This window comes from Ursus maritimus, unplaced genomic scaffold (assembly GCF_017311325.1).
Source record: "Ursus maritimus isolate PB19 unplaced genomic scaffold, ASM1731132v1 scaffold_11, whole genome shotgun sequence".
In the NCBI taxonomy this organism is placed as follows: Eukaryota; Metazoa; Chordata; class Mammalia; order Carnivora; family Ursidae; genus Ursus; species Ursus maritimus.
In genome coordinates, this window is record NW_024423453.1 from 68,742,315 (window position 1) to 68,814,403 (window position 72,089).

The 72,089-nt window shown below is 36.4% G+C and overlaps 1 protein-coding gene across 1 annotated transcript; it reads right to left on the reverse strand.

The window, feature by feature from the left end:
* Window positions 1-27,298: 27,298 nt before the first annotated feature.
* Window positions 27,299-43,666, reverse strand: ADAMDEC1 (ADAM like decysin 1). The gene is made up of 14 exons (XM_008702062.2): window positions 43,554-43,666; window positions 41,482-41,597; window positions 40,554-40,630; window positions 39,725-39,803; window positions 38,178-38,254; window positions 36,966-37,152; window positions 36,686-36,748; window positions 35,879-35,950; window positions 35,415-35,584; window positions 34,980-35,061; window positions 34,168-34,298; window positions 32,799-32,976; window positions 29,222-29,307; window positions 27,299-27,963 (listed from the first exon to the last, which is right to left on the reverse strand). The coding sequence occupies exons 1-14, from the start codon at window positions 43,639-43,641 to the stop codon at window positions 27,957-27,959; spliced, it is 1,413 nt and encodes a 470-aa protein (XP_008700284.1). The 5' UTR covers window positions 43,642-43,666; the 3' UTR covers window positions 27,299-27,956.
* Between the last annotated feature and the right edge of the window lie 28,423 nt (window positions 43,667-72,089).

Here is a 72,089-nt window from a genome sequence, read left to right on the forward strand (position 1 = left end):
ATTATGCAATCTCAATTATTTATGGTGTCATGGTAAATGATAAGGCTTTGAGGCCTTTGTCTGATGTCTTTGTGCATTAGTTACAGCTAAGCTAGCTTTCTAACATGTCTAAAATATTACAGATACAGCATTATCTATGGTTAACCCAGATGAAACAGCCAAGCATTTGCAAAGAAGAAAAATTTTTGTAATTCACTCAAGTCACATAATCAATAAATGGAAAGCAGAAATTAAAAGAAAATGTCTGCCTCACTCTATGTTCTTTCTATTATATACTGGTGCCCCTTTCTTTGAGAGGAAGAATAAAAGCTTTATTCTTTTTCATAATTACATTATAATCAATCTTTCAAGCTTGGAGAATGTTGTACTCAATTCCAAACTCTACCAAGTGCAGCCACTTGGTATAGAGCAATATTATGATGTAACTAGTCTATATGTTATTCTCACTTCTTAGTCAGAGTTTTCTGTTTAAATTAACATGATCACTAAAGTAAACAAAACTTTTTTTTTTTTCAGGAAACAATGAACCCTGGAACAGATTTCAATATCAAAGGGACTGCATGGAGTCCAAATGTCAGACAAAAGCAGATTTTAAAGAAGATTAGATATGTATGAGAATGTTCTGTTCTCTTCTTATTTCTTTGCTACAAATTAGTGAAGCAACCTCTCATAGGAGGTTCTCTAATCTACTCTTATTGTGGTTTCCGTGAGAGGTTTTGAGACTGTAGATTCTTGTGTTCATTCCATATCACCACTAAGATCAGAAAACAGTCTTGGAGGACCCCAGCTTTGTGCAGAGCTCATCCACTTTCTACTTTTGACAATCCAGACACCCTTTGGGCTTGCCCTCTTGAGCTTCCTGTGTCTCTCTTTTCCTCAACATTTTTTCTTGCTCTCCTTCTAGCTAGCAACCTGGAGAGCAATTCCCCAGACCCTCTTAAAAACTTAAAGGAGGGTATTCAATAGTGGATGCCCCAGGAAGGATGACAGATGATGCAGAATGTATTCTAAATCAGAAATGAGAAACAGCCCATCCTGTAGACCCTAAATGCTTATTCTTCTACCACCTCTGTGAAGAGAAACATGGAGATAAGGGGCAATAAATCCAAGTGAACGAAGAGAATAAGGTGAATAAAGAAAAATATTTAAATTATAATGGAAATGGGAAAAGCTTCACACAGAAATACTGGAATAAAAAAAGTATTTTCTGTCTGGCTGTAAAAGAAATATCAAGTACTCCAAAACCACATTAATCAAACAAAACTTGTAATTCTCTTTGTAGAAGCTAATTTCAGCCTATTTATCATGTTTTAAGTGCATCAAAAAGAACACTAGATTCAAAGTCAGGAGCTCTATGTTCTCCTGTGACTAATTCCACTACCTTAGGCAACTCACTTATTTTCTGCTCCCCAGTGCCTAATTTATAAATTGAGATTGTTAGATTGTTTGAACTCCAAGATTTTTTTAACATCAAAATGCTGTTTCCATACTTACTAATTTTTCTTTCCTTTTCTAAAAACTTCATTGTAAGTAAGAATTTTGACTTGGCAGAATAATGACAAATTTGGGTTTTTTTTAATCACTATCATATTTTTTATTTCTAATTACAGATTTATCAATTAACATGCATAGCAAACATCATGTGGTAAATGCAACAAGAGTCATAACAAACTGCCTAGCTCTGTCACCCAAAGGGATAAAGTTATTCTTGGCAAATGGCAAACCCAGGGTGAATAGGGTTTGTAGTCATTTCACTCTTATTCTGATAATCACATTACTTAGCCAGTGACATTGAACAAATTACTTAATATTCCTAGAGTTTTGGTTTCTTCATGATAAACTATAGATGATAGAGTTTTTTTATATAGGATTGCTGTATAGATTGAGATGAATTAATGAATTGTGCATAATATATATAACTCAATTTTATTGAGGGGTTGACGTTATTTCTCACCTTCAACTTAACTCTGTTTCATAAAAGCTTTAAGAAATGTACTAAATTTAGCAAGGTCAAAATGGTTTACAGAACATAAACTTAAAAGCTAAATGGTGACATGATATCAAATGAAATGCAATATAATTAGATTTTCTCCTGTTGGATAGGCAGGCCCAAGAAGACAGCACTCCTGACTCTATGCATAAATCCCATATTCGTATAGGACTATGTCATACCTTCTTCTCACTCCTCAACAAGCTGTGATGTTCATCATCTTTAAACAAATTGTAGTTAGTCTCTTGATCTCACATGCCTATCTAGCAGCTTCAAAAATTTTTTTGATCCCTTTACAACAAAATGTTCTCAAAGAATTATCTATAATCACTGTCCCTAGTTCTTCATTCTTTCTTTGAGCCTCTCCAATCATGGACAAAAGACAATCTCCTTTGTCCCCACTACTCCACTGAAATTACTCATCAATGTCACTAATGACTTCCAGATTTTGAATTCAGTTGCCAAGTTTCAGTCTTAGTTTCACTTCTTGGTCATATTTGGTTTGTTATTTGGGCTTTCTTTCTTTCTTTCTTTCTTTCTTTCTTTCTTTCTTTCTTTCTTTCTTTCTTTTCTTCTTTCCACACTTTCCTTACTTGACTCCTAGCCCTGTGTTTTCTCCCTCAAATAGCCGCTTCTTCTTGCCTCTCTGCACTAATTTCTCATCACACCTCAGACCTGTAAACATGGACAGTCCTAGGGCTCACTCTTTGAACTTGCTTTCTTTTCTGTCTACATGTATTCCCTTGGAAGTCTCAACAAATCACATGTCTTGAAAACTCTTGTTATGCTGTTGATTGCAAATTCATATGTTCCAGAAGTATTTCCTTAGCTTCAGTTGTCTATTTGGCATCTCCATTTTGATATGGGGTGAGCATCAAAAATTTAATTTATAGCAAAACAAAACTCCTGATCTGCATCCCCAGAAGTGTTCCTCCAAATGCCTTGCTCATCTCAGGAAATAACAATGCTATAGATCAATATAGCCACTCAAGCCAAAGACCATGGTGTTGTCCTCAGCACCTCTCTTCTCTCACCATCCATATATAATCTATCAGGACATCCTGTTGGCTCTTCCTTCAGCACGTAGTCAGAATCTAACCTCTTCTCATCTCCTCTACTGATACCACTCTGAGCAAATCCACAATCATCTCCCTCTCACACGGATGACTGCCAGAACCTTTTAATCAGTGGTTTCACTGTTTCTGTCTTTGGCTCTCTCTCATATTCTATTTTCCAGAGTAGTTGGAAATCTTTTTTTAAATGGAAGTGATAGCATGTCATTCCTCTGTGTAAAATCCTTCAATAGTTTACCATCTAACTGAGTAGAAGTTAAATTCCTTGAAATGTTCTTAAAGTCCTTACATGATCTGGTGCCTTGCTACTCATCACGTACTCTTCTCCCTGGCTTTCTTCAGCTATTCTACCCTTCTTCCTCTACTGAGACACAATATGACAACATGTCATTTCAAGGCTCCATCCTTCACTCCTGTTAGTTCTTTCCTCAAATACACCTTTTCAGCAAGTCCTTTGCCTGCTCTATTTTAAATACACACCCTTAAGACAATACATTTAAGCTCTCCTAATCTGCCTTCCCACTTGGTCATTGAAGACTAAGCACCTGATCAGTGAAGACTTTTAATTATGTACTTGTTTTTCATCTATCTGCCTGTACTAGAATATAATACAGAACATTTTGTTCGTTGTTCAGTGCTATATCTCCAAGATTTAGAATTGTATCTCACACAGGGTAGACTCTCAATAAATATGTTTAGGGTAAGTTTACTTAAAGATATTGTCCTTAAAGTTTATATTTTCTGTTCAAGAAACTGAGTATTACCAGTGAATGAGTCAGACTCTGTCTCTTTCTGCATTTCTGTTGGGAATTTCCCAGTAGCATGGATGGCCAAATGTAAGGAGACCTATGTTGTCACATCCAGACACTTTTTGCAAAATATTTTAAGACCAACTAAAAGAAGACTAGGGACTTTACTTTTAGCTAATAGCTTGGTTGGCCTGCTCAGATCTTGCTGCCCCTGCTCCTTTTTTTTCAGCACACCTGCTGAGCTCTCCTTTCATCTTCCTACAGGTTCAGCTGAACCATCTTTTTCAGGGTTGATTGAACAGAACTCAGTATACTTACCAGTCTTTGTGGGTTAATCATATTCTTCATTCCATGCCACCCTTCTCTGATTTGACAAATATGATAAATGACTCTGGAGTGAGGGGCCATCCCCTGCCCACCCTTCCTGAATCCACACATCTAGTACTGCATTCTTCATGATACTTCTGTTACCCACCATAGCACACACTGCTCTTTCTTTTTCCTGACTCCTAACACTACCTACTTCTGCTCTACAGTCTGTATGTAGGTGTGTGCGTACCTTTGAGGGAGTTTTGTTTCTTTCCCCTGCTTGTTTTTGTAGACTAAATATAGGAAGCCTGAGGTATTTAGTAAGTTTGTCTAGATCTGAATAAAGTGATATATTTGAAGTTGCTAGTCCTCTGCCTATAAATGCTCTCAAACATTTGAAAAGTCACTGGTAAAATTTTCATTTTATCTTCTGAAACATATGTCAGCATTTTGAAGACAGAAACCATGGCCAATATGCTTGTGTCCCCTGCAGGGTCTAACAACTCCAGGCCTTGCTCATTGTTGGGACTCAGTAAATAGTAGTTTAAGAAGTTGATTAATTTTTCATAACTTTATTGCTGTACTCAGTTCATAGAATAGATGATAAACAAAAATAGATTTACTGTGACTGAAAACAAATTCCACAACTCTTATTTTCCTGAAAATCAAGCATTTCTGGGTCTCTGTATAGCTAATCTGTGGCTGTGTAAAAGCTTCAGACTGACCTGTGTCCAAGAGCTCTTCAGGCACCATCAAATACTAGGAGTTAAGGTTACATTAATATTTCTCATAGCTTGGGTATCCGTCATGCTTTTCTTCTGAAAGTAGGAATGAATGTGATAGCATCTCTACAGGCTGTCCATTCAAATTCTGTAGATTGTTTTCACCCACAATTGTACCTTCTGCCTGTACCAGCAGTACTCCATTAATCATGAGGAAGAGGCTCAGTATGGTCCTCAAACCTGTGCCAGAAACTCCCCACATCCGGGTTGTCTTCTCACAAAGAGAAAGTTAAGGGAGGAAATGTTGGTACCCAGATATCCCTTAACTCAGAACACACAATTTGATTCAGGCTTGAAATAAACCCTATGACCTCGTGATGAAGTAAAACTTATACCGTGAGCACTTACTCTGTCAGCACTTACCCTGCTCATTCAGTTTTGACACTATGTGTAATTATTATTTAGCCATTATAGAAGTGAAAAAACTGAGTCTCAAAAGAGAAATTTGTCTGCTCAAAGATAAGTGACTGGTGGAGTTGGGTAAGCCCAGTTATCTTAGACTATTAATTCATGAGGTTACTACTATTCCATTCTACTTCTTAGTCCTGAGTATCACAGAGAATTCCTGTATTAGTGATAGTCACACACAGAAGAAAAACGTTTTAGTCTCTCAAAGTAACCAGCATCTGCACAAGGTTTGACATTAAGGAATACATTCGCCTTCAATTTAAAATTTCAGTCACAAGTCATGCAAAGTATTTGGAACCTTTGTCTTCCACTGTGCTTTGTGGGTGTTCCTGCTGCCTGTTTGTGCCCTTAGTTAGAAACAGAAATAAAAATTCAAGAGTTTTAAAATTTTATTTCATCAAAGCTTCTTCTTTTAAGAATCATACTCATTTATGCGTAATTGTTAAGGAGGATTCACAAGAAAACTGTCTCTTCTCTCTCCCTCTCTCTCACCCTCTGAGGTCAGGAAGCATGCCTCTGTTGTGTTGCGTTGCTCTCTTTTGTTGTGCATGTGGTTTGAGACTCTCCCGCCTTGGCTCTACCATTTACTTTGTTGAAGTTTCTCAGTTACTTCAACTTAGTAATGCATATTTGTAGCCATTCTAGTACTCATTTAAAGAGGGCCAAAAAATATTAAATATTAATGGAATGCTGAGATTTAATCTTTAGTTGAGTATTGCTATAAATTGAAATGAAATTTTTAAAAAACAGTTTAGATGAAGTCAATTCACATCTGAAACCCTGACAGGTTCCTGGAACTGGATGCTCAGTGGAGATGTGTTTAATTATGGGCCAGGTTAAATGGGATTGGGAAGGTGGACTGTGCCATGGGATAAATCTATCCAGTGGGTTAGAGTGGATTGAGAAGAGGTCTGTTTGCCAGATAAGAAGGTGTTAATTTATCCTGAAGGCAATAGTTGCAAAAATTTTAAACAGAAATAATATTGTTAGTCCTATTTTTTTGAATGATAAGGATATTTAGGAAGATGAATTGGAGTAGAGAAAGAAGAAAATCGTTTTGATTGTGCCAGACCTTCTATCCAGGAAGAATAATTTTAGTTTTACTCACATGGGTAAGTGTCATTCTTCTACCTCAGATTGAGGAATTTCATTTCTGGGAGTTTTCCTTAGAGAAAGAATATCCCAGCTGTACTTACTATGAGATACTGATTTCTAACACACTATTGGGAAGATTGCTTTGTGATTTTCTACAAAATTAAGGAATAAAATCATATCCTTTGCATTTTTAAAAAATTTTTTATTATGTTATGTTAGTCACCATATAGTACATCATTAGTTTTTGATGTAGTGTTCCATGATTCATTATTTGCATATAACACCCAGTGCTCCATGCATTATGTGCCCTCCTTACTACCCATCACCGGCCTTTCCCAATCCCCTACCCACCTCCCCTCTGAAGCTCTCAGTTTGTTTCCCAGAGTCCATAGTCTCTTGTGGTTCATTCCCCCTTCTGTTTACCCCCTCCCCTTCATTCTTCCCTTCCTTCTCCTACTGATCTCCCTGCTATTTCTGATGTTCCATTGCATTTTTTAAGCAAGGGGTCAAAATACTATGGTCTATGGGCCACAGCCAGTTTTATAAATATTTATTGGAACACAGCCACACCCATTTGTTTATGTCTCTTCTATGGCTGCTTTCATGCTGCAATGGCTGAGTAGTTGTTGTATCAGAGACCATATGGCCCACGAAGCATTTATATACAATCTAGATCCTTAAAGAAAGTGTATACCAACTCCTGTTTCAAGCAATATTGTTTTTATATGTCAGTGTTACTTTTTTTTTAAGTTTGGAAGACTTTTGAATCACTGAAAAGATAAACATTCAACAGTATTTATGTTGCTGAGATCCTGGGCTAGCATTTGTAAAAACATTTTAGGCCAGGGACATATAGACCATAGTGCAAGGGTGTCATTTGACACTGGATCTCTGATGGAAATAATTATATTTGCTTCTCAATCTCTATTAACTCTATATAGGAGACTGAAAAAATAATTTAAATGGCATTATTCATATAAAATGCACAATGGTTGTGATATAAGAAAAGGTTAATACTTGTTTCTATGACTTATATTGAATTTTAAATTATAGCCAATTACTTGGTGTAAAAACAAATGTGAATTTATTTCATCCAAAAATCTCCAGCTAACCTCAAATTCAAACGTACATGACAACCGCAGTCACAAAAGACATTCTCTTCTCCAAACTTTTAGGATATGAGGAAAGAACAAAATACGATAATTTTTAAATGACCATGAACCACCACTGAGAGCCTGGCTGTGCTGGAGGGTCATGACAGTGAAATTAGGAGGCCAGTTGAACTTCTGGACACTCATCTGGGATGCTCATTTTTCGATGATTTAATTAAACCCCTTCCTTCAGAGCTCTCTGTATTAGGTCACTTGTTTATACCTCCCCTTATATTGAAATCAAAGACTTATATATTAACACATTTCTAGACTAAGACTTTAAAATACCCCAAATACAAGAAGGCAGTTAGAATTCTTGTTTTGGGGGCTAGAGGGGAAAGGTAGTGATACAAATGGTAAAAATCAGCAGCTAAGCAGATGATATAATCAATCCATTATAAAATGGACATGAGAATATGTATAGTTTAAATGAGAGCGAGACCCTCAGAGGCTAAACATACTATAGCAGCAAACGTTGCATAAGATGTCTCTGATATTAAACACACATAGAATATAAGTGTGGATTTCCAGTGCAGTGGGCAGGAGGTAGGGAGAGGTAGTTGCAAAGGCCTGGTGGAATCAAGAAGTTTAAAACCCTGACTTTGATGAAGAATACGATGACTGGTGCCTACTAATCATATAGTCAGGCAATCCACCAGACTAAGAGAGATATCTCAGGCCAGGCAAGAACAAGTGAGTAGCTCAATATTTTAAGAGACTAATCAAGCTGGGAAGAATTTTGGTCTCTGTGGTAAGATATTCCAAAGTCCACACAGCAAAAACAGAGAGTAATCAATAGATTTTATGAACACAATTTTTTGAAGCTGCTGTTTACTCGTTTTTTGTATATTAGGAACTGCTTCAGCTTTATATGTATCAGTATTTAATCCCAATATCAACACTTGGTGGAAGGTAAAATTGTTTCCCCATTTTGTGGATGAAATTGAAATGTTTGTGTAACATAAAATATTTATGTAACCCTGTCAAGGTCACACAGCTAGTGAGCAACAAGCCAGTATTTATACCTATAACCAGTTTCAAGGGACCATGTTTGGAAACATGGCATGATCTTGGATCCTGGTAGGAGAGCAGTGTTTCTATTTATGGGAGGCCCAGAAAGGCTTTTAGAATTTCTTGCCCTCCAACCCTTCTCGAGACATCGATTTTCTTTTCTTAAAATGTAAGCCACGTCAATTTATTTTATGGCTTAAAACCTTCCCCTTCTAATGGATTTTCAACAAACTGAAAAGAAAAGCCAAATGTTTTACCCTGATTCACAAGGCCCTGCTTCTCTGACCCCTGTTTACTTCCTTGACTTTATCACCCAAAAATAATTTTGTCTGCTTGACTACTGTTCTATTTCCAGTGCTTGACAAATTGTCTGACATACAGTAGTCACTCTCTTTGTTGGTTAAACGAAGATCAGAAATGACTAGGTATAGCAATGCAATTGAAATTAGGGACTGTAGGTATGTATTTTAATCCTAGAGCAGATGCTATGTGATGTATGGACCTTACTCCAGAGAGTCAAGAGAAAGATAAATGTGTTTGATGGTCAGGCAAATGTATAATCCTTCAGGTTAACTCCAGTAAAGGCAGACTTGTGAAGGATTTTAAACTAAGCATGGACTTGAGATTTATCGAAATATCTGCTCTTAGTTACTTCGAAGAACAATGGTCCACCCCCAGGAGAAAAAAATAACGCCTTGCAAACTAAATTCGAAGGAAATAAATATCCAACATAAACATATAGCTATGAAGTTCTTTGCTTCAGGTTATTTCTTCTAAAATAGATTTTCTACTAATTATGCAGGCATGACCATAACTCATTATTTTATTACATAGAAGGGATAAGGGAGAGAAGGAGGAATCATTTTTCTAAAGATATGTTTTGTTTCAAAGTATTTATTCTACTTAGATGGTCCCTGCATTGCCTTTTGCTCACCAGAGCTTTTAAGAAGAGCTCAAACGGACAACTAAAGAAAAGCCCTCTCGGTGCGCCTGGGTGGCACAGCGGTTAACCGTCTGCCTTCGGCTCAGGGCGTGATCCCGGCGTTACAGGATCGAGCCCCATATCAGGCTCTTCTGCTATGAGCCTGCTTCTTCCTCTTCCACTCCCCCTGCTTGTGTTCCCTCTCTCGCTGCTGTCTCTATCTCTGTCGAATAAATAAATAAAATATTAAAAAAAAAAAGAAAAGCCCTCTCAATAGCCAGAGTTAGAGTACTGCACATATGCATACAGATGTGCACACATACATAGAGAAAAAACAGGAAAGACAAGAAAAAAGAAAGCATGGTGAAACCAGCATGGAACAATTTATTTTGTCCACTGGGTCAGCTAATGCTATATATTTTTTGTTAGAAAAAAGCTTGTGTCTTAGAATATCTAGTCTTCTAATAAAGATCCCAGGTATTCTTTCCATGGACTCTGGGGCACCACTTTTTGTTGAATATGTATAAATGATTGTGGCAGCAGAAGTGATGCAGAAGAATGTAGTCCTCAAAAGATGTGCTTAAGGAAACTTTCTAAGGGTGTCCTGAGTGACCCTCCTCTTGATGGGGGAGGTAGTGGTGGTATGGAAAATAAACAATGCTTAGCTATTTCATCTGAGATTGGACAAAGGGGAAAACAATTTTTATTATTGTTATACACTAATATCATCTTTCATCTATTGAATGCTTACTGCTCACACACACTACTAACGCAATTTATACATCTCTATTAAAGTTCCAAGGACTGCATATATAACCAGACTTCCTCTAGCATGTGTACATCTGTGTTCTCATCTGTAAAACGGTGTGTGTGTGTAAGAGAGAGAGAGAGAGAGAAAGAAAGAGAGAGGGAGAGAGAGAGTGTGGTTTCATAAATGACTAAACCAATTTCACCCTCCAATTCCATACCGGTAGTAACTGGCAGAGTAAGGATACCAAACCAAGTTTATCTTCTAAGTCACTACTGCTCAGGATACCACATTGGTTCTAATAAAGGCAAGTAACTGAAAAACAAAATCTCAGTCATCTATCTCCTGTCAAGAATTATGATTCAAGGTTTTAGAAATCTCATTGGGTGACAGAAAAATGGAAAAATAACTGGAAGTACATATTTCTGAAGAAACACAAACTTCATCAGTACTGAGAATCAATATGTGTGTCGACATATCTTTTTCTAAAATTAGCTCTGAATCCATTACGGTTACTAGATATTGAAAGTCTCTCCTAGCTCTAAAATGCTCTGTTCCTAATAAAGAAATCTGACTTCAACCACATGCCCTGGGCAAAAGCACTTAAACTGAAAGAATAAAATCACTAAAAGAACATTTTAAGTCAATCTAATGAGTTTTCCCCAATTTACAATAAAATACTTTGGATCTCTAATTCTGTGAAGCCTATTTTAGTTTCCCAAGTGAAAGTAAAACAAAAACAAAAACAAAACAGTCATATTTTTTGGAATAAAAATAATGGGTTTGTTCTGCTTATTCATTTTGTGTGTGTGTACATGCATAGGACTATACTTATATGTATTTTACTCTAAAGAGAGTCAATTAACTCAGAAACTAGTTGAGATCTCTGCAGTTTACTAAAAAGGGCAGCTTCAAGGACTTTACCTAGCACTATTTTCTTTTATACTTCTTGTTAATATGCATTTTATGACCTTAGCATTATATTTCTGAGGAATGAACTATTTTGTGTTTCTGCAGATCTGTAGTTTTCTGAATAAATTTTGCAGAAATTTCATACTCTGGCCTAAGAGCAAGTCTTGAGAAGTTGATTTACACCACAGATACGAATTTACACTTCAAGGGAAAATGAGGCCTGGGACCTGGGAGATATTCCTACAGGTCATTAAAGGCTCAAAGTTTGGGGACATATCTGGATTTTGGAGTGATGTATTTATATTCCAAAAGATTAGAGTGAGAACCCAGGATCCTTTCTCTTCTATCTTTAAGGAGCAAGGGATTTTCTCCCTTCATTTTGGAGTGAACAGAAAGACAGCTGTATCTTTCTCCTTATATATATAAGAAGAAAAAATCCATTTTTTCTCTGGCCCTTGCATAGGGAGTGTCTGGCTTCCCAAATATGTTTTCCCACTTGGCTCTCACTGTATTGTCTCAGGGTAGGAGTTGGAACAAAGGAAGCAATACAGTTATTATTCTGGAAATAATAATAAATAATCTCTCACTGATCCAGAATGCCTCTTATTCACATTGAGGATAAAATTAAAAATAGGAATATTAAAAAATTCAGAGGTTTACCTTTTTCTTCTTGTCTACTTCAAATTTATATTTTTGTTTTGTACATTATGTATCATGAGTTACCTTAAATATTATTTTAACTATGTAATATAAGAATAAATAAGTTGGTGTAGATAGAGTGATAGATTAGATAAGAGATGGAGGGGCACACAACAAGCACGGATTGATATTGATATTTATATTTACTGGTTCATGCCTATCCATGACTAAATTCTGCAATCAAAAGACAGTGTGGCTGAATGGGTTAAAAAACAAGATCCATCTATATGCTGCCTATAAGAGACACACTCATATGTAAGGACACCTAGAGACTGAAAATGAAGGGATGGGAAAAGATATTCCACACAAATGAAAGCCAACAGAACCTGGGGTAGCTATACTTATATCAGACAAAATAGACTAAAACAAAGACTCTAATAAGAGACAAAGAAGGGCATTACTAATGATAAACGGGTCAATTCAAAAAGAACATATAATATTTCCAAATATTTATGTACTCAACATAGGAGGACCTAAATATATAAACCAAATATTAACAGACCTAAAGGGAGAAAAGGACAGTAATACAATACCAGTAGGGAACTTAAATACCCACTTATATCACTTATATCAATGGATAGATCATCCAGACAGAAAATCAATAAAGAAACTGTGACCTTAAATGACACATTAGACCAGATAGTCTTAATAGAGATATGTAGAACATTCCATCCAGAAGCAACATGGTACACATTCTTCTCAAGTGCACATGGAGCATTCTCTAGGATTGATCATGTCATGCCACAAAACAAGTCTTAATAAACCTTAGAGGATCATTCTATTGAGGTGACTCTGGATGGGCTCCAACATGGAGGATGGTTACCAGAAAGACCAAACCATGATGAGAAGCTTGGAATTTTCAGCTCCACTCCTCCCCCACTTCTCCAGAGAGGGGACGGGGGCTGGAAACAGAGCTAATAATAGATTATGCCTACATGAGAGAGCCTCCATAAAATCCCAATTGAAGGGGGTTTGAAGAGCTTCCAGGTTGGTAAACATACCCACCAGGAGGCTGATGCACCCCAAATGCATGAGAACAGAAGCCCCTGTGCTCAGGACCCTCTCTAAACTTGCTGTCTCCACTGTGCCCTGTTGAAATGAGCACTGTTGAAATGCTGACCCACAGAATCAGGGAACATACTAACATGCTTTATGCCACTAAATTTTGGAGTGAATAGTTATGTATTAATAATGCCTGGAATAATAGATGAATCTTCCAAACAGGCTGAGTGAAAGCTACTGAACATAAAGAATATATACTGTATGATTCCCTTTACTTGAAACTTGAAAACACACATTTAATTTATAGTGGTAGAAAGCAGGTCAGTGATGGCCTGGGACCTGGGGTGGGGTTGAGGTTGACCCGAGAGGGACATAAAGGAATGGGAGTGTTCTGTATCTTGATTGTGGTAGTGGTGACATTGATCAAAACATATTGAACTGTATCCTTAAAGTAAGTACCTTTTATGTAAATCATACTTCAATAAAATTGTACTTTGAAAAATAGAAACAAACATAGAGGGAACTAGAAACTAAAGAACAGTGCTACCTACCTGTGAAAGACAGGGTAGATGTCTGCAAATATTTGTCCATCTAGTGGTTGCTAAATCACTCAGCACCAAATCCTCAGGAAAACATTGGGGAAGGACAAAGACAGGCCTTGGGTTGCTTACAATGTTTCAACACAAATGCTACCTGCTCAAAACTGTAACTTTAATGGTCAGAAATAATTAGTATAGTTTTTTTTAATAATATTTTTTATTATATTATGTTAGTCACCATACAGTACATCCCTAGTTTATGTAAAGTTCCATGATTCATTACTTGTGTATAACTTATATAGTTTTAATAAATGCAAACATAAAAACCGTTATTTGCCCATTTTCTCCTAGAAGTTTTCCATTCTAGCAGTATTTATATCTGATCCATCAGAAAGGCCAGTTGACAACGGGAGAGTAAGTTCTTTATTTCTGACAGCAGGTGTCACAATTGCCTAGTAAAAGAGAAGGAGTCTGTTTCCTTAATGCAAAAGAGAAAGGCACTAATCACTTTAAAATATGCCTTTAAAATATTCAGTTGGTACCATTAGCATGTTAGCATTGACATGGTAATGAGCACATTTCCTCTATTGACAAGTCACATGCTGGTAAGCTACAGCATTGATTTAATAATCGTTATTAAGGGAAAAAAAGAGACTGCTATCTCATCAAATGCATGTAAGCATATATGTGTAAAAACATATACCTAAGTATACTACAAGCAGTATCTCAACTTCATAAATGTCAAAGTGTGAAAGAATGTCACCGTTAGCACCAAGGAAATACAGTAATGAACCACATACTATTTTCCACTGCTTCCCAGTTTCCCAGATTCAGTTTTCCTTACGCGGATTCTAATTCTGAAGGATGCCAACTGAGTGCCAACATCCCTGCTGGCTGATGCCTCCAAAAAACAACAAGGAATTTTGAGGCCAGCGGGGCCTGGGGTAGTGAAGGATGGTAGTGGTCCCTGGGAGTTTGCTGAGGGACACAGGAGCTAGTACTCTCCTTCTCATCTGCATTTTTGGTGTGGTCAGGAGAGAAATAAGGAACTCTCCCCGCTTCCTATAATAGGAGCCTACAGCAAGTGCCTGCTGTTTTGGTACTTGGCCCATAGCTCAATAAATGCAAGGAAAATAAACCAGCTAATCATCTCTGGACAATATCCATCCCAACCATGGCGGCAGACCATGAGAAACTTCGCCTCTCAGTTCAGCAGAAGCTGTTATCTTCCTTTGCTCCCATTCTTAGAGAAGCTTTTACTATTGTTTGTATTTGTACTGTGTTAAAAAAAAAATGTCCTCCAGCAGGTGAGCTGTGAAAAATATCCTAGCATATTCCAGACATAGATACATCATCTTCGAAAATATTTCTTCTCTATTTCTATTTATTCCACAAGAATAAGAAATATTACCCTAACTAGTCAAATACATAAACAATAATAAAATAAGACAAAAAGTAAACATCTTTTAAATGACCAATTACCAATGAATATGGGATATTTCCTCCCATGGAGATACAGCCTTCTTCAGGGCAAAGGTTGAAAGATCCAGTGTCTAAACTGAATTACTCAGCTAATGTTATTGTCTAAGCAAAATATGGATGATACCACCGGCTTGGAGGAGGATGGGGAAGAGAGAGTGAGGATCATATCGGCCTGGTTCTGGGTGAGAGGGTGTTGGGTATGGGACAGCGAAGTCATCACATAGCAGGAGTAGGAAAGAGTCAGGTGTCGGGACACGGAACAGCACACACGTGCCAGACCCAGACTAAATAAGAATTGGCAGTCACTGAACTGGCTGCTCAAACTGATTTAGGAATGGCCAACCGGTGTTTAAATAATGTGACAAGCTGATGAAGAACATTGGCATTTGCAGTCCTGTAGGCAACATAAACAAGGAAAGCAGTATAAAATTAGGAGGAAAAAGCTACTGGAACTGAAAGGTAATCAGGTATATAGATCAACGGAACAGAGCAGAGACCAGAATGGCTCTCACATACATACTCGTTGACAGCTGCCTTTGTAATTGCATCCAGATAACTCAATGAGGAAAGGACATGTTTTCCAACAAATGGTGCAAGGACAACAGGCTTTATATACGGTGAAAATGAGCATTAGATCTTACCTGATACCACACATGAAAATTAACTTAAAAAAAAAACTGCTGAGGTAGAAAACTGGTCAAATCTTTAATGAACAAGGAAGAGGGTTATTGTAAACTCTAAGTCCCAAGTTTGTTTTCAAATCAAAAGTAGAACCAAGGAATTGGGGTGAAGACAGAGGTCAGCTACTTACTGATTGAATAGTTAACAAAAGAGCTGCTTGTTGTAGCCGGTATCAGGCTGAACGGGTAAGGCTTGGCTAGGAATGCATCTTCCAGCCAGAGAGGATCAACTTTGTTAAATATCCTGCAGGAAGTGCAGATTGGACTGATGGTAGAGGCTGCAGGTCGGACTTGGTTCAGAAACAGGCCCTAAATAATCTCTCTCTCGAGCTGGGTTTGCCTGAGGGTGGTGTTAGCACTGAGGATTTCCGAGCTGAACAGATTCAGAAGAGGGCTCTGCTGCTGTGCACTTTACATCCACAGGGGGGCGCCCAAAGCCCAAGATTTTGTCTACAAAGGTTTATGTCCTCTTTGAGTCCACAAAACAAGGGGGCTGGTCTGAGCCCCTCTCTTAAGATTCAAAACTTTAGACTAAAGCCTACTTGCCCCCATGCTGGAATCCTTTACTTTGCTCAGCAACAGCGCACCGGCCACAGCACCTCAAATGGGGGGAAAAAGTAGAGTAGACTGAGATGCAAGAGGTCCTTGCTCTTGGAGGGCCTGGGATTAGCCCGACCTTGGAGAAGCCCCGAAGCCTGCTCTGTGGGCTGCCGGGCCGCTGGGCTGAGGGAATCTGCTTCATGCTTTCGGTCACCACCTAACTGCGTTCCTAGTCAGAAGAATTTTGGGAAAGAGTCTCCAGCAGGGAAGTAAGTGGCTTTCCTATAAACCTCTGGGGAGGAGCCTTGTAGATGGTTCACAAGTGGGATTTTTAGGGATGAACAGGAATCAGAAATTGAGAAAGAAAGGTTAATAGGTAAACAAAAACTGGAATCTTCACATGGAAATGAATAAGACGATTAAGGGACCTGGGCAAAGCACACAAAAATGTGCCAGTGCTTTGGGCTGGAGCTTATCAAAAGAGCAGAGCTGAACTTCAGGAAGAAGGTTGTATTTATGTTTGCGTTTACATGTTTGCGTTACTTAAATCCTACACAATGGATTTATACTGCTATTTCTTGCTGTTATGAAGCAGACAGTTGCCCCAGTCCCTGGCCGAGAGCTTATGCTAAAGCTGTAATAGAAAAACATGTTTGTGAGCCCCGAGGGCTTTAGCGTGGACGTCAGAGCAGGAGCGGCTGGGAACGCCTGGTCCACTCAGGGCAGAACGGCGCCCTTCCCGAACCCTGATCGCTCCTGACGACAGTCCGCAGGGTCCGCAGGGTCCCCAAAAGCAGGAATAATAGGCTTCACTCCCTCTTAGCTTCTTCCTGTCTGTCCACAGAAATCTTACCACCTCACGTTACCCTGATTTCTCACTGCTTTCTCACACCCCATGGACCAAATTCTACCTGAAGAAACAGTACTTCTTTTACCCCAAGATTGATTTGTGCTGGCGGGGGGGGGGGGGGTTTTTATCTTATGGGTTTGTCTGTTCTTGATTATTGTCATGTGTCTATGAAGATACCAACATCCAAGTTAATGTGGTTTCAGAAATGGAAAGGTCTGTCAATTTTAGGCCGTCACTAGGTGGTGGTGGTTTTGGAGATGGGTGAAGCTGATATGCTGTGACTTCCTCATATTCTGATATTTTGATATTTAATGTCAAGATGAAGAATGATTTTATACTTTCCTGCAACAGTGGGGTATCTGCCTAAAAGGGAGCTTCTCTGATCCCACTATTGAGGAGAACGGGATTTCTTTTCATTCTCCCCTTCTCTCGCCTCCGTTCTCCTGGTGAGATTTTTCTGCTGCCATTCCTTAGACTTTACTAAGTGTGTGATAACAGGGAGGAGAGAGGAGGGCAATGATTCCTATGTTTCAAGCTTCCTGAAGCATTTATTCGAAAAGCAGTCTCCGTGGAGAGAAACAGCAGGAAAATCCAGTCCTAGGTGTTGCATTTGAGATGAAAGCCAGACAGCTGGGTGGAGATGTCTGGTAGGGCTGAAGAATCCCCGTGGCCTGCAGCTCAGAAAGCAGGTTCACACACACCCATGCTAAGTTCAACAGGGCTCAACTGGGTCGGGTTCATAGCTGGTACCTTCTTAACTTGGAAGAGTGCAGACAGAATAAAGGGCTGAGAGTGTACTTGTCAGTGTGAAAGCAGGGAAGAAGGAAGGGATGGGGTTACAGCATCATGGAGTTTGAGGGAGAAGAGTTTCAAAGAGGAGATTCAGCTACAAAAGGAAGAGATCAGAGACAGCCAATAGCTTCTGGCAATGAAGCAGCTGTTGGTTTTGCAAAGAGGAGATCCAGTAGTGCAGTGGGGTCAAAAACATGATTGCAAAGAGCTAAGGAAGGACAAAGTGGTAGGAAAATGAGGCAGTGATGGTAGCCTATTCTTTGCAGAAGTTAACTAAAATGGAGAAGACATTCAAGAAGCATTCAGAATGGAGGGCAAAATAGTTTTAGATGAGGGAGAACTTGACATGATGTACATAAAAGTTTGTCTCAAGAGGGGAACAAAATGACAATGCCAGTGGTTTGTCTTTTTTATACAAATTTGCCAATATTAATATAAATATTTTATTTAAAAATTATTGAGAATTTGTAAAATATAATCAGTGAAAGTAAACATTTACTGTATTTCAAATATGCTCATAAATGTTTACATAGCAAATGTTCTTTTGGCCACTACTGCTTCTCTGCTTCCTTCACCTTCAGGGAGCCCTCATTGTTGCCACCTCTGATGTAGATGGTCAGGGAAGACCCCAAGTCCTTCCTGCCACATTTAACTCCTCTCCAGGTAATTTTCAGGACTGCCATCTTGAGGCAGCTCCTTCTCTCTGGGAAGGAGTTTAGAGTTAATAACAATTTAATTTTTTTCCTTGATATTGGTAAGACCTGAAAGGAAGGCTGTGCTCTCTACCGAATTCTTCCTCTTCTCCATGAAAAGCAGTTGCCTGCTGAGAGTGTTCCTCCCCTCAGTTTTTTGTTAAGCCTTTTCTAGGGTGGAGAAGAGGGGAGGAATGGAGACCCAAGGGGCAACTGAAAACAAAAGAGCAGCTTGTGGTGAAGGCATTAGGAATGAATGAGGGGGCAGGAATAGAACAGGGTAGGGGGGAGGAGTAACTGAAGAGGGGGGCCAGGAATAGTGAAGAAAGATGCTGATTGCTAAAGTCATTCAAGCAGAAGGAATCAATAAAGAAGTCAACAAGGAAACAATCAAGAAGGAAGTGGACAGAAAAACAGGAAATAAAAAGAAGTCATCCTTTCTGAAGCAGCAAATGGCAGCAGAAGAGTGAGTGGTGCAGGTGTCCCGGGTCCTGGCAGAGACCAATGTGGACCCAGAGATGGCCAGAAATGCCAATGAAGGAATATTTGGGGACTGGAATTCCCTTCTGATGGTTCACTTCAGCTCTGTGGGAAAAGCAGTCCTTAAATTGAAAAGAAGGGAGGATGCGTTAACACAGCCAATTCAGGGGAAAGATTCAGGAGTTAATGTGAGGTTGATAAAAGAAATGGTGAATAGCAGCAAGAGTCTTGCTGAATTTCATGTGACTCTGTGGTGCAGCCAACCTGAGAAATGGAAGGTAAGGATACCAAGGTCGTGTGTGATTAACATGATAGGAGCCTGACTGGAAAGGACAGAGTAGAGTAGGGAAGAAAGCACTGAAATGATGAATTATGGGATTCCATCTGGGTCATAAAGTCAAGAGAGGGGAAAGGTATAAATAACTAGAACAAAGTCAGTACATGGAAGCAGATCCCACCACAAGAATGGGCAGACATGGGAGTTTTTAAGAAAACAAGGCAGAAACAGTCATAGAAGGCAAGTCCCAGTTCCAAAATCTTAGAATAAAAGCCATTTGTAATTGATGGCATTCAAGGCATTCAAGACATGCAGAAGGCTTGCTCCAAGGGCTGGCATAAAGTTGCATCCCACTGGTCTTTTTTTTTTTTAATTTTATTTATTTATTTTGAGAGAGAGGTAGAGGGTACCTGCGCAAGAGGTGAGTGGGACAGGCACTGAGACACCCAGGTGCCCCAATGCATCCCACTGGACTTTAAGGAAGTCTGAAGTGTTATCAAGTTAAAAATGTCTGAGCAATTATTTGTGTTGCTTTTAAGAAGTATTAGCACATTGGGGCGCCCAGGTGGCTCAGTCCCTTAAGTGTCTGACTCTTGATTTCAGCTCAGATCATGATCTCAGGGTTGTGAGATCAAGCCCCACTTCAGGCTCCCCATTGGGCATGGAGTCTGCTTAAGATTCTCTCTCTCCCTCTCCCTCTGCCCCTCCCCATCATCCTGCTCACACACATGTGCGCTCTCTCTCTCTCTCTCTTTCTCGAAGAAGAAGAAGAAGAAGAAGAAGAAGAAGAAGAAGAAGAAGAAGAAGAAGAAGAAGAAGAGCATTAGCATGCAAATGTTAAGGATGTGGACACATAAGGCAATCTCTCATTCCCTGACACAGATGGAAGGGTGTTGAAAATGTTCAGAGAGCACCAAGAGGTATACTGGTTGATGCTGTGAACAACAGAGAAGAGGGAACAGATTTAGAAATAATGAAGAAAGGCTGAGGGATAAGCCACTCTCCTCCCTCCCTTGGGTAGAACATGACAGGAAAAATGAGGCCTTCTTTGAAGAAGGTCATAAGAGATGAGGTAGGGCCAGACCCCTCACTTGGCCATTACCCAAGGTTGGTTTTTTGTTTGTTTGTTTTTACTTGCTGTGATATGTGAGGGAGATTTGGATGCTGAGGCATTAATGGGCCCCAAATATGGTATTCTGCAGAAAAACCTCCGGAGAAGAGAAAACCCAGCCTTTTGTCATACTGCTGTGTCCAGAGTTGGTGGTGACAGGGTTCCTCAGGGTTCTCTCCCCCTACTGCTCACTGTCTGTCTCTTTCTACCTCTTTTATTTCTAGTTCTTTCTCACCTCTCAGGAATGATTGAACCTTCAGCACTAGTATGACCAGATACAACATGTAGAGTCATGGAGTCTGGTGCTTGCCTTGGCTAATTCCCTGGCTAAGCGCTGGCCTTCCACAGCAGCTCTCTTGCAGATAGGGATGCATACTTCAGTGGAAGTATAAATTAGTTCATTAAATGGACCATTGCACTTTGCAAATTTTCAAAACTACCGAGGTTAAATTAGTTAATACGAGCTTGGTTTTATTGTACTTTGTTCTTACTCTTAAAGGTGGCCTGTATCATCAGATAATTGACCCCCTCTCTCTAAAACAAAATATAGATTTATACCGTACAGAGTTGCATTACATAATCTTGTTCTTACACTTTAACTTTATTTCTTTGAAAATTCTACCCCACTCTGAGTAGAGGTCAAAATCATGTTTCTTGTGTTTTTTACACATTGCTTCAGAGTTTGAAGGACTTATAAACGCCCTTTTAAGCAGTCTTTCTTTTTGAACCATAACTTTTCCTCAGACTTTGTGTGCAACTCTTTCCCATTCTCTCATGACTTTCTCCCTCCCTCCCCTCTCTCCTTTTCTCTTCTTTTCTTTCTCCCTTTCCTTCCCACCCCCTCTCTCTGTTTTTGTGTCTAGTTGGTACCAAGCTATATGCTAGGTATTAAGGTAAGTGCTAGGTGTTAAGGTGCTAGGCTTATGGACACCCTTCTACTCTTTCCTCAAACCCTCGTTCTAAAGAAACTTCTCATAAGAAAGTCCAATCCAGAGATATCTTCTAGTACAAAATTCCAGAATGCCCACTTGCAAATACCTCACTTAAAACGCAGTGTTTGTGCCACATGTTTCCATGATCTATTCCAATATGTCAACAGCATGCTTACTGTTACTTTTACTTTTTTACTGTTACTTTTAAGAGCTACTCTCTTAAAATTGACCCTACAAAATTATCTTCTAAGCCTATTTCTTCTCTTCAAACATGGGCTCCTTAAGATTTGAAAATATTTCAGTCTCCCCTTTTAAGTGTTCACAATCCTGTTTCTCTCTTCCTTTTCCAAAAAATATATCACACAACTTCGCTCACAAAGGTCTTTTGTCTTGTCTCTGTCTTTGTTTCCTCATCTGCCATGCAGTGTCATTTTAAGTCTTCAAGTTGTCTTAAGCTCTCCTGTCTTTGTACTTCAGAGTCTCTTCATTCATCACCATCCAAAGAAAATCATTTTTTTAATTAATAATTTTTTTATTATATTATGTTAGTCAACATACAGTACATCCCAGGTTTCCGAGGTAAAGCTCGATGATTCATTAGTTGCGTATAACACCCAGTGCACCATGCAATACGTGCCCTCCTTACTACCCATCACCAGTCTATCCCATTCCCCCACCCCCCTCCCCTCTGAGGCCCTAAGTTTGTTTCTCAGAGTCCACAGTCTCTCATATTTCATTCCCCTTTCTGATCACTCCCCCTTTCTTTATCCCTTTCTTTCCCTACCGATCTTCCTAGTTCTTATGTTCCATAGATGAGAGAAATCATATGATAGTTGTCTTTCTCTGCTTGACTTATTTCACTTAGCATTATCTCCTCCAGTGCCGTCCATGTTGTAGCAAATGTTGAGAACTCGTTCTTTCTGATAGCTGAGTAATATTCCATTGTATATATGGACCACAACTTCTTCTTTTTTTTTTTTAATGGTTTTTTATTATATTATGTTAGTCACCATACAGTACATCCCCGGTTTCTGATGTAAGGCTCGATGATTCATTAGTTGTGTATAACACCCAGTGCACCATGCACATGCGTGCCCTCCTTACTACCCATCACCGGTCTATCCCATTCCCCCAACCCCTCCCCTCTGAAGTCCTCAGTTTGTTTCTCATAGTCCATAGTCTCCCATGTTTCATTCCCCCTTCTGATTACCCCCCCCCTTTCTTTATCCCTTTCTTCCCCTACCGATCATCCTAGTTCTTATGTACCATAGATGAGAGAAATCATCTTGACTTATTTCACTTAGCATTATCTCCTCCAGTGCCGTCCATGTTGTAGCAAATGTTGAGAACTCGTTCTTTCTGATGGCTGAGTAATATTCCATTGTATATATGGACCACAACTTTAATCCAGTCATCTGTTGAAGGGCATTCGCTCCTTCCACAATTTAGCTATTGTGGACATTGCTGCTATGAACACTGGGGTGCATATGGCCCTTCTCTTTACTACGTCTGTATCTTTGGTGTAAACACCCAGTAGTGCAATGGCTGGGTCATAGGGTAGCTCAATTTTTAACTTTTTAAGGGACCTCCACACTGTTTTCCAGAGTGGCTGTCCAACACATTCCCACCAACAATGTAGGAGGGATCCCCTTTCTCCACATCCTCCCCAACAATTGTTGTTTCTTGCCTTGTCTATTTTTGCCATTCTAACTGGCGTAAGGTGGTATCTCAGTGTGGTTTTGATTTGAATTTCCCTGATGGCTAATGATTTTGAACATTTTTTCATGTGTCTGTTAGCCATTTGTATGTCTTCATTGGAAAAGTGTCTGTTCATATCGTCTGCCCATTTTTTGATTTGTTTATTTGTTTCTCGTGTATTGAGTTTGAGAAGTTCTTTGTAGATCTTGGATACCAGTCCTTTATCTGTAGTGTCATTTGCAAATATATTCTCCCATTCCATGGGCTGCATCTTAGTTTTTTTGACTGTTTCCTTGGCTGTGCAGAAGCCTTTTATCTTGATGAAGTCCCATAAGTTCATTTTATCTTTTGTTTCTCTTGCCTTTGGGGATGTGTCATGAAAAAGGTTGCTTTGGCCGACGTCGTAGAGGTTGCTGCCTATGTTCTCCTCTAGGATTTTGATGGATTCCTGTCTCACATCGAGGTCTTTCATCCATTTGGAGTTTATCTTTGTGTATGGTGTGAGAGAGTGGTCAAGTTTCATTCTTTTGCATGTAGTTGTCCAATTTTCCCAGCACCATTTATTGAAGAGACTGTCTTTTTTCCACCAGATGTTTTTTCCTGCTTTATCAAAGATTAGTTGTCCAAAGAGCCGAGGGTCCATTTCTGGGTTCTCTGTTCTGTTCCATTGGTCTATGTGTCTGTTATTGTGCCAGTACCATGCTGTCTTTGTGATCACAGCTTTGTAGTACAGCTCGAAATCCGACATTGTGATGCCCCCAGCTTTGTTTTTCCTTTTCAACAGTTCCTTGGAGATTCGGGGCCTTTATTTTTTCCATACAAATTTAAGGACTATTTGTTCCAGTTCTTTGAAAAATGTCCTCGGTATTTTGATCGGGATAGCATTGAAAGTGTAGATTGCTCTGGGTAGCATGGACATTTTAACTATGTTAATTCTTCCGATCCATGAGCATGGAATATTTTTCCATCTTTTTATGTCTTCCTCAATGTCTTTCAAGAGTGATATACAGTTTCTAGAATATAGGTCCTTTACGTCTCTGGTTTAGTTAATTTCAAGGTAACGTATGGTTTTTGGTGCTATTGTAAATGGGATGGATTCCCTAATTTTTCTTTCTTCAGTCTCGTCATTCTTGTATAGAAATGCAACTGATTCACAGAAAATCATTTTGATCAATAAGATAACACTTGTTATGCTTGTCTCTTAATGCTTTCATTAAGACTCAAACTAGGTAAAAGATATAAAAATACTTTGAAAAACTTATAACACTGAGCAGATAGATGGTAGTCTTTTGATTTTGCTTTGGTTGGAAACAGAATTGTGCTTTTGAAAGAATTTCTTGATGATAAAAACACATCACATTTTACTGTTAGACTATATGCATATTGCCAAACATCAAAAGGAAACTATTCAGATGTTTGGTCTACCAACATGTCAGCCATCTGGAGGTTTCCAAAAGAGTATTTATATCTTTATTATAGCCATGCTCTTCTTTTTTTCTTTCCTGAATAGTTCTATGACACCTGATAAATTCAGTGGAAAAAGTTTCATTTAAACTGGTTTTTGGTGATATGCTGGGTATACACAGCTTTTAAAGTTGCCCAAATCTCTAGGCCCCTTTTTGGAAGATGCATATCTTTTCATGATAAATGAAGAATCATTAAGAAATTGAAAATTACGTAATAGGTCTTTTTCACTAGACTAAGGTTTAGGACTTAGACACTGAAGCCACTTGGAGTTAGGTGTTGCGCTCCCCCCGCCCCCTGCCATGATATACACCAGTTTTTGAAGCTTGAATGTTACTAGGTAGAGTTTGGAAGGGCCCTCTGCACCTCATTGCCCAGCCCATATATCTATATTTGTCTCAAGTAACTGAGGTAGAACATTCTTTGAAGGTGGAAAAGAACCAGAATCCTGACTGCTTTCCTTTGAGGTTTATAATTCTATGTTGGATAGATTGGAGTAGCCCTGATCAAGGCAAATTTCAGAAAGACACAAGGGATCTTTTAGGTAAAAAAACATAAAACACTGGAAGGTAGAGAAAAAGACCAGATTATATACCCGGATTTACTCAGTAGGGGAGAAGAGTGTGGAGACAGGTTCAGGATCAGATTTCTAGGCTAATAGAATCCATCCTATTCTGAATACAGTGAAATGGTTGCATGTATATGACTTAAAAACTTTACACTTAGTGTGCTCTAGTCAGTGGTATGCTGGTAAAGTTTTAATAATTGACTCTTCAGAAAAACAAATGCATGTATGCACATAAATACATATGTTTATTGTAAATTTTACAGGTAGAAAGTATGTGTGACATATAATTTTAAAATAATAAAATATGTGATATTCTTTATTGTAAATTCCATACAGTCATTAGGTTTTCACAGAATGCTCTCACTGATTTCTGTTGAACATTTATGTCTGAGGCCAAACTATAGTTGCATGTGATGTGTGAGTCTAATTCTGGTATGAATATTAGTTCATATCTTTGTTTATGCAAATGAGTGAAATTGAAACATCAAAGCTATATGTTGGAATTTCACTCATTCGTCAAAGATGTAAATAACTTTTTTGCTGAATTGGATAAGAGTTTTCAAATACTGAAGGAATAGTATCTCAGGGTTTTATGCTATTCACATCATAATTGCTATAAAAACACATTTTTTAAAATTTAATCTGCATTATAACATTTTTTCTATCACTTTCTTAAGTATAGACAATAAGCAAATCAATAAATGATTAATAGTATTTTCTTTTTTCTGTAATATAATTTTCCCACCATGGTCCATTTCAAGCTACCAGTGTGACATCACTGAACGTGCAGTAGAGGTGTACCATTGCTATATGCCCCCCGTGGGTGTACAGCACTGCCAGCACGCAGCTATGGTAGAACTAAACAATCAGAAGAACATAGGTTGAAATGTAGTGTAATAGGAAGTTGTCAGTTTTGAGTATGCCCTTTGCTTTTGTGATGATTAATCGTATGTATCAACTTGCCTGCACCATGAGGTGCCCAGATTAAACAATATTGCTGGTGTGTCTGTATGAGTGTTTCTGGATGAGCTTAACATTTGAATCTGTAGACTGAGTAAAGCAGATTGCCCTCCTCCACGTGGGTGCCTGATATCCAGTCTGTTGAGGCACTGAGTAAAACAAAGGGCAGAAGAAAAAGGAATTCACTCTTTTTATTTTCTGTGTGCCTGCCTAAGCTGGGACATTCCATCTCATTTTCTCCTGCCCTTGGACTAAATTATACCACCAGCTCTTCTGGCTTTCCAGCCTGCAGATGGCAGATTCTGGGACTTCTCAGCATTCATAATCATGTGAGCAAATTCCTCCTAATAAGTAATTCTTCATAATAAATCTCAATCTCTCTATAAATATGTATATTATATGATATATAATAAATAATGTATGTAATAAAATACATAAATATATATCCATGACTAAATACATAAAATACATAAAATAAATATATCTCATTTTATATCTATCATCTATCTATCTACCTATCTATGTATTATCATTTATCTATCTATCATCTATATTCTGTTTCTCTGAAAAACTCTGAAAAGCCTCTGAGAACTCTATGAGATTAAATATAACATATTTAATTATAAATTTATATTTATAAAAATTTATTGGTTTTGAGTAATGGCTGTGTTTCATAACCAACTCATAATATTCCTGAAAATCTAACAATTGACACTCACATACTCACTGCCTATAATTTTTGCAGCTCAGGCAACTTTACTATAAGAAACCTTTACCTGAGCATGAAGTAGGGGAGGGAAATATGCCAAAAGAAAGCTTTTTGCCTTGGAGGAATTGGTGGAAGTCTGTATCCTACCAGTGGACAGTGAAAATATTGACAATTTATGCACGTGGGCTGTAGCATGGCTCTCAGTGACATTGGACATGCAGCTTCACCTGTAGCCCTCGTAGTGCCAAGCCCAACAATAACAGTGAGGCAGTGAAGGGGGAAACAGGTGACACTTGTAAGCAGGGCTTTCTGGAAGGTTGTTCTTTTCAAAGCCCAATCTTTAGATGTATCTCTCATCTCCTGTTCTCCCAGTATAAGCATCAGTGGAATTTTGAGTAATTTTTTTCAATAATTGTTAAAAAATTTGTAAAGAAAGAAACCTCAGAAAGAAATCTAATCTTCTTGTGTGACAGGCCTCAAGTCATTTCATTTTGGACATTAAAAGATGGTGTGGCCTTCTTTTTTCATCTTCACATGGTGATGCCTGGTTGCCTGTGGCAACACTATTAGAGGACCACAGGGGAAATAGTCAAATTAATTATGTGAGACTTTAACACCTAATGCAAACCTACAACAAAGCTGGAAAATATTCAAAAAGTTGTGGTTTTATTCATTGACATTATAGGGTACATTAAATCAACAGATGGATGAAGCATTCCTTGATGGTTAGGCTAAATTGTGAGCATGAAGATTTCTCAAAATTAACACTATCTGTGATGGTGAGAGGATTATACAAGACAAAATGAAAAATGTTTATGCTTAGTTAATCTTGACATGATACAGACACATGATATAGACAACTATCTCACTTCTAAGAGCAAGGTAAGTGGAATACTGAGGATCGGTACATGACACATGAATTCTGTTCTCCCTTCTCCCACCAAAGGCTTCACTCATCAAGGGGTCTTATTTTGTCATGGGCTATACTAGTAACATGAGAGTGGGGTAAAAACATAAGCCACTTGTCATTTTACAGTTCTGATTGAGCTTGCATAATTTGAGGGGTTTTGGTCAAGGGCTAATTTCTTTCGTTCTCCAAAGAGCAGAGCTAGGCAACAACCTTCACCATCCTTAAAAATACATAAAGATCAGGCTTTAGAAAACAGGAAATTTCACTGAGTACATTTACCTCTTGGCTGGACTGATAACAATGTAAGAAGTACAATGCCAAGTGAAAAGCAAAATATATCTAAATACGAGATTCCTGGGATGTTTAGATTTCTTCATTCTTGTCCTAGCAAAGAGCATCTCAATGAAGTAGATTCTTTGATTCATTGTCTGATTAAAATAAAAAAAAATTGGAAGCCACGGTTATTACAAATTATAAAATATTATGTAACATTGATAACATTTATAAAGTTTAAATAATACTAAGAACCCTACTGGGTGACAACAACAGTAGCTCCATTTTGTAGGTGAGAACACTAATCAAATAACTTGGTTTGAAGTCCCACAGCTAGTTTTGGGCAGAACTAAGAAAAGAAGGGAAGTTTCCTGAGTCCATTTCCTTTCCATGATACTAGATTGCCAATCTTGCCCAGTAATGGGACATGTACACCTATCATTCCAAGCCCCTGAGGGGTTGAATGGGTATCTTTTGAGATGCTAAGTTTTTGTCTCTGTGACCAAATAAGAAGATGGGCATAATTTCCAGAGTTCCCTGCAGAGTGGATCACACGGTCCGGGTCAAATGGGGCTTGCTGAAGGAATGGGTGCTGCTCCTCGTCTTAGGACCTGGCTGGTCCTTTCTTAAGGAAGTGGTAGTCGATGGTTTCTGAGTCAATTATTCCCTTTATAATGTTTCTGCAGGTTCAATTCCAGAAAAGATTCAGGGGAGGGAGTGGGGAGTAATAGCACTTTCCGTGTATTTTATCCTGAGTTTTTCCCCATTTATGATTTTTGTTGTTCAGAGACTATTTTTCACTGAAACAAATACCATATTCAGTCAGAGCAGTTGGAGTCTCTAGCCCAACTGATGTAGGATTCTATAAAACCCAAGAGTAATACATAGATTATAGTTTATTGGAACACTTAAAAGGAAGAAAACTGTCAAATCATATAGTATATGTTCTTAAATGTTACTGATTTTCTGACTACCTTTTAAATTACAATTATCAGCTCTTAATCAACAGAGGGTTTTTTTAAATGAACTTTTCTTTCCCTCATCTTAGTTTGTATTAAACTCATTACAACCTCACAGAAATTTATAGTTTTTAGCGTAGATTTAAGCAGTCTTAATCTCACATCTCCCAGATGACCATGTAGCTACTGTTCTCATTAGTATATTAGTAAACACACAACCCTGAGTTGTTTTTGTTCAGTGTGGCGGCTTTCTTTTTTCTTTTCTGAAATTGAATTATTTTAAAAATATGAAGTAAAAAATATTAAAAAATAAACAATAAAAATTTCAAAAAAATAAAAATGTGAAGTGAATTTTGTTTTATTGTATTGCAGAACTCAGTGACACATCTTTCTCAAATCTGAAATAAAAGTGAGAAAATATTTGGGAACAAAGAAAGAGAAAAAAATGTCTTACATGATATGGTTCATAGTGTCTCCTCTACAATCAGCTTCAGATTTTAATTTACAGGTCATGGCCTCACAGCAAGGATTGGAACATTCCTTTAAAACACACACACGATGGGAAAGTGGGTTCAGCATTTTTTTCTATAGACCAGGTGCGTACAATTTTAGTACAAGATGGCAAAGAAATTTCACTTTTTAAACTAAATTACTCTACTATACAGATTCCAGAAGAAATGACCAAGGAGACAATAATAGAAAATAATGTTAAGTGCAATGAAAACTACTCTTAAAAGGACAAAAATAGAATTATCCAAGAATTACCACAAATAGATTTGACCTAGATGATATTACATGTAAATTAATTTAAAACTTCCAAGAAGAATATTTCTATACTATTCAAACTATTTGAAGGTAGGAAAAAAATTTAAAACTCTCAATTTATTTTACTAAGCCTGCATGATTCTGATAATGACAGCTGGTAATGAATACACACACACACACACACACATTTACACACACATTTACACACACACACATATGCATACACACACACATACACGAACACATACACACACATACACATGTATACATACTCACCCATACATATACACACGCACACATGCATACATACACATACACAATTCTCATTTTTGAATATAAATGCAAAAACTTGAATAAAATATTAACAGAACAACAGATTATTAATATTATAACTCTCCATTACAACTATGCAGGGTTTTTTTTTTCACCAAAAATACAAGGGTGTCTGCACAATACAGAATAAAGTGATATCATCCATCACATTAAGAGACTGAGGGTAAAAAACAACTAATATTATTGTGATAGATGGCAAAGATTAGAAAATAAAGATAATCTATAAAGAAAGAAAGAAAATCTATCTAATAAATAGCAAAAATATAACTAATAAAATAAATAGTAAGACATGGATTATTCATAGTCTATATTTTTATGAAAATTATGACAAATGCTATGAGAGAGAAAAGATATGAAAGTATAATAATAATTGGAAAGTATAAATCACATTTTCATTCTTTATATGTAGTAAAATATTTGACCTGGGAAAAAATAGAGAATCAACTCTAAAAACAATAGATGAGTCACTTTTTAAAATAAAGTCACTTTTTAAGATAATAATAAAATAGCATCAAAAGGAGTAATAAAGTAGAACCTAATATAAAAAAGTAAACATTACACATACTAATAGCAAAAAGAAAAATAGAAAAGAGCTTCATCATATGCAAGAACTACATGAAGAACTTTATATTTATATCGAGGGGCGCCTGGGTGGCTCAGTCGTTAAGCATCTGCCTTTGGGTCAGGTCATGATTCTGGGGTCCTGGAATTGAGCCCCACATCAGGCTCCCCGCTCAGCAAGGCGTCTGCTTCTCCCTTTGCCCCTCACCCAGCTTGTGCTCTCTCTGGCTATCTCTGTTGCTGTCTTTCTCTCTCTCTCTCTCTCAAATAAATAAATAAAATCTTTTAAAAAATTAAAACAATAAAACAATCATATCATGAAAATCCCAGTGACCCTCAGAGCAAAATATGAATTTCATGCATTTCAATCAGAATCTCAGTTGTATTTATGAGCAAACTGACCAAAAAAAAAATACCAAGTTATATGGGAGAATGAACACTGAAGAATGACAATGCATATTCCACCTCAAAAAATGAACACACTTGGCACTGCAGATATTAAAATGTGTTCTATGACTAAAGTCACTAAAATAGTGTGTGATGCTTGTGTGATAATATCTAGGTAGATCGGTAGAATGGTTGTTTTTAAGATCTAGAAAAAGACCTAAATGGGTACATAAAAATAGTAAAATAGCATATGGGATCATGGAAAATTGGATTTTTCACTAAAAGATACTATATAATGTTTATATACTACTTTTTAGATAGGAAAACAGCTATTTAAAATTCAGCTGTTCGTAAGTCTGACCTCTAGTTTTATTCAACTCCTTAAGAAGAAAATCAACACAAAATGGAAGCCATACAGGAGCTGGCTGATAGAGTATATTAGACCTCACCCATCACATAGACGGTGTTTCTCTCTCTCCCCGTCTCTCTTTGTCAGTGTGCACTGACTACAGGCCCTGGGCCTGCTGAGATCAGAAGTACCCTGGGTTGTGAACAGTTTCAGTGGTCTTCCACCCAAGAAGCCATATGGGAATGCAAGCAAGTAGGAATGAGATAAACTTATATCTAACCTATTATAAAGTTACAAATCATTTCCATTATTTCGCATTTCATTCTAACTGAAAGAGTATTTGTAGTACTCTTTTTACAAATGATTAAGTCACACCATGAAATCTACTAATGTAATTCAACAGCTTAAAATGTCTGAATAAATAACTGAAGGACAGAGAAAATTTATGCCCTCTCCATTGTCATAGAGCCTCTTAAAGTAATGAATTAATCTTGGGTTGCCACAGGCTTCATTCATTACTGGCTTTGGATCTTTGGAACTAGTTACTTAACTTTTCTGAGTCTCACTTCTCTAAATTGGGATAATAACAAAACCCATTCTGTAGGTTTGTTGTGAGTAATAAAGGAGATATGGTGTGCTTAAAAATTTATTTTGCTGATTGACACATAAAAAAAATCTCTTCAAATAGTAACTCATTTTTTTTCAGTCTTAAAGCAAGAGAAGATTACTAGGAACTCAGAATGTTCTCTTAGAAACTAGTGTGGGATTGCTGGCCAATATTTTATCAGAGACATTCTTTACAGTATACTGATACCTTGCAGGTGTCAGATTTTTATAAAGATTAGCAGAATTATAGTAATTATCTTAGATGTTTTATATTAATATCCCATTTTCTCCAGGTTTATGTGATTTTTCTTTTTCTCCTCTGTTTCGTTTGCTTTCTGGTTTATACACTGGCTTGGTGAAGGAAGGCCAGCTCTCTTCATGGAGAGAACTTTCTTCTAGATTTGTAATTGTTTTCATTAAACAAATGATCAACTGTGACTAGGTGATTTAAGAATTTCTGACCAATATGTCTAGGAAAGATTGTAAGTGACATGTTAAAGATTTACTTCTTTACATTGAACTTTATACAATCATCCCATAAGTGTATGCTGGCTTTTGAAATGCCTTTCAAAATATGGCTAAAATCAGTATTAAAAATACTAGTGTGGGGCACCTGGGTGGCTCAGTCAGTTAAGCTTCCAACTCTTGGTTTCAGCTTAGGTCATGAACACAGGGTTGTGAGATCGAGCCCCATGTAGGGTTTTGTGCTCAGTGTGGAGTCTGCTTAGGATTTTCTCCCTGCCCCCTCTCCCTCCCTTTTGCCCCTCCCCTTGTTTGCACTGTCTCTCTCTCTCTCTCAATAAATAGATAAATAAATAAATAAATAAATAAATAAATAAATAAATAAAACCTTAAAAAAAAAAGAAAACCACAAGTGCAACCCTATTTTTTTTACTATGATGCCATGTTTGTCTTTAGAAAGAATTTCCAAAAGAACATTCCCTGAAGAAGGAAAAGAAAAAGAAAACAGCATAATTCTCATGCTGCAATAACTCTCTAATAAATTTTTAAACTGTGGATATTTTCATACCTTAGGAGAGCCACAATCACAGTCTTCTCCTAATTCCAGAAGTTGGTTCCCACACACCGGTTGTGTTATTATGTTTTTAGGAATTGGTGCTTGCAGTAGGCACTTTGGTCTTTGAGATAAAATGTATTTCTCAAAATGTGAACGGCAGGTTGTACTGAAATCCTTTGGGAATTTTGAACTGTAAAGAGAAGAAAAATCATGATATCTAGTGATAAATTAACATGAGAATCTGACTTGTCTAACTCTATCACCTGGTTCAATGGGAACTCCAAATTCAGTATCTGTTTAGGACTGCACTATGTCACATGTGGAGGATGAAAGAGCATACATATTACACTAGGAAAATTGAACTTGTGGAACTGGAAGATTTTAAATTCCTGTGTGGATTCAGTACTGTCCTAAATGGCACGAATGATGAATGAGTCTCACCATTTGTGATCACCATTGAGGGCTGAGAGGTAAGAGATAATAATAATGAATTAGTGAAAGGGAAGAATTGCAGACTTAGGATATATTTGGATATAAGTGGATGTATTTCTCTACCTATTCATGAGAAAGGTATTCTTTTTTTATTTTTCTATCCCAAGTCCTTGCAAAGTGACTGGCTTAGAAGCTAATTAATAATAACATAAAAATGGATTGAGTGATTAGTGATGGAGATATATGACTGCCATCATTATCTTAGATACATATTTTTAGAAAACATATTATTATTTAATAGAAGTTGTACCTCTTAATCCCCTTCACCTATTTTACCCATCCCCTACCCCACTGTTAACCACCAGTTTATTCTCTGTATTTATGAGTATATTTCTGTTTCTGTCTGTTTGTTCATTTGTTTGTTAATTAGTTTTATGTTTTAGATTGCATTTATAAGTAAAATAATGATATATTTGTCTTTTTCTGTTTGATTTATTCCACTTAGCATAATACCCTCTAGGTCTATCCATGTTGACACGAATGGCAAGATTTTGTTCTTCTTTATGGCTGAGTAATATCCCACTGTCTCTGTGTGTGTGTGTGTGTGTGTGTGTGTGTGTGTAGCATTTTCTTAATCCATTCATTTATTGATGGACACTTAGGTTGCTTTCATCTTGGCTATTGTTAAAAAATATGTTATTTAATGCTAAAGTTATTTTAAGTTAAAATAACACAGTTACCATACTCATCATCTCTAACTTGGCATACTTGGAAATCTTAAATAATGAGCCCCGATAAGCTGGTAAAACCTGTGCATCAAGAGACTATAGGGTGAATTAATGTGATTCATAGCCCTTGGCAAAAAATACCCATTCACTATATAGACTGAATCTGAATTCTTTAAGATATAAGAATATATATATTTTTCTCAAGGGTGACAAGGTCTCACCTCAGGTATTGATTCATCACACAACTCCCTGAGGGACACTTGGTATAATATGGAACATCGGGCATACCAAGGACATGACCCAACTCATGTGACATCACTCCTACAAGAGCCACATTATTCTTTGTCTTAGCCTGGAAAAAAAAAAAGAAGAAAGATCTATTACTTATATTCAGTTATTTCCTAGTTTAATAGAATAGTTTGACAGATGAAAAATAATGAGTTATTAACTTTCTTTCCCTGTCATCGGCTATTGTAAAATGCTGAATTAACATTTGAAATGGCTGGCTTCTGTGAATCTAACCGTTGAATCAGTGTTCAATAAATATTTTCTGAGCTAATGAGGAGTTCTTGGTAAACAAGGAGTAAATTAAGGTAATTACATTCTACCTAGGAAGTACCACACTAGATGTTCAAAGGCCTCCAAAACCTATTGTCATAATGCTTGACATAGGTAGTACTTGGCCATATGACACCAAAATGCACCTTCTCTGACCTCTCTGACCATTGATGCTGAAGATAATTTGAAGTTGGCTCAGGCCACAGAGGGCATCTGGGTTCCCTTTCTGTTCCAGTCTTCCTGTTCTTATTCCCTAATACAACTAAAGAATGAAGACTTCTGGAAGGCCCAATGTAAGGAGATATTCTGTTTCACAATCCAAGGTACCTTCAGCGTAATGATTTACCAGTAGGTTCATTTCTACTTTTATTTACTGACTCAGCAAATGTTCTTCAGGCTAACTCTGTATAAGGCATCATTCTGGTCTTCACAGAGGACACAGAACCACAGGGAGCCTTACTGTGAGTTTACAAACCTCAATAACAGCAACCGAAGCTGGGGAACACAAGGAATTCGAGGCTGCCATTCCTACACGTCCATGGTTGAAACCAATTCCACTGTGTGAAAATTAAAGATCTATTGTCAGGATCTGAGTCTTTGGAGCCATTAGCTTTTGTCAATTATGTTTTAGATTTCCTGTGTTGTTCCACCCTTTTTATATTCACTAGGCTCCAGAAATGTTTCTGCTGTTCCATAGCATTATATGATCACAGATGATCACCAGATCCAGGAGTTCGTTTAGTAAACATGGGTCTTCACATTCTTACAGGTGAATTCCTACTGGTAGAATTTCAGGCTCTCTGACAACTGATTGGGGAGATATAACTGAACAGAATTCTCTGCCAAGAACCTTTTGGGTTAACTCTCCACTCTGCCTACATACACCTGGCCCCAGCCAGCATATGCTCACCTGAGTAGCTGTGCATGGTCATGTATCTTCATTTTTCCCAGGTTAGAACGATGCCAATTCAGAAAGTTGTTAAAAGTGTCACCTGCGTTGGCTACCACCTTGATCTTATCACCATCTGACCAGATTTCCATACCTACCAATGCCACTTGAACATCTATGGTATTATAAATCTGTGGGAAGAGCATTTTTCTTCATTAAAATGTTTGAGATTTCTTTATTGTCTTAGATCTTTTGTTGACCATAAGTGATGGATAAGTGTATAATATTTTGAAAATAGAAATCCTGGAAGTTGCCTTTGCTATAGTACATGTGATTTTTACCTTGATGTTGATCCTTGCCTGCTAAATTTCCCAAAACTGCTGACATTAAGCCATTGTGACCCTCCCAACTCCTTATTTGGTGAAACCATAGGGAAGCCCCAAGCTTGTATGTGGAAATACATGTTTACAGGACAAATATCTTACCACATTGAGTAGGTTCATCACATCAAACACAAAGCTTCTTATCAAAGTTAGATTCCCCTTATATGTGTTATACTGTAAAGTACAAAATGCAAACATAATTTTTAAAAAGTTGATGTGGTACAGGATTTAACATTTTAAGAAAAATTATACATTTCAACATAAGTAAATGTGTATTCATTCATGTCTGACTTATATAACACCGTGTTTCAACAAAATCTTTTTAAAGGTCAGAATTTTTTGGTAAGAAAAGAAGTAGAAATTCTTATATTATCAGTGTTTTTCATTTTTAACTCGAGGAAATCAAATTAACAATTTCAATATTTCTAACAATTTCAGTATTATTAAAATTTGATTATAAAACAATATTTGCTACTTTAGGATCACAGGTTATAGTATTTTTATGGCTATAAGTATAATTTGTAAAATACATATAATTTTGTATCTACTTTATAATTACATAATAGAGTTAGAATTTTAAAAATATTTTAATAACCCATTCTTTTTTGTTTTTCATTATTATGGTTGATTTCTTACAGCTATCTTGTATAAGAATACTTCCAATATCTGAATATATTGGCAGCAGGTGGATATTAAAGGGTCAGCGAGTGAATGAGACTAACAGAATATAATAAAAAATTATTATATAAAAAAAAGAACTACAGCCAGCAAGGCAGTTAGAAAAGACATGACAATCAGGTAGCCAGAGTCTGCATTTTCAGCTAGGATAGCTTAATTCCTTTGTTCGTTTGATAAGAAAACTTAAAAGTTGACTTAACTGCCCAAGAAGCATACATATTTCATACTCACAAAGGCATTATCCAGCACCAACAAGAGATCAATGTATTTCTCAGCCTGAAGAAAGTCTTCTTGCTTTACAAAGAGTAAAATAACATCATTAATAATCATCTTTATTCTAAAAGATTGAAAAACTTGCAATGAGATTTTTTTTTTCCAGAGGGAAATTAAGTTAAATAAGTAAATGAATTATTGGCTTTACCTGTACCAGTAACTGTTGAGCACAATGGTATACCATATATCATTGCTGAGATAATTGGAAGAAACAATGACACAGGAAATCTACACTTACCTCTGGGCTTTTGAGTGACCTGGAGGTTCGAATACGGCCCTGTTTCCTGCCAACACTTCTTACACCACAAGTGTGATTAGCCAGGTCCAGCTCCTCCTGGTTATATGTGAGCACAGCGTGTTCTTCTTGGTCTGTGCTTTTCAGAGGCTTTATCATGTATCTTTGGTCATGATGTGTGAAGTATCCCCTGTGAGATACAGAGACTCATTTCAAGATTCTTTGCCACAGAGTCACAATACTGATCAGAACAGAGTATACCTCTCCCTAAATCCAAAGCTCACACATACAGTTTTCATTCAGAGGCCTTCCAGCTAACTTTTGCTAATTTAAGTTATAATCAGTACTGGCCAATAGTAGAATGAAGTCTATATTATTTACTAGAAAATTCTGAACAAAAATTGCTAAGATGAAGCTATCCCAAAGATTTTAGAGTTTATATCATAAGCTCAATAAATATTTGTCCATAGTTTATTTATACTCTTAGAAAACATTTTTTGGCAGGTCCTAGGAATATCATGGAGGACAGAGTAAAGAGGTGTTTAGATACTGAGAACCCCAGAGAAGAGAAAGAATCATGAGCAAATCAGCCAGAGGAACAGGTTGTAACTAGTGGTAGCTTAGAGAATTCTTCTTTTTAGTAAGAAAATCAGTTCAGAAATATAAAATGAACTCATATGATGGAGGATTACAAATACAGCATAGATAGTCATTAAAAATTACGTCTGTGAAGGTATTTTATGATATGGGAAAGGCTTATGATATCATGTGGCATGAAATATGTTAGAAGAAAAATTATATATATTTTATTTCATATTTCAACCATGTAAAAGATATATGTCTATATGCATGAAGGCTGCAAACATGACAAAATGTTAATGATAGTAGTCACTCCTAAACACAATTTTTTGGTTGGTATTTTCTTATTTATACTTTTTCTTACTTTCCAAAATTTCCCTAATTGGCAAGAATTATTTTTGTAAACAAAATTATCACACATGTGCATGTATGTGTGAAAGCATACACTGTTAAAAATTATGTTAAACATAATTATAAAATGATTGCAAAGGTGATACTTTAATCTTCATTTTAACAGCATTTTATCTATGCAGAAGATTTTACCAAGATTAATAAGAAGACAGGAAATGTCCAGGAAGACTCAATTCTGTGTAATAGAATGGTACTTAATGTTTAACATTTTTGCAAGTGACTCACCTCAACCCATTACAAGTACTAATGCTGGCAACAGAATCCTTTTCATTTAGTATGTGTCCTTTATAGTAGCAATGTTCCTAAAGATGGGATAAAGAAATATATATTTTTAACTACAAGAATAAACATATCACAGTTGTGGTAAAAGCTGTTATTTTGAATACGTAGGAAGGTTCTTCAAATTATGGTGGCAGCCAGACCAGTTCCCAGAAACAAAAACAGTGATAACTTCAGAGATTTTACGACCTGTTCCACTACTGATCCTGGAAACTCCATATTTGATGATTGATTTTCTTTCTGGCACTAATTGCACGAAAGAAAAGTCCAAGGAGTGTGAACTTAAAAGGGCTCACGGTGAAAGCAATGCCGCATCTGAGAAGTGGCCAGCCCCCCTGGGATTGACAGTACACCTAGAGAGCTCTCAGGTTTGAGCACCCACTTTTGAGAATCTGGCTTTCCTGTGCTGAGTCCCTAAGTCACTGTGCATCACATATCAATAAAATGAGGTACCCATTTTTCTAGATTCCAGGGTTCTTAAGAAGTCACACTACCATTCCTAAGCCCGTCATGGGGCTGGTCCAACTCATTTTAATTGGTGTGTTAGTTGAATCCCTTTACCAGCATCAAAACCACAGAAAATTGTTCACAACTACAGATTCAGACATAGTTGGTGCTCCATATAAGCAAAGTAAGGGGTCACTTATGTAGAATGATCCAACAAAGCTATTGAATAAACTCTGTTCAGAATAAACTGATTTGTTTTAAGGGTCTGAAATTCTATGTTTTTCTTGATTTGGAAGAAACCTTGTCATCATAAACATTTTCTTGTAGAGGACTTGGAAAAGATACCAAATTAAGATACCATCAGCCATTCACACTTGAGCATGAATTAATTTAAATGTTAACAAAAATCCAGATATCCATGAAATGAGAAATTTTATGTGAGAAGGGAACAAAGAGCCATTTTGTGACTGAAGTTTTGTCTTTTTATACACACATACATGTTTGGGGGTGCCCAAGGAGAGTGGCTCTGAGAAATTCACTTAGTTTGGTAATACTTCATAATTGTCTTTTTGTGTTCTCTTTCTGTTCTTACCTTGGCATTGATTTTCTATGTCTGGCATCTAGGCCTTGGCATTATCTATGGCATGGCGGTTTAATGAGATATAAAATTAAATTAATTAAATAATTGATATTCCATTTCTCACCTCAGGATATATGCATATATTGTTCAAAAATAATAATTAATTATATGATGTTTCAAGTAGCCAGCGGGCAGAATATTTCTAACCTTTTGATAAGATGGTTTAGGGGAAAGTGGACTTGTTGTTGCTTCTGCAAATGCAATACTTGGAAGCCTCTTACTGTCCTTACCTTTAAAAAATGATGACTATGATTTTTTAATATTTTCATCTGTTGTCTTATTGGTCATAGACAAGCACCTTGTTTCCAAGCCCTTTGATTTCTTTTTTAGCTGTCCTAGGACCTATGCATCTTACAACATAAGTGGCAGATCTCAGAAAGAGTCCCAGAAAGCATTCAGAACCTACCATGTTCTGAGGGCTTGTAGTGATTTCCTCTCCTCTGGGTGAGTAATATGTTTCAGTGTAGTTTGGCCCCAGGAGATGTCTGCAAAGTTCAAAAATTTGCAAGATACACTTAGGGTGATAATAAGGACTATTTATTGTTCCTGACATGACCTTTAGCAGTAAAAGAATGATTACGTCTACAGTGAGAAACAGCAGACATTCTGACCTATTAATCCTTTTCCAACGTTGGAACGTTGCTGAAGCAAATCAAAGCATTAATTATGCCCATTAGGTTCAAGAGAAAAAATGCCCCCAGATACTTTTCAGCTACAAATTCTCTATCCTCAAATGGGTTATTTTGGGACTCTTTGCATCAAAGACCCAGCCTCTAGAGGGTCTCTGAAGGGTTCTGGGTCACAAACATTCATAAAAGACCATGTATCAGGAAGAAGTTTACGAACAGATGGAGAATTTGGTGGAGCCCCATCTCCAGGGATGTCTCAAGGCTCTGTGCCCTGAATGACCCTTACATATGTTCTTATAAAAATAATGGGAAGCCACGTCAAAAATTTGAGTTCATATGGGTAGAAAAGATTTTCAGTAAATTGGGAGAAGTATTAAGGAAGAAAAACATTTATCTGTGTTGCTCTCTTTGCTTTATACTTTGCATATAATTTCCTTAGAAAGCAACAACCTTCTTAGCTAACATTAGCACAATCTAGTAACATCTAAACCTCAACATGTTACATGTCTTCTATCTCAAATCACACTAAATAGAGTCTCAAGAAGGTTTACTTTTCCATATTCTGTTAATATTCTAGTGATTAAACTTTCAGGAAGTACAACTTACTTGCTTTTTTGCAGGTGAAGAACAACTTCTTCTCCATTTAACGTAATCTGATACTGAAGTTCAGGTTCATATCTTTCCTAAAAAATATTTAATGATATACTGCTATCAATTTATATTTCTGAGTCTATCTAAAATAATTATAATACAATGATACATGTAGCATATATAGAAGAAAAATTACAAGTACCTAAAATATAAAATAGTTCTTTTATATACTTAAATATATAAAATAAAACACAAATCATACATTAAGATGGATTTCCAAAAAGTACAATAATGCAGTAATAATACTCAGATTAAACTAACTGTACTATGTAAGATAAGAACTTATTAATTTCTCTACTGTACAGTATCCTGTCCTGTATATCTTAATGGATCACTAATGGTATAATAATAAGGCACATATTTTTATTACCTTAAAACCAAACAAAATATACTAAAGAAAACTAAGAACTACTAAGAATTAAGTGAAAATTATAAATATTAGCAACAATGTAATGAAGAGTTAATATCTTTAATAAATTTTGTAAATCTTGCTAATTAATGAAATAATGTTGAATTCTCCATTATAGACAAAATGGCCAAGGAGGAGGCAATTCTGTGGGGCAGGAAGTGAGGGTATGGTTTGGTGAACTTGGCAGGATACCTTTCTTTCTAGAAAATGGCTTTCCTTCCTGTGCTTTCCCCTAGCCTCCAAACTTGGAGAAATGTCTAAGTAGCTTTATTCTTTCTGAACAGGTGAAGCCGTTAACTCTCTTCCTACTGCTTAAATGTAAAAGCATTCTGAGAATCCCGTATTCTTTCCTGGACAAAGAGGAGCTGTGAATATGGGCTTCAAAAGTCAACTATTAAGCATCACCTCTATTAGTGAAAAGTCTCTCTGTTGGCTCTCTGGTTGTGAAATCCCGCTATCATTCACATTACTTACCTCTTTGCCATTCTCTGTCTGGTTGTTCTGTATCTCCCTTTTGTGTAAAATGTGTAGTTTTTTAGGATGAACTACTTCATAAAGCTCTAATTCAGGTGTTTGCTTTAAGGATATTGCTAGAGAAAAAGAGATAATATTAACATAACACAAATTAAAAGTCTTGGGTTTTGTTTTGGTTTGGGTTGGTTGGCTTTGTTGAAATGGCATAGAAGACTGAATTCCCATCCGGAAAGTAAGCATTAAGAAAAGAAAGGTCCTCCTTCCTCCTTCTCCTTATCAGCTTTGATAACAAAGAAATTTTCGTTTGCTCTATCTGTTAATTCTGGAAAGATAGGGAGATGACGAAATAATTCTTCAGATGATTTCTCAGTACATGGGAGATTATCAGAGCCAGGATTCTGCCCTGTAGTCCAGTTCCCTCTTCTTCTGTAGTCCTCTTCAAAATTGTGGATTTTTCTCTCAGTGTTCTCAGAGATCTCTGTTTTTCCTTTCTATGTCTTTTTTTCTTTGTGGTGCAACCCCTGGCTACCCCTTCCAAAAATCAAATTTTTCATAAGCAGGTAATACCTCATTATTAGGGAAGACTCTACTAACCACTATTTTATTTCTAATTATAACAATAAACCATTATGTTCTTCCTCTCATTAGCATTTGCCCTTAAGACTTCAGATTTCATAGGAAGCAAAGTTTTTGTCATCCCCTATTGAAGCAATTTCAAAGCATCAAATAGCAAGTAGGAAAATCAGGTAGCAAGTAGGCTAAATGCCCTTCTTGATACACTTGGTATAATATTACATAGACAATTTTGTAATTTGCTTGCATATAGTAGGAAAAGAACTTATCAGAGCCAAAAGATGTGGTCTTAAGCCCTAGCTAAATGACCTTCTAAAAGTTATTTTGCTTTCCTATCAGTTTACTTATCTAAATTAGAGGTTGGTGTAAAAATTGAATAACATAAAATATGTAAAGTTATGTAGTACCAGTCTAGAAAGATGGCAGGTGCACTTTATCTATTTTTTCTTTTAATTGTTCAATCACTCATGTAAGGTCAGTCATATTTTTTAAAATAAATGTCTGTGCTTAGAGACGATTTTCCACTGAAAGACAGGGTGATCCTGGGAACACAAGTAGTTTTATACCTGGCTGATATGGAGAACCTGAAGGAAAATAATCAAGCAAAAATTTTCTCCTACTCAGCCCCCAGAGTTCTGCTATGATGTTATCCCAAGGAGGATTCATTACACAGGAAAACAGGAAATTTATAAATATATTACTAAAAGTTTTTTTTATCAATGGAGAATATGAATCCAATTAATGTAAAGAGTTGTGGAGTTGAGGTTAGAATAATTTTTTTTTAAAGATGTTATGTATTTGTCAGAGAGAGCACAAGCAGTGGGGGCAGCAGGCAGAAGGAGAAATAGTTCATTGCTGAGCAAGGAGCCCAGTGTGGGACTCCATCGCAGGACCCTGGGATCGCAACCTGAGCTGAAGGCAGATGCTTAACCGACTGAGCCACCCAGGTGCCCTAAGGTTAGAATAAATTTTAATAGATTTTATTCTTACAGTGTTCAGTTGGTCAATTAAGTTTTAATTTTGCTTAATACTGCAATTATGTCCTATTTAATGCTAATTTTACTTAAATGTCTTCCTTGTCATCCATTCTAGCACAGTTTTTGGTCGGATTGTGTCTTGATAGGTGATTGTCTCCTTATGGAGTAGAAAATACCAATGTTATTCAAGATAACATTGGAGATGGTGAGAAAATTCTTGATTTCTGGTCTGGAAGCTAATCCTCTGGTGTTATTTGGACTGTGTGTTTTAGAAAATACAATTATAGATCTAGTAGCATTATTGAATGAAAAGTAAAATTTCAGGTACATCCTAACTAAATTATTACACCAATTACAACACCTTGACTATGATCATGGAGTTTATGTAAATTGAGTAAATATACCAAAATGCAAACAGTAGTGATCTTTGGGTCACATAAGAATGTTACTTTCTCAAGGATACTTTAAAAATGCATTAAATAATTTGATTTTTGTATAAAATGTCAGTATTTTAGTGCTTACCTTGAGTTTGAATGATGAGCCAGAGGACAGAAAGCAGTGCCAAAGACATGTTGCCTACTGCAGATAGCTGAGAAGTCCCACACAGCATGAAACTGGTCTCCCCAGTGGTCCAGTTTTATCTTCCCTACTTCTCTTTACAAATTGGAAAAAAAAAAAAAACTCCCCAAAACAGAAAACCTCAAGCATTCTTTGTGAAATTAGGGAATGTTTCTTAATAGTGTTGGGAAATTGCCAAGAAATTGCAGTGTCAAGATCATGAGAATGTTCCTCATTTAAGAGAGGTGTTTATGTCTGTGGTTACAGCTTGTTAAGGAATTTATATCTGGACAGCTGCTTGGCCCTGGTGTTCCTGTAGTGGTGGGAAAGAATCAACTGAGACTGAGATGCCTATGTGCGTATTTGCATACTCACCAAACTGAACCACCACAATTGCCATTCAGTTACCTTATAGAAATTGATCTACAAATTTAAAAAATATATTAGTAGTCCATGCATATTTTGAGAAATTGGCACAGAGAACACAGAATCTATAAAGGAGGTACTAGGTAAAGTCTTACAAACTGGCATATTGTAATCTGTCTGACCTTTAGTCTCCTTATCTGTAAAAATAGATAATAACAATTTCTACCTCAAGCTTCTTACGAAATTTGTATAAGGTAATACACACACATGCATGACACGTACATATGTAAGACTATAAAGAAATGTGCAGTGTAAATTCTATCTGCAGTATGAGCCTCAATCAAATTATCCTGCATATGAAGCACATTTGAAGCACACTACTGCTGAAAAATTACAGTATTTTTTGGATTACAAAAATAATGCATTTTCACAGTCATAAATATCAAGAGAATATTGAAGAAAAAAAAGTTGATTACCCAACAACCCAACATCAGGAAAGGACTTCCATTAACACTGTGGCATTTTATATCTTTTCTATTTACTAATGAAAAAAAGAAAAGAAATAAAAGAAAATTAAAATTTATAAATTTAAGTTCTTATTGTATAGAGGGTTTTGGGAACCTGTTATTTTTTTGCACAGCATGAAGCATTTTTGTGTTTATGTGTATCTCAGTGTGTGTCTTATTTCTTCAATTGCCACTTCTAGTTACTTCTTGTGGATAAATTACTAGTTACTAGAAATGCTATTAGTTAAAAAATTGATGTGAGATTCTTCATATACATTGACACGATACTTCTCAGAGAATTATCACCAAATTATGTTTCCATTTATAGTTTCCCAATCTAGAAATCTGTGCTCTTTAACTGCTGAGGCTGCTTTTCCCAATACATTTGGGGACTTACTAGGATGTGATTGTAAGTTTTATAGTTACTTGTCTATGTCTAGCTTGTTTTCTGTCCTCTTATATTCTTTTGAGTCATTTAAGTTTTCTTTGTAATTTTATTCTTATTTTGCTGATCCAGAAGATCAACATTCTACATAAATCCTATAGTGGTTGCCATTAAAATTTAACAGAATATAATCTTAATTATCATCTCTACTATCAAATAATACAGGACCTCGGCACAGTTTAACTCTTATCCATAACCCACTGCTTGCCACCTTACATGTTGTCAAGTATTTTAGTTATATCATGACTCTTGTGCTCAAGATAGTCATTATAATTACTTGTGTGTTGTATACAGATGATGCTAATTGAAATCACTCACCTATATACCACCTTCTTTGCTCACAGATTCTTTTAACATCAGTCCTTTTTAAAAAACAGAAATTTCCTAGTGAAACATATAGTTGACCCTTGAACAAACGTGGTGATTAGGGGTGCTGACCCCCTGCACAGTTGAAAATCTGCATATAACTTTCGACCACCAAAAACATAACTAATAGTCAATTGTTGACCAGAAGCCAACCGATAACATACATTGTCTACCTACAATAAAGTAAGATAAAGAAAAGAAAATGTTGTTAAGAAAGTCATAAGGAAGAGAAAATAGATTTACAGTATTGTACTATATTTTTCTCAAAAAAAAAAAATCCAGGTATAAGTGGACCTGTGAAGTTTAAACCTGTGTTGTTCTAGGTTAACTGTATTCTTTGATAAACACTTCATTAAAATATTCTTAGGGAAGCACTTTCTTTTTTTTAATTTAATTTTTGCTGAGAGTACATTTATTTACCTTATTCTTTAATGGTAATTTAGCTGGAAATACACTTTTAGAATGATAATTGATGTCTTTCAGTATTTGGGAGCTGTTTTTTTTTTTTGTTTTGTTTTGTTTTTTTACCTTTTGGCAACTATTGTTGCATTGAAAATTCTACTTTCACTCTATTAAGAGGAATTTCATTTTGTTTATTAGTTATCCAACAGTATTGCAAGATAAGTTAAATATTTATGGAGGCCATGTTAAGTTTGAGTTTATACTAAGTTAATACTGCATTTCTGGGCATTCCAAGATGACCCTGATATAATCCTTACTATTGAGATATTCCTGCAACAAAGTCTAATTAAGATAAATCTACAAACAGATACAATTTATATAAATGGTAAACATGAAGATTGAAGTTTGTGCATTGGTTGGGGTAGATTTTAGAAGCCCATCATTTGGTGGGTAGAGAGAACTAGATAATAGCTGAAAAACAAATAGGGAGGAGGAGTTAAGATGGTGGAGGAGAAAGGGGGCCCAAAGCTTCCCTCATCTCTTGAACACAGCTAGATAAATATTGAATCATTTTGAACACCCAAAAAAAGATGTGAGGATGGAAAGAGCAAAACTGCACAACTAGAGGTAGAAAAAACTGCCACATCCTGGAAGATGGGATCAGTGGAGAGTTAATTTGGGGGAGAGAAAAGTTGCAGGTGCTATGAAGGGGAGGGAGACTTGATCACGGAAAGAAGAGTGAGAGAGAAAGAGAGAGAGAGAGAGTGAAAGCATGTGGAGAGAATGACACAAGAGAAACCTTTCCAAAACCATTGACTGGGAAAGGGAGAGGGGCTGAATACTGCGAGCTCGTTGTTGTTGTTGTTGTTGTTGTTGTGGTTGTTTCTTTAAGATCTATTTGTTTATTTTAGAGTGAGGGAGAACATGAGTAGGAGTAGGGACAAAGGGAGAAGGAGAGAGTTCCAAACAGGCTCCCTACTGAATGTGGAGCCCAAGGCAGGGCTTGATTCCATGACCCTGAGATCGTGACCTGAACCAAAATCAAGAGTGACATGCCTAACTGACTGAAACAACCAAGCACCCCTGAATGGTGTAAGTTTTATAAACAGAGCCCAGAGTCTGAAGTTTTGGATGTCTGCACCATCGCCAGGGTTGTGCCTGGCAGGATCGGTGGTACACCAGCGGAGACCCAGGAGTGGTCATCATGGTCTAAGGATCCCCTAGGTCACAGGGAAACTGATTAGAGTACATTTGGGAGTAGTGCCAGCCTCTCCGGGGGCAAAAGAACCAGCACCAGCATGTTGCCCTGTGCCCTAGCATAGGAACAAAGACACCAGCTGAGGGCAGCAGACCTTCATGCCAGCTTTTAGCTACACTTTACCATAAACTCTGAATTGCTGCATGGTTGCACAACTGATTTCTGGGACAAGTGGTCACTGGCAATAGCGCAGCAAGACCCTCCCCCAGAGGATCAGCATGGGTCCGGACTGGGTCTCTAAAATTTGAAGTTTTAAAACCCAGACACTTTGCCTGAGATAAAACACAGGAGTGCTATGCTGCCTGGCAGGCGGACAGGTCGGACACAGACAGGGTGAAGGCAGGGATCTGGCAGAAGCCTGGGACACAAGAGAGGTAATTGTTTGCTCTTCTGAGAGGGATTCCTGAAGAGTGGTGGGAGTGAGCTCCCTGCCCTAGGGATGAGAGAGCGGGGCAATGTCATTCTCCACTCCCATCAGCACTGATTGACTTCAGGGAGCAAAACATCACTACCTAGTGGAGGCCAGAACTGAGAATCAGAGCAGCAGGTCCCTCTCCTAGAAGGCCAACACAAATTCCTCACATACACCAAGTCTACTGATCACAGAGTGCCACAAAGCTTCAACTCTAGGGGAAAGCGGATCTAGTTTCCCCCTCCTTTTTTTTTTTTTTTTGAATCTAACTTCCTTTAATGAACAGACCAACACACACCTAAGATCTAGCTTCCTTTTTAAAGGAATTTTTTTTTAATTTAAATTTATAATTTTTTTTTCTGGATTTACCTTCTTTTAACAAGCAGACCAAAACACACCTAAGATTTAGCTTCTTTTTTTGTTTGTTTTTGTTTTGTTTTATTTTGTTTTGGACCCCTTCTTAACATAGTCATTACTCTCAGGAGCAGGAATACAACAGGATTTTCTAACAGTCCCACACACCAAAAAACAGTGACCCAGACAAAACAATAAGATAGGGGAATTCATCCCAAAAGAAGGATGGGAAGAAGTCATGGCCAGGAATTTAATCAATACAAATACAAGTAAGATGTTTGAGCCAAAATTTAAAACAATAATCATAAGGGTACTAGTTTGACTTGAGAAAAGCGTAGAAGACACTAGAGAATCCCTTACTGCAGAGATAAAAGAACCAAAAACTAGTCAAGCTGAAATTAAAAATGCTTTAACCAAGATGCAAAACCAAATGGATGCAATGACAATGAGGATAGATGAAGCAAAGGAACAAATCAGTGGTATAGGAGATAAAATTATGGAAAATAATGAAGCTGAAGAAAAAGAGGTTAAGAAAGTTATTGGATCATGAATGTAGACTTGGGGAACTCAGCAACTCAAAAAAGCATAATAACATTTGTATGAAAGGAGTCCCAGAAGAAGAGAAAGAAAGAGGAGCAGAAGGTTTATAGGAGCAAATTATACAGAAAACTTCTCTAACCTGGGGTAGGACAGAGATATTGAAAAGAATGTGTATTCCTCTGCTATAGGATGACATGTTCTGAATATATCTGTTAATTCCATCCAGTCTAGTGTGTCATTTGGAGCCATTTTTTCCTTATCGATTTTCTGCTTAGATGATCTATCCATTGCTATAAGTGGAGTGTTAAAGTCCCTTAACATTATTGTATTATTATCAATGTGTTTTTTTATGCTTGTTATTAACTGGTTTATATATTGGGATGCTCCCAAGTTGGGGACATATATATTTACATGGAAGCAAATGAAAATGAAAACAAGACAGTCCAAAATCTTTGAGATACAGCAAAAGTGGTCCTAAAAGGAAAGTATATTGCAATACAGGCCTACCTCAAGAACAAAGAAAAGTCTCAAATATACAACCTAACCTTACACCATAAGGAGCTAAAAAAGTAACACATAATAAAGCCTAAAGCCTGCACAAGAAGGGAAATGATAAAGTTTAGAGCAGAAATAAATGACACAGAAACAAGAAAGAACCAGTAGAACAGATCAATGAAACAAAGAGCTGGTTTATGAAAGGATTACTAAAATTGATAAACCCCTAGCCAGACTTATCAAAAAGAAAAGAGAAAGGAACCAAATAAGTAAAATCACAAATGAAAGAGGAGAGATCACAACCAACATCACAGAAATACAAATAATTATAAGAGAATATTATGAAAAATTATGTCAACAAACTAGGCAATCTGGAAGAAATGGATAAATTCCTAAAACATGCAAACTACCAAAAATGAAACAGGAAGAAATAGAAAATTTGAACAGACCCATAATCAGCAAAGAAATTGAATTGGTAATCAAAAATCTTCCAACAAATAGAAGTCCAGGGCCAGATGGCTTCCCAGGGGAATTCTACCAGACATTAAAAGAGCTAATACCTATTCTTTTCAAACTGTTACAAAAATTAGAAATGGAAGGAAAACTACCAAACTCATTCTGTGAGGCCAGCATTACCTTATCACAAAACCAGACAAAAACCCCACTAAAAAGGAGAATTAGAAGCCATTATCCCTGATGAACATGGATGCAAAAATTCTCAAGAAGATAATAGCAAATCAAATACAACAGTACATTAAAGGAATTATTCACCATGATCAAATGGGATTCATTCCTGGGCTGCAGGGGTGGTTCAACATTCACAAATTAATCAACATGATACACCACATTAATAAAAGAAAGGATAAGAACCATATAGTCCTCTCAATAGACGCAGAAAAAAACATTTGACAAAATACAGCATCCATTCTTGTTAAAAACCCTCAACAAAGTAGGAATAGATGGAACCTACTTCAACATCATAAATGCCATGTATGAAAGACCCACAACTAATATCATCCTCAATGGGAAAAAAAAAACTGCCTTTCCCTTATGGTGAGGTATAAAATAGGGATGTCCACTATCACCATTGTTATTTAAAATAGTACTGGAAGTCCTAGCCTCAGCAGTCAGACAACAAAAAGAAAGAAAAGGCATTCAAATTGACAAGGAAAAAGTCAAACTTTCTCTATTTGCAGATGACATGATACTCTATGTAGAAATTCCAAAAGACTCCACCAAAAAATTACTAAGGACTCATACATGAATTTAGCAAAGCTTCATGATATAAAATCAGTGTACAGAAATCTGTTACATTTCTATTCACCAATAATGAACCAGCAGAAAGAGAAATCAAGGAATCAATCCCATTTACAATTGCACCAAAGCCATAAGATACGTAGGAGTAAACTTAACCAAGAGGTAAAAGATCCGTACTCTGAAAACTGTAGAAAACTTATGAAAGAAACTGAAGAGGATACAAAGAAATGCGAAAAAATTCTATGCTCATGGATTGGAAGAACAAATATTTTTAAAATGTCTATAATACCCAAAGCAATCTACATACTTAATGCAATCATTATCAAAATACCAACAGCATTTTTCACAGAGCTAGAACAAACAATCCTAAAATTTTTATGGAACCACAGAAGACTGCGACTAGCCAAAGCAATCTTGAAAAAGAAAAACAAAGTGGGAGACATCACAATTCCGGACTTCAAGATATATTACAAAGCTGTAGTAATCAAGACAATATGGTAATGCCACAAAAACAGACACATAGATCAATGGAACAGAATAGAAAACCCAGAAATGGACCCACAACTATATGGTCAACTAATTTTCAACAAAGCAGGAAAGAATATCCAATGGAAAAAAGAGAGTCTCTTCAACAAATGTTCTTGGGAAAACTGGACAACAACATGCAGAAAAATGAAACTGGATCACTTTCTTACACTGTACGCACAAATAAACTCAAAATGGATGAAAGACCTATATGTGAGACAGGAAACCATCAAAATCCTAGAGGAGAACACAGGCTCTTTGACCTTGGCCATAGCAACTTCTTACTAGACACATCACATAAGCAAAAATGAATCATTAGGGCTTCATTAAGATAAAAACATTCTGCACAGAAAAGGAAACAATCAACAAAACTAAAAGGCAGCCTACAGAATGGGAGAAGATATTTGCAAATGACATATCTGATGAAGGGTTAGTATTCACAATCTATAAAGAACTTATCAAACTCAACACTCAAAAAACAATCTAGTTAAGAAATGGGCAGAAGACATGAAAAGACATTTTTCCAAAGAAGAGATCCAGATGGCTAACACACATATGAAAAGATGCTCAACATCACTCATCATCAGAGAAATACAAATCAAAACCATGATGGGATACCAAGACACACCTGTCAGAAAGGCTAAAATTAACAACACAGGAAACAACTAATTTTGGCAAGGATGAGAGAAAGAGGAACCCTCTTGCACTGTTGATCGAATGCAAACTGGTACAGCCACCATGGAAAACAGTACAAAGTTTCCTCAAAAAGTTAAAAATAGAACTACCCTATGACCAGCAATTGCACTACTAGGTATTTACCCAAATAATACAAAAATATGGATTAGAAGGGGTATATGCACCCAGATGTTTATAGCAGCATTATAAACAATAGTCAAACTATGGAAAGAACCCAGGTGTCCATCAACTGATGAATGGATAAAGAAGTGGTATAGATATACCTTGGAATATTACTGAGCCATCCAAAACAATGAAATCTTACAATTTGCAATGATGTAGATGGAGCTAGAATGTATTATGCTAAGAGAAATTAGTCAGTCAGAGAAAGACAGATACCAAATGATTTCACTCATATGTGGAATTTAGGAAACAAAACAGATGAATGTGTGGGAACAGGACAAAAAAGAGAAGGAGAAAGAGAGAAGCCAAGAAACACTTAACAATAGAGAACAAACTGAGGGTTGATGGAGGGAAGTGGGTGGGGGGCGGGGGATGGGTGATGGATATTAAGGAGGGCAGTTGTTATCATGAGCACTGGGTGTTATATGTAAGTAATGAATCACTAAATTCTACTCCTGAAACCAATATTACATTATATGTTAACTAACTAGAATTTAAATAAAAATTTGGAAGGAAAAGAAAAAGAAAAACAAGAGAATGGACATTCTGGTGAGAGAAAACTACATAAGCACAGCCATGGGTATGTAGAAAATCATAATATGTTTGTAGAACTGTAATATGTTCTCCCTGACTTCAATATAACATTAAAGGTCATTGGTATATTACACAAAACTTGTGATATCTGCAGGGTCAAGTTACGGAGAGACAAATGCTAAAGACCTTAAAGAAGAAGGCACACATTTGAGAAATATTTAGCTCATAAAATGCCAGACTTGCTAATTGGATTGGATGTAGCAACTGAGGGCGTTAGAGGAATCTGGAATGAGTTCTAAGGTGCAGCTGGAGCAACTGTATGAATCTTATAGATGGCATCTTCCAATACGGTCAGTTGATGGGTTGCATTTTAGTTATACCTCCTAAAATCAGGAGATTTGTCTCCTGATATATCCTTCACAAGCACAGCTCCTTGAAGATAATGGATGTTCAAACATGTTTGTCAAACAGACACACCATGAAAGAAGTTTTAAACTGAACTATCTGGTTGGGCTATGAATGATATTTATTAGGTAGTTGAATATCAGCCTGTAAATTAAAGCTGTGGAAATAACAGTGAAGAGATTGTTTATTTGCTGCATCTGGAGGCAATGAAGAATGACATATATGTGTACCCTTATGAATGCAATATTCAAGGAATGACTAAACATAGGATTTAATTTATGATCCTAAAACTAAGAAATCATAACCAACATCCTGACCACAGAGAATTTTGTTCCCATAAAACTTACAACTTAACATTCTGGAATTTTTCATAATAAAACATATTTGATGATTGGGGATGCATGTTTAAACACTGTCTAACTAGAAATGAAAACAGTACAGCATCATGGATAAAAATTGCAATAATCCCTTAAGAAGTAAAGATTGTCATATATATATATATATATGTATATATATATATATATATACATATATATATATATGTATATATATATATGACCTTATTTGGTCATCATAATAGATCTAAGTTTCAGTTCAAAGATTTCAATTCTTTGCAGATGACTCAAAGAGATTAAATGACTTATTTCAAATGATCTGCGGGGTCTGCATTATATTCCCTAAGTCACAAGGTAGAAGAGGGTTGGCATGAGAACTAAAGTAATTCATTTATTTTATTGTGGGAGAAATCTATGATGGCTTCAATTGCCTCAAAGAAGAAGCCTATTCTAAGAATATGAGAGGATAAGAATTAGGTACCAACAAAGGGATGCTTCCAGCTTTGGTGGATAAGCATGTTTCAGACCAGTCCTCCACTAGTGATATCTTAGTGAGCTAGAGAGACAGAGGGAAAAAAAAGCCTATTCTAAGAATACGAGAGGAAAGTTTTGAGATGAGAAGGGAGGACTCAGAATAATTACTGAGAACAATGAAAGGAGAGCTAAGGACAGGTTAAGAGATTGGTTAGTATTGATAAAATAACTAAGATTACAAATCACAGAAATAATTAGATGTACAAGAGCTTCATATTAGAGAATGTGTTAGGTTTTCTACTTTTCTGAAATGGAAGTAAAGTTTGTTACCATTACCATGCTGTCTCATGGTAAAGTCCAAGAACTATGATGCTAGTATATTTTTTGGCATTAAATCCAAAAAGTTCTAGAATTATAGCAGAATTTATCAATATGGAGAAGTAGCATGGTGAATTACCAAAGGTAATTCTAAGGGTAGTAACATGTCAATTTCAAATCTCAGTGGTTATACACATAACATAGTTTATTTGAAATCCAATCAGCTGCAAGGGGCTGTCCTCCACACAGCCATTCAAAGACACAAGATGAAGGGGGCTGCCATTTTCCACATGTAAGTTTCAGTGTTACTAGGGAAACATCCAGCTGAAAGAGGGAGAAAGAGAAAGAGTAGAGCATTTATGAAGCCAAACTGGAAATGAGAACATCACATCCTTGGAACTCCATTGGTCAAATTCAGTCACATGGTCACATGTAGCAGTAAGGGAGGCTGGGAAAACAGTCTAGCTATATGCCCCAGAGAAAAGGAAAATGGATGTGATGAAGAACTATGCCTCACAGTTTTGATGTGTGTTTGTTAGATTAAAAGTCATTAGATATCAAAGATGAGTAAGACTAAAAGGTGGTAGCTGAGCTACAAGGAACTCAAAAGAAATAGAAGTGAAAAAAGCAATAGTTTTAAAACCACCTTTGGTGAACTAGTAGTTTTCCTGCTTATGTGTGAAATATGTGGAGTGTATGAAACATATCCCTGAAATAGGTGGAAGGTAACAAGGTCATTGCATGGAGAGTGAGATTTCAGATACTACGGATGGTTAAGGGATTGAAGATGCAGGGTAAGTTTGTAGTGAACAAAGGTCTCTAGATATTTCAGTAAAGGGAGTGAGAGAGAGTTCAGTAGATTTTGCCATTTATTCAACAAATATTTAGAATTGTTTATGCTCCAGGCTTTGTACAAGTTTTCTGGGGATGTGAGAATGAATAGTAGAATTATGGAGAAAATTGCTCTGAACATTAAGTGGATCAATGCAAAAGGGGAGAATATAGAGTTGGGTATATATAATACATGCTGTTCTATTTTCATCATATCAATCTATATCTACCTATCTATCATCTATTATCTATATCTATCTATCACCTATCATCTATCTATCATCTATCATCTATCTATTTATTTATCATCTATCTATCATCTATTATCTATCTATCTATCTATCTATCTATCTATCTATCTATCTATCTATCTATCTAAATATATGTGATCTGTTAAAGGGATTTGAGAAAAGCTGAGGCAACAAGAGCTAAAGTAGAGGTCCAACATCCCAGAGAGAAAGGAAGTACACAGAGGTGAGCTTGACATTCCCCTTAACATTCTCCTCCAGGCACTTGTCAATTCTTAGGTTTCAACTAAGACATTAGGAAGCTGAGCAGAGTTCTCAGTAGTTTCACAAGTACTATAAAGGCAAAAATTGGAATTAAGTGTCCCCCAAGAAGGAGAGGAGTCTAATAAACTCCCCAGGATTAGTCGGGATCTGTGAAAAAATGCACTGTGTTAGTAGAGGCAAACAAAAAATACTTCAGCCTTAACAGAGATTGAAAACTACCTTCTGATCAAATTAGTCCCAGATTGTACTTAGGTGACCTACCTTGATGCTAACTGACTGCCAGAAGGAAAGTACAGTTTGATATATCCACTCAGTGAAATACTAGATGGCAATGAAAGTGTGCCATCTGCCACATGCAGAATCATGGACAAATATCTCCCACATATTTTGAAAAAAGTCAGGCTCTATGATTCTACTGAAACGCATTCCCAAACAGTCAAAACTCAGCTATGCTTTTAGATATTATATAATGGTTTCCTTTGGGAAGGAGGAAATTTGATGACTGCAAAGATGTATGACTGAGTCTTCCAGGATAATGTTAGTGTTACATTTTTAATGGAGATGATATTATATGGGATATATGCCTTGTGAAAATTCATTGAGCTGCACCATTATAAATTTTGTGTACTTTTCTGAATATGCGTAAACATATTATACCCCTATAAAACTTTTAAAGTTCGTATTTTAAAAATACATAAAAATATCAACAATTTAAAACAGTTGGTTTGTTGGGAGCTTTCTTAAAATTTTTTTAAACTGTTACTGCTACAGTCTTATTTATGCAATAAAAGCTGCATTTTTAAAATTAGCTGTTATGAAATCTGCATTCTTTAAAAAAAAGCATTTCTAGGAGCCACTACACAGTTTAGACTGTTATTATAAAGGCTTTTGCTACAGCAAATTATTATAAGTATATGCCATTGCAAATTTGTATATTTTGTCTAGATTTATTCCTGAAAGGAACATAATCATTTAACCTGTCCTTAAGATTAGCATCTCTATAAAACAAATAATAATTACAAGAAAGAGTTATATTAAATTCTGCCAACATTTTCCATCTCTTGAAATTCCTATAAATCATTCTGCAATTGCAATATAAGGAAGTTAAATGTGTATTTTTTTTTCTTGGAAAAGCACTTTTAACCTTGAAGCAAGGCAATAAAAGACAAGACAAAGAGTAGGAAAAAAAAAAGACTAGAAATTCTAGTTGCTCCCAATAATATTTGAGACTTGAAATTTTGTAGAATCTACTATACTATTTCCATAGATAGTGATTTTTTTATTGGATATCATGGAATGAAAATTAGATTAATTACAATAATTAGTTTATAACACACTTATCAGTCTACACATAACACAATTAAAATAAATGAAGATTAAGATTTAGTTAATTATTCATTTTTAATAATTTGTCAGTATCCAAAAAACCACCACCCAAAACAAAATCTACAACCTTTGACAATAACGTACATCTCACTAGTAACCATCTAATTGACACATCTGCCTTGCTGCCCTGTCTGAATTGAGCACTGTCTTGAATTCTGCATTCATCATTACTTATCTTTTCTTTTTGTAATAATCTTACTGTATCTTCATATGGTTCTACGTACCTATTGCTATATAGCAAACTACCCCAAAACCTTAGTGGTTTAAAACAGCAATTATTATTATTATTGTTATTGTTATTAATTATTTCTCACTACTCTGGAAGTCAGAAATTTAGACAGGGTACATTTTGCCTCTATGCCAATGTCTGTGGGGTTTCTGCTGAGCTAATTCAAGTGGTTAGGGGCTGACCAGAAGTAATCGAGTAACATCTGTCTGTCTCTCTAGTTAGTTTTGCCTTCTTCACAGCATGGGAGACTTAGAGTACACAGACTTCTATCATGGTGGCTCAGAACTCCAGGGACAACCCAAAAGCTGTGAGTTCTTAAAGGCTAGGCCTACAAATGGCTTAACAACAAAGTCCTTTGGCCAGGTCACCAACATACAAGAGAAAGGGAAACAGGCCTACCTCTTGATCAGAAGAGTGTACAAATTTTTGTATCACTTTTCTTTGCTGTACATTTCCACACACATTTTAGAATTATTTTGAAATTAAAAAAAAATTCTGGGGATTTTATTGCAAGTTTATAGATCAATTTTTGGATAACTGATATAGTTAAAATATTGTTTTCCTACCTAACGTTTGATCTATCTCTTAATTTGTTTAGTAATTATTTTATTATATCTAAAAATTATACTTTTTTTCTGTAGATATTTCTCACCTCTTTCGGATTTATTGTTAGTCGCTTGGCACTATTGTAAAGTACCCTATTTTAAGTATTTTAGTTACTTCTCTCAATATTTCTTGCTTTGTTTTTGTATATGTTTATGCAGTTGTTTCAGCAACATTAAACATATTTTTAATATCTGGCTTTTGGATGGTATTGTAATGAATTTTTTTTCATTTTCTCTTTATTTGTTACTTTTTCATCTCTGTCCTCTCTCTCCTCACTTTCTGGAACTCCATTGAAATGGATGTTGTTGTTATTATTATTATTATTATTATTATTATTATTATTATTATTATTATTTTGTTACATCCCTACAAGGGCTGAGGTTCTGTGTGTTAGTCTATTTTCTCAGGATTATTTTGCCTGAATAATTCCCATGGTTTATTTTCAAATGTATGGGCTCTTGCCTCTGTTTTCTTCATTCTGCTCTTCCATTCATCTTTTGAGGGTTTTTTTTCTTTCAGTTACTATATTTTTCAGTTCTAAAATTGCCATTTGATTCTTTCTGTCTTCTATTTCTTTACTGGGACTTGCTTTTATTGCTGGGAATCTCTATTTTTTTTCTTTTGTTTCAAGCTTGTTAGTATTGCTTGTTTATGCATCTTTATAATGACTGTTTTAAGACTTTTATCAGACATATCTGATATATATCTGATTTATCAGATATAATCTCTGTTATCTCAATGCTGTCATCAATATTGTGGTTTGTTTTTTGTTTTTTGTTTTTTTTGGTTTTTTGTTTTTTGGAGGTTTTTTGTTCATTTATTCAGCCCCAGATATCCCTCATTCTTGGTATGATAGGTGATTTCTTATTAGAACATGGGCTTTAGGATATCATGTTTTGAAACTAGGTATTACTTAAGCTTTCTGTATTAGCTGGCTTCTTCTGACACCACCCTCACAGGAGAAAGGGGGCATTGCCTCATTACCTCTCAGGGCAGGTAGAAATCCACATTCTCTACTTGGTCTTCATTGACACCTAAAGGTGGGCATGTTTCTCATTACTGTTGGGTGGTAAGTGGGGTTCTAGCTTTCCACTAGCTCTCACTGACACTTCCTTCTTTGGAGGGGTAGGAGCACCTTGTTAGTGCATGGCCTCAATTGACATGTTGGTTGGGGAAGGTGGCCTTGTTGTACCTGAGAGGCAGTAAAAGACTTGCCTCACCACTAAGTGTCCTCTGTCAACCCCCCTACAGTGAGTAGGGAGGGAGTGCCTCATTACTGGCAGGTAGGAGTAGAATCTAGGCTCTTTACCTCATCCCCACTGACACCAAGGAGAGGGGGCTGTCATGCTCGTTGCTGTCCAGTGAGAATGAAAAGCCCAGGCTTCCACTAAGCCCTGTCTGACATCACCCTGGTATTGGGTTCAGGGGGTCGGGGGCAGCCTAGCAAGTACGTGTAGACTCACCAGTCAGCTTGTGCTGGTATAATAGGAGTGCAGCCACAAATATTTCTCTGGTGTGTGAATGGAGCAGAGTATTTATTGTTTAGAATTTTATGTGTTGCTAGCTTGTCTTGTTCCTGGTCCTCTGGCTAAAATAAAGAGATTGGGGTGGGGGTGGGGTGTTCTTCTAATCTGTATCCACTGACATTTCCAGGTTAATGGCTTCTATAGATCCCATCTGGGCAAAATAGAAAACCTAGGGAACTCACCACTATATCTTTTCTTGCATCCTGAGGTCCTAGAAGTTCTGTTTTCTTTCCACCTTTCAGACTTTTATTATATTTATTATATATATTCCATATGGAGTTTTTAGTTGTATTTCATGAGGGAAATTGGGAAAAGTACATCTATTCTATCTTCCTGATTACATGTTTTTAAAAGATTTTTTCTTTTATCTAAGCTGTTGATATATATTTTTTTAAGATTTTATTTATTTATTTGACACAGAGAGAGAGCACAGCAGGGGGAGCAGCAAGCAGAAGGAGAGGGAGAAGCAGGCTCCCCCATGAGCAGGGAGACCCATGCAGGGCTCCATCCCAGGACCTGGGAAAGCTGCTGAATTTTTTGAAATAATGTTTTGATACTACTTCTCTGTTATCCTTTTAATAGCTAAAGAATCTTTTGTGATGTCATTTCTCTCATTCCTAATATTGTCAGTTTCTACTTTCTTTTTTTACTTGATGTGTTTTGGTGAACTTTTGTCAATTTAATTTTTCCTTTCAAATAATCAAATTATGGATTTGTTAATTATGTTATTGGTTTTCTGTGTGTCACTTCATTTTTCCTTATTTTTACAAATTTAAATTTAATTTTCTTTAATTTTTTATTTAAATCATTAATTTTTTATTACTCAAAGAAGTCATTGATTCTAAACTTCTTACTATACATTTCCTAGCCCTGTCCAACAAATTTTTATCTCATATTTATTTACCCTTCAGCTAAAGATATCTCCAAAATTTCAGGGTTTTTCTTCATTAATTCATGAGATTTTGAATTTTGCTACTTAATTTCCAAATATTTGTAGCTTTCCAAGATGTCACATTTTTTAAAAAGATTTCATTTATTTATTTGAGAGAGAGAGAGGAGCAGAAACAGGGGAAGACAGAAAGGGAAAAGCAGACTCCCCGCTGAGCATGGAGCTGCATGCGGGATTCCATTCCAGGATCCTGAGATCATGACCTGAGCTGAAGGCAGACGCTTAACTGTCTGAGTCACCCAGGTGCCCCAACATATCACATTTTAATGCAATTTTAACATATTTCTGTTGTGTAAATACTTTGTAATATTTCAACCTTTTGCAATATATGAAATACATTGATCAGCATATTATCTACCTTAGTGAAAGATCTAAGTACTCTTAAAAATTATATCTCTTCTGTGGTTATGAACATAGTATTCTTTATTAATTAGACCATACTAGCTGCCTTGTTGATAGTGTTAAATCTTCTGTAACTGCACTGTTAACATTTTTCTTGGTTATTCTATCAATGATTGTGGATTTACCTATGTCTCCCTTAATGTTTATCAGTTTCTGTTTCAAGTTTTATTATTAGGTGCATAACACCTGAGATGATTATGTCTTCACTAGGAATATCCCTCTTTATTTCCAGCTGAATTTCCAGCTGTAAAAAACTACTTTTCTCTGATATTTATAAAGCCATACTAACTTTTTAAATAAAAAGTATTTGTGTGGTATGTCTTTTTACATTCAATTTTGTCTCTATAGTAACATTTAACATATGTTTCTAAAGATATAAACTGGACTTTTCAGAATCTTTCTGGAGTTTTCCCTATATGATCTTAGCAAATTATGAATTTGTTTTTCAGTTCATTCTTCATGGGGCACGTAGGTGGCTCAGTCAATTAAGCGTCTGGTTAGGTCATGATCCCAGGGTCCTGGGATCGAGCCCCACATTGGGCTCCCTGTTCAGCGGGGAGTCTGCTTCTCCCTCTCCTGCCTGCTACTCCTCATGCTTGTGCTCACTCTCTTTCTCTGTCAAGTAAATAAATAAAATCTTTAAAAAAAATTTGTTCCTCAATACTATTCATTGTATTTTATTCTGTATTTCAACTATCACATTTTTTACACTTAATATATTTTCTTGGTTCCTATTTTTAAACGTTTTCTTGTTCTGGTTTCATATTTGGAATATCTTCCCTTATACCTATTAGTTTATTTATACCTATTAATATTATTGTGTTTAGCTCCTCTTTTCTAATATTTCTGCTTAGGTTGGAATCTGTAATCCAACATATTGGTTTTGTTTGGAAATGTTTGTGTTCCCTAGTGTGTTGTTTTTGGTCTCATTTTTACATGACAAAATTTCTTATTCTATTAAACAATGCATATGGAGAAAGACAGTGCTATGTTGTCAGCTGGAAAAAGTTAGGGGGTGGGGAGTTGACGAATCTCTTCCACCAGGTGGGAAATGGAAGATACCAGAAAACCAGTCAATTACTTCTCACCCACAGACAGTTCTTGGGTCAGACCTTCACCTTTTGTCCCCAGAGAAGTTGTATTAGAAAGATAAACTCCTTAGATGCTACTTCCCTTCTGGGTTTCAAGGGGATAGCATGAGACAACCACAGCCAGAGATTAGTCTCATTTCCCTTGGCTTTACACTGTCCAGGAGTTCTCTCCTGTCCTGATTTTATTGCCGAGTCCACCAGGACTGGTCCCCCTTCCTGCAGGTACACCGACAGCACTGTGTGTTCGAGAGATGAGCAGCCAGAGAAGCAAAATAACACATTCCACATTTCTTTCACCCTCTCACAGACTAACCAAACTGCCTACTCTCTGTTCCAAACAAGAGCCCTACACAGAAGTGTGGAAGTGAACCCACCCCCACTTGTACATTCTTCAGGGAATCCTGCCAGTTCTCTGAAGTTCTTCTGGGACTAAGGAAAAACACAGCTGTGCCGCATCAGCAATTTGCTTGAAATCACCGGATTTTGTTTTAATGTAATTAAGATACATATATGTATTCTTTTCTCATTAAATTTACTTGGAATTAGATCATTTAATTGAGTGGGTCCTTTAAAACCTCTTTTTAGTATAAAAACTATTTGTATCATCCTAGCTTCATTTCTTCCTCTTTGCTTTTCCATTTCGTGTTTTAAGAAGAAAGCAGAGGTGTAAACCAAGTGCTTTTATTTGTGAGACACTGTTGCACGAAGTTGCTGATGGAGGGGTTATCTGAAGTCAGCTGAGACAAAGGGTGGGAAATTTGCCATATGAACTTAGGGGACTCAAATGTAAGTTCTACTGTGGTATTACCTCCAGTAGTAACAAAAGAAAAGGGTGCCTGGATCAGTTCAAAAGCTATGTCTGGCAAATAACCATATAAAAATGTTTATCATATATCATTAGAAACTGCAAATTAAAACAGTGAGAATAGCCAGAATGCTGACAACACCAAAATATTGGCAAGGATGTGGAACAACAGAAATTGTCATTCATTGCTGGTGGGAAAGCAAAATGGTATAGCCACTTTGAAAGGAAGTTTGACATAACATACTGCTAACATATGATCCAGCAATTGTATTACTTGATATTTACCCAAAGGAGTGAAAACTTATGTTCACACAAAAACCTGAATATGGGTGTTTATGGCAATTTTATTCATAATTGCCAAAACTTCAACTCAACCAAGAAATACTTTAGTGAGTGGATGGATAAATAAACTGTGGTACATTCAGAAAATGGAATTTTATTTAGTGCTAAAAAGAAATACACTATCAAGCATGAAAAGACATGGAAGACCCTTAAATGCATATTATCAAGTGAAAAAAGCCTATATGAGAAATGTTATATACTATAAGATTCTAACTAAATGACATTCTGGGAAGGGGAAAACTTTGGAGACAGTAAAAGGATCACTGATTGCCAGGGACTGAATCCATGGTGCAAAGAGGATTCTTAGGGCAATGAAATACACTGTACGGTACTATAATGGTGGGTACATGCCATGATACATTTGTCCAACCTAGAGAACGGGTAACACTAAGCATGAACCCTAAGATGAACTATGGACTTTGAGTGATAATGATGCAAAAATATAGGTTCACAGAGTATACAAATGCACCACTCTGGTGGAGGATGTTGAGAGTGGGGAGACTGTGCATGTGAGGGGTAGGGCATATATGGGAAATCTCTGTACCTTCTGAACTCAAATTCTCTGTGAACCTAAAACTGCTATAGGTAATACAAACTATAAAAAAAAAGTTATGTTTTTTCTGTTTGACCATGGGAGTGGGCCACAAAGGACCAAGTGAATGACGGGTGTTCATTGAAGCTGATCAGATTATCCCAAAATCCTTTGGCTACCCCTCTAATTTCATGTATTTTCTTGTGTCTGCTTGATATCTTTATACAATGTTTTTTGGTTTTTTTATCAACGACTGAGAAAAAGATAGTCTCAAGTCTAAATATTGCTTGTTCTTTATTTTTTACAAGCTGATTTTTCAATATTGTCTATAACTTTAGTTTCTAATACTTTGTTTTCCTTCTAGTCCAGTTAAAGCCCTGAAGTTTTAGCACCGATGAAATATCCTATGTTTAGAATTTAATTATAATACTTTGGATAAGAAGTTGAGATTACTGAAAAACATATTTATAAAGGTTTTTAATCCAATTACTTTTACTATTCTTGACACTAATTTGCATGAGTAATCAAGATCAATAATAGTAATAAGATACAGGTAGCAAAGAGTGGCTAAAATATTCCCATTAAACCTCTGCTTTTTAACCAGGAGCACACACGAGTATTTTTCAAAGCAATATAGATGATTTCATAGCTCACTTTTGGTCAAGAATCATTATTACATGGTGTTGGGAAAACTGGACAGATATATGCAAAAAAAATGAAACTGGACTTCTTTGTTACACCATACACATGTGCACCTGTGCATGCACACACACACACATACACACACACACACACACACACTCTAAATGTATTAAAGACTTAAAGGTAAGACCTGAAACCATAAAATTGCTAGGAAAAAAACATAGGCAGTAAGCTCTTTGACAACAGTCTTAGCAACATTTTTTTGGATATGTCTCCTCCTGCAATGGTAACAAAAATAAACAAATGAGACAATATTAAGCTAAAAAGATTTTGCACAGTGAAGGAAACCATCAACAAAATGGAAAGGCAATCTACTGAATAGAAGATATTTGCCAATGATGTAATGATAAGGAATTAATATCCAAAATTAAAGAATTCATACAACTCAAGAAAAAACAAACCGCTCCATTAAAAAATGGGCAGAGGATCTGAATAGACATTTATTCAAAGAAAACATACAGATGACCAACAGACATCTAAAAAGATGCTAAACATCACTGATCTTCAGGGAAATGCAAATCAAAATAACAATGAGACAAAACCTCACAGCTGTCAGAATGCCTATTATCAAAAAGAAAAGAAATAACAAGTGTCTGCAAGGATGTGGAGAATAGTGCACTGTTTCTGGGAATGCAACCTGGTGCAGCTGCTATGGAAACAGTATGGAGCATCCTCAAAAAATTAAAAATAGAACTACCCAATGACTCAGCAATTCCACTTTGGGATATTTCTCTGATGAAATGAAAACACAAATTTGAAAATAAATGTGCATCCTTATGTTCATTACAGGATTCTTTACCACTGCCAAGATATGGAAGAAACCTAAATGTTCACCCATAAATGGGTAAATAAAGAAGATGTGGTATATATAAATGTTACTTAGCCATTAGAAAAAAAAGAAGAATGCAATCTAACCATTTGTGTCAACATGGATGACCTGAAGGGTAAGTCAGACAGACAAATACTGGTTTCACTTATACGTGGAATCTAAAAAACATAACAAATGAACAAACAGAACAAAAAATAAAACACAAACAGACTCATAGATAACAGAGGATGAACTGGCAGTTGCCGCAGGAGAGATGAGGTTGGGGGATGGGGGAAATAGGTAAAGGAGATTAAGAGGTACAAGCTCCTACTTATAAAATAAATAAGTCATGGGAATTGATGGACAGCATAGGGAGTATAGTCAATAATAATCACTTTGTATTGTGACAAGTGGTAACTAGACCTTATCAAGGTGATCATATCATAATGTATAAAAATTTTGTATCACTATGTTGTATCCCTGAAACTAATATTACATGTCAATTATAATTCATTTGAGAACATTATATGTGAAAAACACTCTCATTATTGATATTTAGGAAATGAAAAAATGTTATATATAACTTTGTTGTTATTTATTTTACTCCAAGCGGACTTGATTACAAATAAAATCATTATAGGGGTAAGAGAGCAAACATTGTGATACTCTCTATATACCATAGTGAACATAAAAGATCAATTCAATGAGCCTAGGAATGATTCTATAGGGGAAAAAATAGATTCAGATTCTCAAATAATCAATTGAGATAGAAACATTTATAAATAATGGATCTGCCGTGATATAAAACGTAAGCAATATCACTTAGTGTAAAAGCATCGTTGTTTTCAGATTTAAATTCCCTTGGTAGAAAATTTAAATATGCTATGATGTACATTTTTAAAAAAAAATCCTTTAAGTACTCTTAAAACAGGTGAAAATACCTATTTTGTTTGTTCAGTGTTGATATGAGATCATAGCTTGAGAAGGAGCTATTACTTGGTTTCTCAAATCGTGATGGGCAGCTAACTTACTGCTCCATTACCGTGACACGTGATAAAAGTTACTAACAAAAAGGTTGGATAGATGCCCTGATTTGAACCTATGCATTGTTCTCTGCTGGGGTTCATTTCTTACTGGGTGTGACCAAAGTGTGGATTAGGCCAAGGAGCCAAGAGTCTGTATATGTGAAATACCTAGGGCCTAGCAGCATGAGAGCCCAGGAAAAAGGCAGAGACACATTCCCAGATTTAATCTGAGAGCAATACCATCATGAAAACTTCTTTCAAGACCTCAGAGGCAGAAGAGCTGTACTCCTTCTGAGCCACTGACTTTTATTTATTTGGTTGGTTGGTTGGTTTTGCTCTGTTTATGTGGTTTTATTATCCTTCTTGATGGTATGTGTGTTCTTATTTTATGGACACTACAAATCTAGGATCAATCCTGTTTACTTCTCATTTGTTTACCTTTTTGGTTGTTTGTAGTTTGGAATGAAACTTGGAGTTCATACTTATCATACGTTTATAACTCACTGGTCTCATCTGACCCATGGCTTTACAACTTTAGAACTTGCTTGCTTTTGTGTTTTTTGTTCTTAACCGTTTCTTTTTCTTTTGTCATACGTTTCTTTTTTTTTTTAAAGATTTTATTTATTTATTTGACAGAGATAGAGACAGCCAGAGAGAGAGAGAACACAAGCAGGGGGAGTGGGAGAGGAAGAAACAGGCTCATAGCAGAGGAGCCCGATGTGGGGCTCGATCCCATAACGCCGGGATCACGCCCTGAGCCGAAGGCAGACGCTTTAACCGCTGCACCACCCAGGTGCCCCTGTCATACGTTTCTAAATCTCCTTAATTTGTGTATGCACACATGTGTGTGCATGTTTAATGAAGGGTGCTACATATAAACATATAAATGGGCTCATTATCAGTCTAGCCTTGATAAACCTGATGAATCATGACTTCATAAATGCTGTTGTTGAACTTCATTCTCTCCCTACAATGCTCTTGTCCCCTTTTTCTTTTATAGTCTTGATAAACCACCTATAATTTAAGATTTAAATGGCACATTCTTGAGAAACTTCTCATGCCCTCCCTTGATAAACATTTCCTCTTCTCCCTTGTGCTGGCATTTTAGCAATGTACCTCTATTTTAGCAATTATTTTATTTCTGTATTTATTGATGTCAGTCTTTAAGAGGAGGCTGTGAGGCCTTGGACAGCAGGGAAAGAGTTTGATCTTTCCATTCCCAGTGGCGACATAGTAAATGAGGGTTTCGTAAATGTTTGAATTAAAGAACAGAAGAAAATAGCCAGGTAAGTGTAGACTGTACAATGCATAAATCCAGAATTTTGATGGAAGGCCTTAGTTAAACAAAGACTTTTTGAGGACTTCCACTTTCTAGGCTTTATGGCGATCACTAGTCACAAGAATGGGGACAAAAATCCAAACTGATTTTCAGGAGTGGGCAGTCAGGGGGCCTAGTTCTGTGACTACAACATCAGATAAATTTTCACTAGAAACTGTATAAAAGAAATTGTCGGCCAGTGATGGGTATTAAGGAGGACACATATTGCATGGTGCACTGGGTGTTATATGCAAGTAATGAATCATGGAACATTGCATCAAGAACTGGGGATGTACTATATGGTGACTAATATAACAAAATAAATACTATTAAAAAATTAAAAAAATAAAAGAAATTGTCAATTATACTCAAACAAATTATTATAAAAATAAACAGTAAACTAAAAACAAACAAAAAATTAATTGTAGCTGGAAATAAAATGGAATTTCTACACTTGTACTATAATCTTAAATATACCTTTTTGTGCAAAATAGTTTTGCTGCAAGCAGTGTGGTTGTGTAGAAAGAATTAAAAATTGGATTCAGAATAGTTGAGTGAGTCTCTATTCCAACACTTACTAGCTGTATGAAGTAGAGAAAAATCACCTATTTTCATTTTTATCTTGGTTTTTCATCTGTTAAATGAGGAAAATGATTTTTCACATGGATTTGTTATAAGGATTAAGTGAAAGTGAAGTCATGTATACACACATACACACATACTTGTATAAATCATACTGAGTGCTACAGATGTAAACTTCTATTTTTATCCTATGATATTCTCATTTTAAAAATCACCAAATGGACAGTCAGCTGTAATTTCATAGTTTCTTTTTTTTTCTGGCATGTTTCTTTTTTTATTGTTTTGTTTTGTTTTTGTAATTTCATATTTTCTAAGAGCTTTGTGGATTCAGTACCTATTGATTTCCCTAAATCATTAATTCAGGCTCATTGCACAGGGCAGCCTCAGATCGAAGACAGTGTGTGATCCAACCCAGAAGTTCTGCTTGAGATTTAGACTTAATGTAACAGGAGAAATCTGAATGGAAATATGGAGACACATTCTGAAAACATTTGCAGGGACTGAGGGAAGGCCACCCCAAGATGGGCCACTTCAGCATGAAGTTTATTCTGTGCTGAAGGCAATTGACAGCCCCATGAAGCTTGAGAGAAACTTTAGTTTCTCCCTTAACTACACAGAAAAATTTAAATTGGGGGACTTTCCCAGAATAAGGGTTATTAGCAGAGGTAAATTTTATCTGAGTCACCCATCTGTATGGCAGGGCAAACATCTAGTTAGCAAACATCTGCTCTTTTTCTTAATGCCCTGTGAAGTGCATTCCTTTTCTCTGAAGTTCCAGATACCTTCTCCTTGTTTCAGACTGACATTTGTACCTCATTTTGCCTGTCTTTGCAGTTTCCCTGTGTGTTGGATTCCCCGTGCACACGTTATTAAATTTGATTATTTCTCATGTTAATCTGTCTCATATCAATTTGATTCTTAGTCCAGCTTGAAGAACCCTTGAATGGGACAGGAGTTCTTGCTCCCTGACACATTTCAGAGGAAGAATAAAACACCAAGAAAAATGCAGTCTCATCAATGAAATATGTACAAATAATTAGTAAGTTTGCTCAGATTCCTTCTCAAAGCTGTGTGAAACTGTAGCCCACACAAAGAGGGCCTCACCTCTGACAAATCCAAGGACAGAGTCATCCTTTTAGACAATGGACATCTCTTTTCTTTTTTATTTTATATTTTCATACTGCCTTTACATATTTCTTAGAAAACTCTCTTTGGAAATTGGTAAGTCATGAATTGTTAATTCCATTTCATGGATGAGGAAATTTGAAGATGCCCAAATAGTTGAAATTATTTGCTAAGTCTAAAAAGCCAGCTATTGGTAGAGTTAGGGGTCTGTCTCTGCTTTTATTCCTGTATGTTTTCTACTTCCCTCATATAACATTATTTTAGAAAAAAAAAATCTTATTCTTTCCTATACATTTCTACTGAGTTTTCTCTTGACTTTCCCCGTTTTCCCATCTCATACTTCAGCTCTCCGCTGGATCTGCTCAGCTCCCCCCTGGATCTGCTTGGCTCCCTCATTGGCAAGTAGAGCTAAAGGAGTCTCTGCCTAGAAATGACTTCTGTAGACTGCATTCCAATTATAGTTACGACATGTCCCAAAAGACACACAAATCTCTGTGAGCTATTTCACAAAGTTTAGAAAGCCAAATTGGTGATACCCATTGACTTACAAGGGAAAAGGCTATGTGCTGAGTCACAACAGTTGGCCTGTGATTCAGGGGTCTTTGCTGTGAGAAATATAGTAATTTTTGCAGTTTAGAGGCTGAGACTCTTTTTCCTCAGAAGTTCCTAGGACATCAAGAGGAGACCATTATCTACAGTCATAGTGTCATTACCACGTTTTTCACTTAGATATATTCCTGAACTTGCTTGTTACTTCCCCTGCCAGGGTTTTACACCATGGACTTCAACAGTGAACTGATGCAGAGGGTTGATAAGGCTAAGATATGGTTCTTTGCTAAGACAAGGATAAAAATAACCCTGATTTAAAACAAGGTTCTAAAACGCTGGGAATAAAGTAGATAAAATTATCAACTTAAAAATATGTTCACCATCAAAGAAGTACAGTAAAACAAAATGTCAAAAGCATTATTTGTCTGGAAAATGAGCAAGGATAAAAGTAATCAATGTGAATGAATGTGTGGAGCCCCAGAAATTATCCCCAGCTGCTTCAAACAGAAAATAAATATAGTAAAATGATAATAGGCTATTCAACCCTAAAAAGAGTGAAATTCTGATCCATTCTACAACATGAATGAAGCTTGACACAGTATTTCATATATGAAATAAACCAATTACCCAAAAGAAAAAAATATTGCATGATCTCACATCAAGTACCAAGAATAGGCAAATTTGTATGGACGGAATATTAAATAGATGTTTTCAGGGGCTGGGGCAAGGAGTAATGAGAAGATATTTAATGGGGACAAAGTTTCTGGTTAGGGTGATAAACAAGTTCTGAAAATGAATAGTAATGATGGTTGTACAGCATTATGAATGTACTTAATGCCACTGAACTTTAAACTTGAAAATGGTTAAGATGGTGGTTTTTTTGTTACGTTTATTTAAAAACACATGCACACACACACACATACACACAAATAAACAGATTTTTTTTTAAAGATTTTATTTATTTGTCAGAGAGAGAGAGCACAAGCAGAGGGAATGGCAGGCAGAGGGAGAAGCAGCGACTTTGCTGAGCAGGGACCCTGATGTGGGACGTGGTCCCAGGACCCTGGGATCATGACCTGAGTCGAAGGCAGATGCCTGAACCACTCAGACATCCCAACCAGATTTTAAAAATAGGCAAAGGGCCTGAATAGACATATTTTCCAAAGAAGATATATAAATGCCTATACCTGTTGGTATATGAAAAAGCACTCAACTTCACCAATCATCAGGGAAACACAAATCAAAACCACAATGAAATATCACTTCACACTTGTTAAGATGGTTATTATCAAAAAGACAAGAGATAACAAGAGTTTAGGGAGGTTGTTGAGAAAGGGAACACTTGTGCGCTGTTGGTAACAATTTTAAATGATTCTATGGAAAACAGCATGGACATTCTTCAAAAAATTAAATATTGAATTACCATCTGACCCAGCAATTCCACTTCTGGATATTTACCCAAAATAATTGAAATCAGAATCTGGAAGAACTACCTGTAATCCCACGTACATTGCAGCACTATTCACAATACCAAAAATGTAGAAACAATATAAATGTCTATTAGTGGATGACAGATTTTTTTAAGATTTACTTATTTATTTTAGAGAAAGATTGTGAGAGAGAGAGTGTGTGTGTGTGCGTGTGCGTGCAACTGTGGGGGGTGGGCAGAAGGAGAGAATCTTCAAGCAGGCTCTCTACTGAGCACAGAGCACTACATGGGGCTGATCTCAAGACCTTGGGATGGTGACCTGAACCAAAATCAAGGATCAGACACTTAACTGACTGAGCCATCCAGGCACCCCTGGATGACGGATTTTTAAAAATGTGATATATACATATAATGAAGTACTATTCAATCTTAAAGAAGGAAGAATATCCTGTCATATGTAGCAACATAGGTGAACTTGGAGGACATTATGCTAAATGAAATAAGCCAGTCACAGCAGGACAAATATTGCATGAATCCATTTATATGAAGCATTTAAAGTAGTCAAATCATAGAAGCAAAGCATAGAATTGTGGTTTCCAGGGGCTAGGAGGAAGAAGTGGGGACATAAAATTTCAATCATGCAAGATAAACAAACTCTAGAGATCTGCTGTATAATGTTGTGCTTATAGATAACAATGTTGCATTGCATACTTAAAAATCTGTTAGGAGGGTTCATTTCATATCAAGTGTTCTCATCACAATATTTTTTAACATTTATTTTAAAAAAGAGTTTGGATTTCAACACTAGGTGTGAGAGAGAAAAGAGTTAAATTTTACCAAGAAGATGCTTTCAGAATAAATTACATACCATAATTTTCTTCTGCTTAGGGATTAGCTTCTATAACGATCTTACTTACTTAGCGTGATAATAATAGTAATATTATACTACTCATGAGCAGCAGAGCAGACAGCCCGGGGCTAGTTGCTAAGCAATGTCTAAAGTTGTCATTGGCAAGGGAAGGTCTTTTTCTGGTAGCAGCAGAAAAGATGAGGCAAATTCAAGAGCAGATATGCCAAGATGGTTGCAGATTTTGTTGGTGGAGGCCTTTCCATAATGAGTCAGGAAGGCCTGATGAGGTAGATCTCAGTATCACCAACAAGATGTGCCACTCCTGCTGTGGCCCTGGTAGATAGCTTTAGCTAAAAAGAAGAGAATCTTGGGCAAAGGAGAACATGCAAGATTTACTCATAGCCCCAGATACTTTCAAATTACACTCAGAATGTTAGCTGTACTGAAGTTCTTTAGCTGAAGAGATAGATTCTATCATCAAAGATGTAAAATGTAAGAATACTACAGTTCAGGATAGAACTTTTAAAACAGGAGTGTGAGCCAACTGGAAAATAGCAATGCATCACGTATGAAAATAATTGTGTCTGTGAAAGATGAGGAGCGTAGTACTCAAGTGACTGAGGAAGGATACATTTTTGAAAAATAGTTACTTTGAAAGCACTAATAAAGTTTAGACAGAAGTTGCTTTGCTAATTGAATTTTAAAAGTAAAATTCTGGAAACAAAAGGCAAAAATAGTGCATTAGCAGGAACTTTATAAAATTGAAGGGAGATAAGAAAGAAGAGATAGTTCTTAAGCAAATATGAGAAATAATTATAAAATGCCTTAAAATTAGCAAAAAGCATTTACAGTATAAAAGATAAAATAAGAAGTTTAAAAGATAAACTTCAGGAATTCTTCAAAAAGACCAAGGAACCAGGCAAACGGATGTGAGAGAAAATATGATATATGAGAAGACTGGATATCAGAAATCTCAAATGGATAACTGATACTTTTTAAAAAGAGAGTATAAATGATAGATAATATAAAGAGAGAAAGAAAGGAAAAAAGT

What these genes read in the sequence shown, in the direction of transcription:
- ADAMDEC1 (XM_008702062.2), bottom strand. Translation starts at nt 43,641, where the DNA reads ATGCTGTGTGGGACTTCTCAGCTATCTGCAGTAGGCAACATGTCTTTG. An exon ending in GCTCATCATTCAAACTCAAG is followed by an intron (nt 41,598 to 43,553) that starts GTAAGCACTAAA and finishes CTTTTTCTCTAG; the next exon opens with CAATATCCTTAAAGCAAACA. An exon ending in GTGATTGTGGCTCTCCTAAG is followed by an intron (nt 29,308 to 32,798) that starts GTATGAAAATAT and finishes TGTGTTTTAAAG; the next exon opens with GAATGTTCCAATCCTTGCTG.